This window comes from Rhineura floridana, chromosome 1 (assembly GCF_030035675.1).
Source record: "Rhineura floridana isolate rRhiFlo1 chromosome 1, rRhiFlo1.hap2, whole genome shotgun sequence".
Taxonomy (NCBI): domain Eukaryota; kingdom Metazoa; phylum Chordata; class Lepidosauria; order Squamata; family Rhineuridae; genus Rhineura; species Rhineura floridana.
In genome coordinates this window covers 204,474,047-204,546,135 of record NC_084480.1, presented here as the reverse complement: position 1 = coordinate 204,546,135, position 72,089 = coordinate 204,474,047, and the positions used below count along the sequence as shown (strand labels likewise).

Genomic DNA, 72,089 nt, shown 5'->3' with positions numbered 1-72,089 from the left:
CTCTGTATATGAGCATGATTTTTTTAAAAAAAAATGCTGAAAAACAGTAATTGTTATTATCTTTCTAAGCACAAGGTGGCATCATTACTTCACTAGAAGTGTAAAGCAGAAATTATGAACTGAAAAACAACTGGAGCCTGCCCCAAAGGGTGGCAAGCTCGGGCATTTGCCAGTTCCCAAAGTCAGCAAAGCACCTGCCATCCTGACACTTTACAGGCAACCATCAAGATCAGAGGCAGCTTGAGAGAATGCTTGGCATGCACACCCCGCCTAAGGGTGCCTCCCTTGTCCAAGGACTCTCATAATCCTGGAGCCAGTACTGATGATGGTAATCTTTCACAATAAAAGTAAATCCCTTGGATTACATTGATATATGTTTTATGTCAGCATTTTATTTAGACTAATTTTTTAATTTCTTGAGATGATGTACCCCATGATTGATACAACTGTCAGGCATATTCAGTCTGGAAGGTGAGAAGTCTAGGTCAGAGGTAGCCAACATGGTGCCCTTCAGATGTTGCTGGACTATAGTTCCCTGACCATTGGCCATGCTGGCTGGGGCTAATGAGAGTTGATCAATGACATCTGGAGGGCACTATGATGGCTACCTCTGGCCCAAGGTATTGTTGCCACCATTAGAGCTGTTCTTATCCATATCTGGGATGCATAACAGGGATTTGCCAGCTCCTTCGGAAAACCTGGGCAGATCCTCTTCCCTGGACTTTCTTCTTCCTGTGCAAACAAGATTTTTATTCCTTGGAGGGATTGATTACATATGCCCCATCTCTATTTTCTGGTATCTTTCTCTACATTGCCCCTATTTTTATTTATTTATTTATTGGCTTATGGGATGCCTTATTAAAATGTGTGTTACTACAAGTGGCTTGATTTGCCATTCTTCAGCCCCTCCACCCCAAGCCTTTACGAGTTAAATCTCTGAGGGATAGATGGCAATGGTGGATGTATCTTGTCTCTAAATGCATAAATAAACAATAACCTTAAGGCAGAAATGAAAAACCTCCAGCCTACAGACCTAGTTACTCCTTGCACAGGTCACAATTTGGCCTGCAAGGCCATTTCCCCCAAACTACACCCACCTGTCCCACACCTGGTGTCAGAGGTGTGGGGCAGGGGAGGATGTGACTTCCTGGGCCTGGTATACTATATATAGATTGGGCCCTCTGCTGCACTCCCCAAAGACACAAATTTGCATATATTTTATATCAAATACAAATTTGTAGCCTTTTTACATATAGGAGTGGAGCGCAAAAAATAAAGCAGGGGTCACACACAAGTAATAAGATAACCAACAGACAGAATATCAACAGGTGAAGCTTTCACCATAATTCCACACAGTAAGAAACTTATTCTGTTTAATATCTGCCTGCCACATAGTTGTTAAAGGCATGAGAACCCTGCTCTTCTCCAGTGCCAACCCTAAACCATGCAAAAAAGTTGTTTCATGAGTTGTAATAGAATTGTATTACTGTAGGCCTTTCACCTGCTGATCTTATGCTGGCAATGGTCCATTGAGTGCAAGATCAGTTGTGGTATTTCAGATGAAGGGAATCAAAAGTGATTTAAGATTTAGTGCAATTCTAACAGTTAAAAAGGAAACAGTGTATTCATTTGTTGTGGTTATTAATACTTTATAATAAATATAGCTTTTTGTTCGCTTTTTTTGAGAATCTTCAGTGGGGTTTACTCCCAGGTATATGGGATTAACATTGCAACTTTATTTCCAGAAAAGTGGGTAATAGATTAAAATTTCATATTGGGAAGGTTTTCAAAACATGAATTAGACACATAAACCGCCCTCTTCAACAGCCTAGTTATAAACTTGTTTGACTCCTTACAATTAGAAAAGTATAACATATTATACACTCACTCAACTTCTGGGGTGCAGACAAACAGGAAAAGGAAACTGTTTTCAAGATATGCAATGGGTTCTACCTCTTGCCTGGAGGTCAGCAAAACTCTTGTCAATCACAACCCTGACTTCACTTACTGGCTAAAAACCTGAAAGCGTGGGGATTAGAGCAGCCAACTTCTAACAGAAGTTGGGGGGGGCTGACAGTTTGCTTGAACCAGACCACCTAAAAACTCATTTTTTAAAAAATGAAAGCTGAGAGTCCGGAGATTAAGGTGACATCCAGAGACCCGGAGATAACCCCCCGAAACCAGAGTCTCTGGGCAAAAACCAGAGATCTGCCAACCCTAAGCCCAGTACTCATTTCTTGGCAGGCCCGGCCTCCAAGAGGTTTTCTGTATCTTTAAAAGTTGTGCAAGGGGAAGGGAGAATTACACCTTGTGTTTTTTCCCAATACAGTGTTGCAAGAACACCTGCACTTGGCTGACTTTCTCTTCTCCTAAAGATACAGGATCAGTCTCAGGACCTGAACCTGGCAACCCTAAGTATGACTGTCATGAAGGGGCCCTACACTTCTGAATTTACCACAACTCTACTGGCTTTGCAAGTCTTCTGTGCTCCTTTCAACCTTGGATGTTGGGATTTTGACAAGTAGGAGAGGCATCACCTAGAGTACCTAGAGGGGAACGGGTCTTCTGATGGTACACAAGGCATGGGAAACCCATTCTCCTTTACTTCTGAAGGAGGGCTGGAGTTTGTGCTCTTGTGGCAGCGCCCCTGCATAGACAAGTAATGTGTAGACAGCCACACTTTGTCTCCCACTTGAATGGAGGGATCCTCCTGGCGTTGCTGATCTGTTGCTCTTTTGTAATCCTCCTTGGCACGATCCAACTGCTCTTTCAGCAGTTGTTGCATTGCTTGAAGCTCTTGTACAAACTCCTCTGCCACCAGGACGGAAGGGTTGGCTTGAGGGGCAGCAAAAGCTCTAGAATGATATCCAAGGTTGGCGAAGAAAGGAGTCTGTTGCATGTGAGCGTGCACAGCATTGTTATAAGCGAACTCCACTGGGGGCAGTAAAGACCCAGTTGTCCTGCTGGTAGTTAACGTAACAACACAGGTATTGCTCTAACGTGCATTAACCCTCTCCGTCTGCCCATCTGTCTGCAGATGATGGGAAGAGGAAAGTCGCAGTTCACTTTGCAGCATTTGCCATATCGCCTGCCAAAAACGGGCTGTGAATTGTGTTCCTCCGTTGGAGACCAGGATGTCTGGGAGTCCGTGCAAGCGGTACACAGAGTCAGGCCATCTCTCGAGCACTTGGAAGTCCTGAGCACGGAATGAAGTGTGCCATTTTCATAAAAGCATCCACCACTACCAACACTGTGGTCTACCCTTGTGAAGTAGGGAGGTCTGTGACAAAGTCCATAGATACCATCTGCCAGGGGTCCTGTGGGGTGGAAAGTGGTTCCAGAAGCCCCGCTGGTCATCGCGTGGTGTGTTTAGCCCTTGTGCAAGTGAGGCAAGACTGAACGTAGTGCTCCACTTCCTTCTTCATCCGAGGCCACCAAAACTCTCTAGTTACTGCCTTTAAAGTCTTACAAGATCCCCAAATGCCCTGCAGTGGGAGAATCATGGCACTGACACAACACCCTGGCTCTCAACTCTCCTGGAGGCACATAGATGGCATTCTTGTAATATAATACCTTCATTCCACTTAAAGTCCTCCTGCCCCACTCCAGGCTGCATGACTATTTCAGAGAGCTTTTCTTTGACAAAGGGGTCCTGCCTGCCAATCAGACACCCAGGAATCCTGACAGGCACCGGCCACTATCTTCTCGGAGGGGAATAATGAACTGAGGCACCCTTGGGGTGGGATTTTCCAGATACTCTGGCTTGCGGGACAAGGCATCTGCCCTCTTGTTCTGGGCTTGAGGAATGTAATGGATTTTGAAGTGAAAGTGGGCAAAGAATTGAGCCCAGTGCACCTGTGTCTGGTTGAGCTTGCGGGCGGTGTGGAGACTCTCTAAGTTCCAATGGTCCATGTGCACCTCAATCTCATGCTGCAGCCCCTCTAGATGATGTCACCAAGTTTTGAAGGCATCCTGGATGGCCAGCAGTTCTTTTTCCCACACAGTGTAATTTTGCTCCGAATCAGTCAATTTCTGTGAGAAGTAGGCACAGGGTCTCTGTACTGGTTGTAAAAGCACTCCACCGATGGCCACGTCTGACGCATCTGTCTCCACCACAAAGGGATGTGTGGGGTCGGCGTGCTGTAGGATAGGCTCTGAAGCAAAACACTATTTCAATTCTTCAAAGGCTTGTTGTGTGGCTTCTGTCCAACGGAAAGAGCCCAAGCCCTTCAGGCAATCCATGAGAGGCACTGTAAGGTCAGAGTAATTGGCTACAAAGCGATGATAGTAATTGGCAAAGCCCAGGAACACTGTAGGTCCTTCTTGGTTTGGGAGGGCTGCCACGTGAGGACACAGCGAACCTTCCCCGGATCCATCTCCACACCTGCTGGTTAAAGGCGATACCCCCAAAAGTCCAACGTGGTCAGATTAAAACCACATTTTTCCAACTTGGCTTAGAGACAGTGCTCCCACAGCCTTTGCAACATGGCTCGCATGTGAGCCTCATGTTCCTCTGGGGAATTTGAATAAACCAGAATATCATCTAAATACACGATCATAAAACGATCCACATAGTCTCTGGAGATGTTGTTCATGAAATTTTGGAAGACCCCTGGAGGGCCAGACAACCCGAAAGGCATCACTAAATACTCAAACTGTCCATAGCACATCTTAAATGTGGTTTTCCACTCATCCCTTTCCTTCATCCACACCAAGTTATAAGCCTCCCTCAAATCCAGCTTGGTATATATCTTGGCGGATCGCAGTCGCTCCAACATCTCCTTAATGGGAGCAAGGGATAGCTGTTAGGGATGGTGATTTGATTTAATGCTCATTACACAGGCGTAACTCCCCATTTTTCTTTTTGACAAACAGCAAAGCACCCCGGCTGGGGACTGGGAGGGGTAAATGAAGCCTCTCTTCAGGCTGGTATCCAAAAATTCCCTCAGCGCTGCTAACTCCAGTTCTGACAAGGAGTAGATCCATCCAGTGGGGATGTGCACTCCTGGCATCAAATTAATGGCGCAGTCGTAAGGGCGGTGAGGCGGCAATTGTTCTGCCTCCTTCTTGTCAAACACATCTCAAACCTCCTCATACTTTACAGGTAAAGACACTTCCTCCTGAGGAAGAACTCCAGCCACCACCTCCGGTCCGAGCCTCTATGATGGCTGACAGTTCTGATGGCACTACTTTGAGGTGAACACCACTACCGCCTCATACCAGAAAATGGTCGGGTTGTGTTGGACCAACCAAGGCATTCCCAACATGGGGCAATGACACCACATAGAACGACATTTCTTCCTAGTGCCTGGGGATCTCCATCTCTAACTTCCCCGTTGCTCAGGTCACCTTCCCCAACTTTAAAGGCCTCCCATCTATGGTTTCAACAGACAGAGACTGTGCCAGCTCTCGGATCTGTATGTCATGCTCTCGAGCAAAGTCACTGTCCATCAAACTCGATGAGGCCCCACTGTCAATCATAGCCTTGGCTTGAAAGCTCTGCCTTGAGGACAGAGTTAGTCGGACAGGCAGAAGCAGATCACCTTGGGACGGAAGGGGTTACTGTGGAGGCTGAGTTGTCACGTTGCCTCCCAACTCTTTGGCCTCTACGAGAGCTGGAATTTGGAGTTTTCCAGCACCTGAGACCTTCCAGCCTTGGCAGGGCAGCCTCGGGCCAGATGCCCCGCCTTTCCACAATATAGACAGAGTCCCTCCTTCCTGTGCTTCTCTCCTCCTCCGACAGATGCAGTCTGGCCCCGCCAATTTGCATAGGCTCCTCCCCTGGCAGAGTCGAGATTCCCACTCTAGGTGGGTAGCACACATGGGGGAAAGGTAACTGTGCCTGGGAACAGGAAGTCTCTGCTTTACGCTCCAACCAGCGACCTTCGAGCCGACTGTCTATTTGCAAACACAACTGAATCAGGTCCTTCAGGGTGGCTAGAGGAGTGGTGCACTCCAGCTCATCCAGTACTTCCAAACTAAGTCCAGTCCTGTAAAAATTCATCAGGGCCGAGTCGTTGTAATCCGTTTCTTGGGACAAAACACGGAACGTGTTGGTGTACACCCCTATGGAACTCTTCCCTTGCTTCAAGGTTCCCAGTTGATGGGCCACTGTCTCCTTTCATTGAGGATCACAAAACATTTCTGACATGACATCCGTGAAAGCGGTGTACTGCTGCGAAACAGGGTAATTTCTAATCAGATACGGGGTGGCCCAGTTGGCCGCCTCTCCTTCTAGGACACTAATGATGAACGCCACCTTAGCATCATCAGTCGGAAACTTGGCTTGGCGTACACGAATGTACAATTTGCACTGGGCTAGGAACGTGGTGAACTGGTCTCTCTGGCCACCGTAACAGGAAGATAGCCCCATGGGAGACTTGACTGGAGCTGGCTCTGTGGTTCTCTGGGCGATCAGGGCTCAGAGATTCTGATTCTTGACTTGCAGATTCTGGGTGACAGCTCGGAGATTTTGGATTTCAGCATACAAGGTCTCCATGGTGACTGGGATTCCCCCTGCTGCGCCGCCATTCACCTCCATGTCGTCAGCCATGGGAACAGAGGTGAAGAGGGATGGTGGCTGTGTCAAGCTGTCCTCCCAGAGTGAGAGTAACAAAACGGAGGCAAGCCTGGAATTCCTGTTTTATTAGAGTAACATCAAAGGCAATGCATTTCATAGACTTAGCTGTGCTAACTCACTACATTCCCTAACTAAGCTACCTAGGCTTACTCTGCAGCATGTGAAGAAAGTTGACTCAGCAAGCGGGTCAGGGGGGCGCCACCTTAAGTAGGAAGGTCTTTGCTCGCAATCTCTGACTCCTGCAAAGTCCCACCTTCTGTCAACGTCTCATGCAGGGCGAAGGGGGGCGAGCCTCTGCCGGCTCATCTGACAGTACATGCTCGATATATGCCTCAGGAGGCAGAAAAGCATTTGAAGTGCCAGGCTGGGAATCCGGGGGGGGTGTGGAGCTGGCGCGCCTGCCTGGTCATCCCTCAATGGCTCTGTTGAGGCGTCTGTAGGGGGAGCGAAGTCTGCTTTGGCGGGTGAACTGTCTGTGGGAACTGGCAGGCTGTCAGCTACCCCTGCTCCCTCATTGCCCTCGAAAGTCTCATCTACCTCTGATTCCTCCCCCTGCCCTATCTGAGGAGGCTGGGACTCAGCCGTTTCCCCACCCTGATTCCCCTGGGAGAGCTGGGGCTCAACATGCCACCCTTCCCTTCTTCTCTTCTTCTCCTGTCTGACCCAGAGAGCTGCAGTCTTAAGTAGGGAAAGTTTTAGATCATAAACTCTGGCTCTATCGCAATTCCTGCCTCTAACCTGTCCATTTCTTGTGGCATCGAGAGCCGGGTGACGGGGGTTGTGCTTCCAACTGCTCGTCCGCAAGAACCGTCTCCTTAGCAACTGGCTCGAGGTCAGGGGGCGGTGACGCGCTTGAGGCATCCCGAGAGCTGCTTGGTGAAGGGAAAGTCAATGCCCCCTCTGAAACATCTTCCAACGGCTCCTCCGACCTGTCTGGGGGCAGCATGCTCTCCTCTTTAGAGATCACGCCATCCGTGGGAACTGGCCCAGAGTCAACCTCACTCCCCCTCCCAAGGTCTTGCTGAGACTCAACAACTCCTTGGTCTTCTCTGCCTTCTGACAGCTGAGAAACCTAAAACTCATGTCTTCCCCCTCCCTGGCCCTCGTTGGGGAGCGAAGGCTCAACATCATCCCCGCTTCCATGCATTAACCCTTCCCACCCCGAGGTCTGAGCTTCTCTGGATACACCTCATGGAAGTCTCTCACCAAATCCAGGGCGTGCACATCCTCCGCCGTTTTCCACGAACGTTCTGACAGATCATACCCCTTCCAATGGATCACGTACTGGAGTTTCCCCCGGCGCTTCCAGGAGTCCAATATCTGCTCTACCTCATACTCCTCCTCTCCATCCACCAGCAAAGGAGGAGATGGCTCGATCCATGACCGATGGGGGTCAGGAGGAGAGTCCTTTCTTAGTAGCGCCTGTCATGAATCCCTTTCGTCAAGGCACAGGGATCATGCGTCAGACTCAGACCCCCACCCTTAGGGAAATGAGACTGGAACTGAAAAGACTATTACTTCACCCTTGCCAAGGCTGTGTACGCTCACAACAACCTCGCAAGGTAGAAGGTAGGCTGCCACACCCCTGTTACTGGTCCACTCAGAGCCAGGGGATCTCTGAGCCCAGAAGATAGGTAAAACCAAGGTCCTATGGGGGCAAGAGTCACAGTTACACTCCTTGCCTGGCACCTCTGGTTTATCACCTCAAATTCAAGCTTTTAACTTCTTAACCCTCTTTGGTAGCTAGTGACTGAGAATGGTCAAGGTACTGAATCCAGAACCACCCTTTCTCTCAATGAACACACCAGGTTAAATAGAAGTAGCTTTATTCAAATATATAAGTGCACATAAAATATATAGCAGCAAGTAATCCTTTAAGACCATACACCCAAACAGGGGTTTAGGTACATACAAGAGAATTCATACACATAACAAGAAAATAACAAACTAGCTTACCTAACTACTTACACATGAGGTAGTTGGTTGCAGTGGCATCTCTCCTAAGAGAGATGGATGTTAAACATAAAGCAGTGGAACCGGCATAGTTTAACTACCATAGGCAACCCGCATGGAACCACAAAAGGCAGAAGGGTTTGGAACTCTGGTGCCAAGTCAGCAGAGAACAGAGAACAAAAGCTATAGGTTGTCAGCTCTACACTGCATCAGCAGTGTCAGGGGGGGGTGGAAATTCCTGGGTCTTTGGCAGGGAAGGAAAGTCCTTAGCCAGCAGTCGGGTTGTAAATCTGCCAGGCCTATCCGAAGCATACTTGCCGAGTCAGAAGTCCAGAAGCGAGATCAGTGGAGGTCCGGGATCAATTGCCAAGGAGGTCAGTCAAAGAGATGCTGCAGGGAAACTAGGTCTACACAAAGCCACGCCTGACATTGCAGTCAGCAACAAGCTGCAGCCAAGGTGTGCCTTATAAAGAGCAGGATGGACAGCAGGTGTGAGCCCTCAGCGCTTGGGCCTTAAGGAGACAGGCCTGCCTCTCTTCTGCCTGACCTTCTGCTGTCTACGTTCTGCAGGTGAGGGGGGAGTATCCTGTTCACTGTCTGTGTCTGGCTGCAGGGCCTCTACTGTCCCTGGGGTGCTCTGCAGCTGAGGGGCAGAAGGAGCTGTATTCTCAGGAGGCTCCTCCGTGTCTCCTGCTGCTCCTGGGTCTGCTGCTGTTACTCCCGAGTCATCCTCATCTGAGGAGTCCTCTGACGGGGCCATGACACAATCCCCCGCCCCACGACCAACCCTCCGCCTCCCGCCGGGGCCTGGCTTATCCGGGTAGCGCTGGTGGAAGCGCCGGACCAGACGAGGGGCATGCACCTGCACCGCATCTTCCCATGAGCGTTCCTCAGGGCCATACCCCTGCCAGTCTATGAGGTACTGGAGGCGGCCACGATGCCTCCGGGAGTCCAGGATCTGCGCCACTTCGAATTCCTCTTCCCCGTTGACTTGTATCGGTGGTGGGGGCCGTGGTTGACTACCCAAGGGGTGAGGCGGGAGAGCGGGAGTCAGCAGTGATCTATGGAAGACAGGGTGAATGCAGAAGGAGGCAGGGAGTTGGAGCCGGAACGCCACCGGGTTAATTTGCTGGGTGATCCGGAAGGGACCTGCATTCCGAGCCTACAGCTTGTGAGACGGCCGTTGCGAATGCAGGAATTTGGTTGAGAGCCATACCCGGTCGCCTACTTTCAGCGGCGGGCCTGGTTGGCGGTAGCGGTCAGCAAAGCGCTTATACGCGTCCTTGGCCTGCTCCAGCTGCTCCTTCAGGACTGCCTGCAGGGCTTGCAACTCCTGCAGCATGACATCCGCAGCGGGGACCGGCGACGGGGGTCGCACTGAGGGGAAGAATCGGGGGTGGTAGCTGTCATGCCCCCCTGACCCTCAAGGTACCGGGTTCATGCATCAGGCTCAGACCCCCACCCTTAGGGAAATGAGACTGGAACCAAAAAGCTATTACTTCACCCTTGCCAAGGCTGTGTACGCTCACAACAACCCTGCAAGGTCGAAGGTAGGCTGCCACCACCCCTGTATACTGGTCCACTCAGAGCCAGGGGATCTCTGAGCCCAGAAGATATATAAAACCAAGGTCCTAAAAGGCAAGAGTCATAGTTACACTCCTTGCCAGGCACCTCTGGTTTAACACTTAAAATCCAAGCTTTTAACTTCTTAACCCTCTTTGGTAGTGAGTGACTGAGAATGGTCAAAGTACTGAATTCAGAACCACCCCTTCTCTCAAATGAACACACCAGGTTAAATAGAAGTAGCTTTTATTAAAAAAATATAAGTGCACATATCATATAGCAGCAAGTAATCCTTTAAGACCATTCACCCAACAGGGGTTTAGGTTCTTACAAGAGAATTCATACACACAACAAGAAAATAACAAACTAACTCACCTAACTACTTACTCACAAGGTAGTTGGTTGCGTGGCACCTCTCCTAAGAGAGATGGATGTTCAACATAAAGCAATGGAACCAGACATAGGTTGCCTTCCCATAAGCAACCCCTGGAACCATAAGGTAGAAAGGTTTGGAACTCTGGTGCCAGTCAGCATAGGCAGAGAACAGAGAACAAAGGCTATGGGTCTCTAGCCCTATACTTAAGGGAAAAGGATCCTAACGGTCCAAGATTATTTGACCAATCAGGAATTGGCTGATGTAACTTTCTTCTCGATGTTTCTCACATTTTCGCGCCTTCAGGCCCCCCTCCCAACTGTGTTTTCCAACTGTACAGGCCAAGGATGACCTTGAGTACCAGGCACTGGCTAATCAGCAAAGATAAACAGGTGCAGCTTGTTAAGGCTTCTTCTAACCGTCTTCAGCTGGGAAGTGAAACTTAACTTTACAAATTGGCAAAGGCTTGTCTTTTCTAACTGTAACCATCTCCCAGAGTCCCTTACTGGAACCAAAGTATTGTTATTAGATTTTTAATAACTCATGACCATTACAGGTTCATGACACGCCCCTTTTTGGGAAGATGATGTCAGAACTCTGGATAGTTCTGCGTCATCACCACAGCAACCAGGGATAAGGAAACAATCAAAAATTTAATCAATATCTCAACATTACACTATATATATATAAAAAAAGGATTAATAACATTTTAAGCAAGTGAGCTACTTCTTGACTTATGCCTTCTAAATATATTCAAAGTTACAAAATAACAATAACAACAAAACACAAACAAAAAAAACTTAAGGGACCCCTAACCCCCCCCCAAAATAAGACTTTATTAAAAAAAAAAAAAAAAAGGAAAGAGAAAAAAAAATAAAAAATGGGGTAATCCAAAAGCTGGTCCAGGTTCAAAAAAGGTCATAAGCCATGAAATCCTATAAAAGTCTATAAAACATGTTAAAAGCGTAAAAGAGTAAAACAAGGTCTAAAAACAGTCCAGAGGTCATCAGAGCCGGGAAATCAGTCAGTAAAATAGGCATGAAATATCAATCAACTGGAACAGATAAGCGAGATAGAGCATCAGCTACTACATTATCACGCCCTTTTATGAATTGGATTGAAAAATCGAAATCTTGAAGGGCCAAACTCCAACGTAACAATTTTTGGTTGGAGTTTTTCATCCTGTTCAACCAACACAAAGGGGAATGGTCTGTCTGCAATTGAAAATGACGTCCCCATAGGTACAGGCGTAACTTGTCAAGAGCCCAAACCAAAGCAAGACACTCCTTTTCAATGGTAGCCAAATTGCGCTCTCTTGGAAGCAATTTCTTACTAATGTATGCAATAGGGTGCAATTCTCCAGCAGCATCTTCCTGGAGCAAGGCAGCTCCAAGCCCAAAGTTAGAGGCATCCGTCTGAACCACAAAAGGGCTTGAAAAATCAGGAGCTTTCAAAACAGGATAGTTTACTAACATAGTCTTTAAAGCATCAAAAGCACTTTGACATTGATCGGTCCAAATAACACGCATTGGCATAGTCTTTTTGCACAGTTCAGTTAGGGGGGTAGCAACACTGCTAAAATGTGGGGCAAATTTTCTGTAATAGCCGGCTAACCCCAAAAAAGACTGAACCTGTTTCTTGGTCCTAGGGACAGGCCAATTTTGAATAGCTTCGATCTTAGCCTCTAGGTGTTTGACACAATCCTGCCCCACCCTGTGGCCAAGATACACAACTTCCCCCAACCCAAATTGACATTTCTGCGCTTTGATAGTTAGTCCAGCGGCCTGCGGTCTCTGTAAAACAATTCTCAAATGATTCAAATGCGACTTCCAGTCAGGGCTAAAAATGGCCAGATCGTCCAGATACGCGCAAGAAAATTCGCCTAGGCCATTAATCACGGAATTAATAAGCCTCATGAACGTTGCTGGAGCATTTCGAAGTCCGAATGGGGGAACCTTGAACTGGAACAAGCCCATATGCGTGACAAAAGCAGATTTCACAGCAGCGTCCCCATCTAGAGGCACTTGCCAATATCCCTTGGTTAAATCCAGTGTAGTGATGTATTTTGCTGCTCCCAGCCTTTCTATTAAATGGTCCATCCTAGGCAAAGGATACGGATCCACTTGGGAAATCTGGTTCAGCTTCCTGTAATCCACACAGAAACGCACTTCATTAGCTTCCCGTTTAGCCACTAGCACAATAGGGGAGGACCAGGGACTGGTAGAGGGTTCAATAACTCCCATTTCCAACATAGCTTGGATTTCCCTCTCTACCACCTCTGCATTCCGCCCTGTAACTCGATACGGAGAAGCTTGCATAGGGGGATGATTCCTGGTGTTAATAGAATGAATAGCCAAGTCAGTTCTTCCAGGCTTACTGGAAAACATAGGTTTAAAGTCCATCAGGATTTGGACTAATTGATTTCGTTGCTCCTGAGTCAAACCTTCGGGTAGGGTAATTTCAGTTATCCCCCCTGCTTGTTGGCTCTCTGTAACCAAATCCAAAGAATCCTCTGCAAATTCACACGCCTTGGTACAAGCCATAATTAAATGTCCATTAAGAGACTCAGATTCCTCAGCTTGTAATAAAACAGCCGAGTTAGCTTCCGTTTTGCTTTTACAACTTTGGAGGCTTCCCTTCTTTATTAGAGCTCTCTTAGTTCCTTGAGAGCCAACAGGCGCCACTTTGCATTCCATCAGCCCCCCTCCTCTGGGCTGCAAAGGCGAACATTTTTCCTGTGGCTCAGGCAAGCGCACGGCCCGTTCCTTTGAAGCCTTGGCTTCTCTCCCACTACATTTCAAGGTGTCTAACAAAACTTGAGACTTAGCAAGAGCATCCCTCTCCGCCCTACGTTCAGTCTCTTTATGGTGCAGGAAAAGCAGGTCTGTTCCTATCAAAACGTCCCACAAACTATTGGTTGAATGAACTAGAACTCTATGGTGCCCAGTCCAATTCTTGTACGAAAGCACCAGCTCAGCTACACGAGCTTGCACTGCCCTGGGTCCATACGCCGTGACAGTCACTTGTAAGTCAGGGACATATTGCTCTGGCTTCACCAGGTGTTCAGCAACACTGGAGAGCTCAGCACCCGAATCTACCCGTCCCATGACCTGAACACAATTAACATATATGGGTTCTGAAAACTGCGTTTGAACCCATTCCTTACATTCCGATGAAAGAGGTTCTGGACAGTCCCTCCCTGGCAGCAAACCATCCTTTTCTTCTCCCTCTTTGCCCCCGGGTACATTTTGTGCAACACTCACCGACAGGGCTTTAACAACTGGTCCACGAGGAGTCTCAGGACGGTCTTGTGAATTTGGGGCAGAAAATACAAAATCCGATTCCGCTCCTTCATTCTCCTCGGCTGACGACCAAGAAGAAAGTTCAGGGGGTTCCGCTCCAGGGGATGCTAAGTCTCTTACACGCGCAACTGGAGCAACCTTTGGATTCTTCCTCCCAGCAGGATTGGACTTAAGCAAGGTTTCAGAACAGGAATTAGCCTTATGTCCGATTTTCTCACATTTAAAGCAAGTTATTTCTACACGGGGCTTCTCTTGCAATGCAGCCTCTGTCCGGGCGGAAGGTACTTTGAAGTAGCCGGCAGGCCCTCCCTTCACTTCCCTCGGCGGTTGCCATGGTTTCTGCATACCTGCAGTCTCTCGCCCCGGCGGTTTCACAGGAACGTTCTCCGGTTTCCGAAACAAAGTAAACTTTTCTCCAGCTCTGTTTTTAAACATACGATCTGCTAGCATGCCTGCTTCAGCCAGCGAACGGGGCTGCTGGTCTCTGACCAGAGCCATCAGATCTCGAGGGAGGCGTCTGTAAAACAGTTCTTTAGCAAACAGATCTAAAACCTCCCCTCGGGTTGCAGCTTCAGCCGTGTCTGCCCAGCGCTCCACATTCCTGCCCATCCGTGCAGAAAAAGCTGAGAAGCTTTCCCGAGGCTTCTTTTGATCTGCCTCTAAACGTCGAAAACAATCCTCTGCTGTTAAAGCAAAATGGGACCTGGCCAGAGCATAAAAGTAGTCAAAATTATCTGCATACTCCACTGGCAAAGAGTTCAACAGTTCTCTCAACTCGCCTTCAGCGTTAATGCGTAAAGCACTCATCCAGTACTTTTTAAGCACACCTTGGTCTCTACAAGAGTGGGTAAAAACTTGAAAAAAGGTAAAGATGTCATCTGTCTCACGAAAGGTCGGAAAAGATTTTTTATAGAGGTCTGGTCTTCCTCCTCGCGGTTGTTGCAACTCACGAGCAAAACTTTCCCTACTCTGGCGATCTTCCTCCATAGCCTTGAACTGTAGGGACAACAACTTCATTTGCTTAGCTAGGTAGCGCTGCATGCTCCTAGGCAGCTCTTCCTCATCCGAATCTTATTCCTCCTCATCTTCGCTATCCTCAGTTTGCTTAAACACGATCTCCTTATCATCCGCAGAAGGCTGAGGTATAAACGACAGAGCAGCAGCGCCTTCCTCCAGCTGAACAAGCTGACTAGGCAACGCAGTGTCTGCCAGGAGCACATCCTCGGCTCCATTCTTTTGAGATCTGGTTTTTATCTTTTGCGACATTCTGCACTGACCTTACTACCCAAAGTAACAAACGGTTGTGTCAGAAGTCTCTTTAAAATTTACAACTTGCTGCAATGCACTTATCTCACACAGCGTGTTCACTTAAGAGCAGGAATGGCTTCGATCCTCACCGCTGCCAGCCATGTCATGCCCCCCTGACCCTCAAGGTACTGGGTTCATGCATCAGGCTCAGACCCCCACCCTTAGGAAAATGAGACTGGAACCAAAAAGCTATTACTTCACCCTTGCCAAGGCTGTGTACGCTCACAACAACCCTGCAAGGTAGAAGGTAGGCTGCCACCACCCCTGTATACTGGTCCACTCAGAGCCAGGGGATCTCTGAGCCCAGAAGATATATAAAACCAAGGTCCTAAAAGGCAAGAGTCATAGTTACACTCCTTGCCAGGCACCTCTGGTTTAACACTTAAAATCCAAGCTTTTAACTTCTTAACCCTCTTTGGTAGTGAGTGACTGAGAATGGTCAAAGTACTGAATTCAGAACCACCCCTTCTCTCAAATGAACACACCAGGTTAAATAGAAGTAGCTTTATTAAAAAAATATAAGTGCACATATCATATAGCAGCAAGTAATCCTTTAAGACCATTCACCCAACAGGGGTTTAGGTTCTTACAAGAGAATTCATACACACAACAAGAAAATAACAAACTAACTCACCTAAATACTTATTCACGAGGTAGTTGGTTGCGTGGCACCTCTCCTAAGAGAGATGGATGTTCAACATAAAGCAATGGAACCAGACATAGGTTGCCTTCCCATAAGCAACCCCTGGAACCATAAGGCAGAAAGGTTTGGAACTCTGGTGCCAGTCAGCATAGGCAGAGAACAGAGAACAAAGCTATGGGTCTCTAGCCCTATACTTAAGGGAAAAGGATCCTAATGGTCCAAGATTATTTGACCAATCAGGAATTGGCTGATGTAACTTTCTTCTCGATGTTTCTCACATTTTCGTGCCTTCAGGCCCCCCTCCCAACTGTGTTTTCCAACTGTACAGGCCAAGGATGACCTTGAGTACCAGGCACTGGCTAATCAGCAAAGATAAACAGGTGCAGCTTGTTAAGGCTTCTTCTAACCGTCTTCAGCTGGGAAGTGAAACTTAACTTTACAAATTGGCAAAGGCTTGTCTTTTCTAACTGTAACCATCTCCCAGAGTCCCTTACTGGAGCCAAAGTATTGTTATTAGATTTTTAATAACTCATGACCATTACAGGTTCATGACAGTAGCCGTAAGAGGCAAAGAACGGGGTCTGATGCGTGGAGGCATGCACAGAGTTATTATACATGAACTCCGCCAGCGGTAACAGATCCACCCAATTGTCCTGTTGGAAGCAGGTGTAACACCGCAGGTATTGTTCGACGGTGGCGTTGGTACGTTCTGTTTGTCCATCTGATTGAGGGTGGTGGGCGGAGGACAAGTGGATCTGGATGTTCAGGGCCCAAAACAGGGCCTGCCAGAACCAGGCGGTGAACTGGGCTCCTCAGTCAGAGATCAGGTGGTCGGGGAGGCCGTGTAACCGGAAAACCTGGGTCAAGAACAGTTGCGCAGTTTCTGGGGCAGAGGGTAGGCCGGCACAGGGGAGGAAATGGGCCATCTTGGTGAACAGGTCTACGACTGCGAGGATGGTAGTCATTCCCTGGGAGACCGGTAAGTCCGTGATAAAATCCAGGGAGACTGAGCGCCAGGGCCCGGGGGGGTAGGCAGTGGGAGCAGGAGCCCCGGGGGCTTCCCGGGGTGGCTCTTGGCTCGCTAGCAGGTATCACAGGCCGCTACATAGTCCTTGACATCCGCTTGGACCCAGAGCCACCAGAAATCCCGTAGGACCAGGTGGAGGGTTTTATACGTTCCAAAATGCCCTGCCGGCTGGCTGTCATGGCAGAGGTGGAGCACCTCTCCCCGCAGAGCTCCCAGGGGAACGTACAACCGGTTCCAGTGATACAAGAGGCCCTGCTGCAAGGAAAAGGGGCTGTCCCGGGTGGGCATCCCTGACTGGAGCTCTCGCTGCTGGGCCAGGGTGTAGGGGTCCTTTTTCTGCTGTTCCTGCACCTGGTCCAGGAGGGGATGCAGCTGGTGGGTAGCGGTGAAGTTCTCTGGGCGAAGGGAGCGATCGACCTGCTCGGCTCGGTATTCTGGCTTGCGAGAGAGCGCGTCTGCTAGGGTGTTTCGGCGGCCAGGGAGATAGGTGACCATGAACTGGAACCGGGAGAAAAACAGGGACCACCGGATCTGGCGTTGGTTCAGCCGTCGGGCGCTTTGCAGGTGCTCCAGGTTTTGGTGGTCTGTTCGTACCTGGACCGGATGGCGTGCCCCTTCCAGGACATGACGCCAGGTCTCGAAGGCTACTTTGATGGCCAGTAACTCCTTCTCCCAAATGGTGTAGTTCTGTTCCGAAGCGTTGAGTTTCCGGGAGTGCAACGCACAGGGGAGCAGGGACTGCTTGCTCCCCACCGGCTGAAGTAGGACCGCTGCCACTGCCTTATCCGATGCATCGGCCTCCACTATGTAAGGTCGGGTAGGGTCGGGTTGCTGGAGGATGGGTTCAGATGTAAGCGTGTTGGAGGTGCCGGAAGGCATGTTGAGCGGCCTCGGTCCAAACAAACTTCTCTTTGCCTCGAAGCAGGTCTGATATGGGTGTGGTGAGTTCGGAGAAGTGGGAGATGAACCAGCGGTAATAGTTGGCGAAGCCCAAGAAGCGCTGCACATCTTTGGGGCTTCGCGGAGCTGCCCAGTGGAGGATGGTCTCAATTTTGGCGGGGTCCATCTGGATACCCGAGGGCGAGATCTGATGGCCTAGGAAATCCACGGTCGTGAGGTCAAAGTCGCATTTTTCGAGCTTGGCGAAGAGGCGGTGCTCCCGCAGGTGCTGCAGCACCGCTCGAACGTGCTCCTTATGTTCCGAGGGGTTCCGCGAGTAGATCAGGATGTCATCCAAGTAGATCACCAGGAAGCGGTCTAGGAGGTCCCGGAAGATGTCGTTCATGAAGTGCTGGAAGACGGCAGGGGCGTTGCACAAGCCAAACGGCATCACGGTGTACTCAAAGTGCCCATAACGGGTGCGGAAGGCCGTCGTCCACTCATCGCCCTCCCGCATACGCACCAGGTTGTAGGCCCCTCTCAGGTCTAGTTTGGTGAAAATGTGAGCGCCGCACAGCCGCTCTAACAGTTCTGGGATCAGGGGCAGAGGGTAGCGATTCCGAACTGTAATCCGGTTGAGGGCACGGTAGTCATTGCACAGCCAGAGTTCCCCACATTTCTTTTTGACAAAGAGGACAGGGGCGGCTGCAGGGGACGTGGAAGGGCAAATGAACCCTCGGCGCAGGTTCTTGTCGAGGAACTCTCTGAGGGCTGCCAGTTCGGGTTCTGACAGGGAATAAAGCTGGCCCACGGGAATCTTGGCTCCGGGGAGCAGGTCAATGGGACAGTCGTAAGGATGATGGGGTGGCAACGGGTCTGCCTCTTGCTTCCCAAACACATCCACGAACTCCCGGTACTGTTCCGGTAAGGCCTCGGGCACGGAGCTTCCCTCCTGGGTCATCAGGATGCGCTCCTTCGGCCTCTAGCAGTTGGCTTGGCAATAGGGGGATCCGAGGGTCAGTCGGCCCGTGGACCACTGGATGATGGGGTCATGCCGCTGGAGCCATGCCAGGCCCAGCACGACCGGGAAGTGGGGTGCGGCAGCCAGGTAGAACTGGAGGCTTTCCTTGTGCTCCCCCAGGGCCATGTCGAGCGGCACTGTCTCCTGTACTACAGGGCCCGAGGCGAGAAGGCGGCCATCAATAGTCTACACCAGGAGGGGGCGGTGAATGGGTTGACTAGGAACCCGGTGGAGCTTGTCAAAGGACACGTCCATAAAATTGCTGGTGGATCCTGAGTCCAGCATGGCGGGTACTTGTAGGGTCCCCCTTCCGGGGACTGTCAGTGCGATCAACACGGTCAGATGCTTGGGCGGTGAGGAACTGAGGTGGCAGGCCCCTTGAACCATGAGGGTGCCCCGGCTCAGGGTCCTGTGAAGGCCGGGGCATGGACGTTTCCCGAGGTAGGGGCTGTGGGTCGTTTCGCGGAACACTGGGCTGCAAAATGTCCCGGGGTCCCGCAATACAGGCAGAGGCCCTGTTGCTGGCGTCGCAGCTTTTCGGCCGCAGAGAGATATGGCCGAGCCCCTCCCAGCTGCATCGGTTTTGCCGGGGGTGTAGGGTCCTTGCCGACAGGCTCCAAGGGCCCAGCCACTGGGGCTGATGCTCTGTAGACTGGCCGGGGTCGGTTGGCAGCACGCCTGCTTTCCAGCCTCCCGTCAATCTGGAGACACAGGCGTATGAGGGCTTGCAGGGTTCCAGGGCACTCCACCCTAGCTAGCTCATCCAGGAGCACATCTGACAGCCCCTCCTGAAACTGGTCCATGAGAGTGGCTTTTTTCCAGCCCAGGGTTTGTTGCAATAGACGAAAGTCTGTTACATATTCCCCCAAGGGGCGTTGGCCTTGCCGCAGCCTGCGTATCTGGCGGTTGGCTGTGGCAGATTGGACTGGGTCCTCGAACATAGCCTTCAGTTCTCTGGTGAAGGCGGCTAGGTCGTTGAGCACGGGGCTCTGCTCGAGGAGCAGGGGCGTGGCCCATCTAGCTGCCGGCCCGGTGCAGAGGTTAATCAAGAATCCCACCCGGGTCTTATCATCTGGGAAGGCCTCTGGGCGTAACTCCATGAAGAGCTGGGCCTGGGCCAAGAAGGCTGAGAGCTGGTCGGAAGCCCCAGTAAATTTCTCTGGGAGAGTCACAGGGCACTTGGCTCTCCCTGTAGGGAGAGGGGGTGGGGCTGCTGCTAGCTGGGTTTGCAAGCCTTGGACGGCCAACAGCAGCTGGTCTACTTGTGAGCGCAGGAGCAAGTTTTCCTGCTGGAGTTGCTCCATGGTCAGCACTTCCCCCACTCCTTTGTTGCCTGCTTTGTTTGGGCTGACTGCAAACTGTCAGCTCTACACTGCATCAGCAGTGTCAGGGGGGGCTGGAAATTCCTGGGTCTTTGGCAGGGAAGGAAAGTCCTTAGCCAGCAGTCGGGTTGTAAATCTGCCAGGCCTATCCGAAGCATACTTGCCGAGTCAGAAGTCCAGAAGCGAGGTCAGTGGAGGTCCGGGATCAATTACCAAGGAGGTCAGTCAAAGAGATGCTGCAGGGAAACTAGGTCTACACAAAGCCACGCCTGACGTTGCAGTCAGCAACAAGCTGCAGCCAAGGTGTGCCTTATAAAGAGCAGGATGGACAGCATGTGTGAGCCCTCAGCGTTTGGGCCTTAAGGAGACAGGCCTGCCTCTCTTCTGCCTGACCTTCTGCTGTCTACGTTCTGCAGGTGAGGGGGGAGTATCCTGTTCACTGTCTGTGTCTGGCTGCAGGGCCTCTGCTGTCCCTGGGGTGCTCTGCAGCTGAGGGGCAGAAGGAGCTGGATTCTCAGGAGGCTCCTCCGTGTCTCCTGCTGCTCCTGGGTCTGCTGCTGTTACTCCCGAGTCATCCTCATCTGAGGAGTTCTCTGCAGGGGCCATGACATAGGTCTCTAGCCCTATACTTAAAGGAAAAGGATCCTAACGGTCCAAGATTAATTGACCAATCAGGAATTGGCTGATGTAACCTTCTTCTAGGTGTTTCTCACTTTTTCCCGCCTTGCAGGCCCCCCTCCCAACTGTGTTTCAAACTGCCCAGGCCAGGGATGACCTTGAGTGCCAGGCACTTGCTAATCAGCAGAGATAACCAGGTGCAGCTTGTTGAGGCTTCTTCTAACCGTCTTCAGCTGGAAAGTGAAACTCAGGATTATAAATTGGCAGAGGCTAGGCTTTTCTAACTGCAATATCTCCCAGAGCCCCTTGCTTGAGCCAAAGTATTGCTTTTAAGATTTTTAATAACTCATGAACATTACAGGTTCATGACAGCGCCTGATGAAACACCAGGCGCATCTTGAAGGTGGGAGGCAGTTTGAGTCTGTAAGCCATGGGGTTAATCTGCGCTTCCACCTCAAAAGGTCCCACTCTCCTCTCCTGTAATTTACAACACCGGCCTGTCATAGGTAAATAACGCATGGACAACCACACCTTGTTGCCCACTTGTATGAGGGCCCCCTCTTGATGATGCTGGTCGGCCGCCCCTTTGTAATCTGCCTTGGCACATTCTTTTTTTTACAATAATTTTTATTCAAATTTCCATAAAACAAACAAAACAAAATCATAAAACATTCAAAGACAAAAAACAAAACAAAAATGATTAAACAAAAAAATAAAATGTTGACTTCCCATTTGTCGCAGATCAGTTATAGGTCTACAATATATAACAATCCTGTCTCTTAAATTATATTATAAAATCACTTTCCTCCAGTAGTTATCTTAATTAATCATCAAATCTCATAGCCATTACTTTACTCTTTCCACAAAAAGTCAAAGAGAGGTTTCAATTCTTTAAGAAATATATCTGTCAATTTTTCTCCAAATAAACATGTCAATTAATCCATCTCGTTAATAATAATAATAATCTTATTGTCATAACCATAGTCCAAATAAACATATCGATTAATCCATCTCATCAAATCTATTAAGTCCAATAATTTCAATAGCCATTATTCCATTATCCATATTAATTCCATCTTCCATCTTCAGTAGTCCTGTTAAGACCAGTAATTTCAGTGTCCAATCTTCCATTATCAGTATTCCATAATAATCTTGCTGTCATAGCCATAATATCATATAATAAGAGTCTGAAGGGAATTTCCTCTATCCCAAATATTTTCTTGCCATCGATTCTGAATAAGTTGCTGAAATATTGTTGTAAAGTCATATCTCTGTTCTTCTTTTTTACAAAATGCACTGGCTCATCTCTTGAGAGTTTTTCCATTGTCACATGGCTGCAGTTAATTCCATAGATTTTCTCTATATCAAGCTCCATCACGTCATTCCAGTCCAGAAAATTATCCAAGCCATTGATAACTTTATCTCTAATATCTTCATTGTCATGAACCTGTAATGGTCATGAGTTATTAAAAATCTAATAACAATACTTTGGCCCCAGTAAGGGACTCTGGGAGATGGTTACAGTTAGAAAAGACAAGCCTTTGCCAATTTGTAAAGTTAAGTTTCACTTCCCAGCTGAAGACGGTTAGAAGAAGCCTTAACAAGCTGCACCTGTTTATCTTTGCTGATTAGCAAGTGCCTGGTACTCACGGTCATCCTTGGCCTGTACCGTTGGAAAACACAGTTGGGAGGGGGGCCTGAAGGCGCGAAAATGTGAGAAACATCGAGAAGAAAGTTACATCAGTCAATTCCTGATTGGTCAATTAATCTTGGACCGTTAGGATCCTTTCCCCTTAAGTATAGGGCTAGAGACCCATAGCTTTGTTCTCTGTTCTCTGCCTATGCTGACTGGCATCAGAGTTCCAAACCTTTCTGCCTTATGGTTCCAGGGGTTGCTTATGGGAAGGCAACCTATGTCTGGTTCCATTGCTTTATGTTGAACATCCATCTCTCTTAGGAGAGGTGCCACGCAACCAACTACCTCGTATGTAAGTAGTTAGGTGAGTTAGTTTATTATTTTCTTGTTGTGTGTATGACTTCTCTTGTAAGAACCTAAACCCCTGTTGGGTGTATGGTCTTAAAGGATTACTTGCTGCTATATGATATGTGCTCTTATATTTTTTAATAAAGCTACTTCTATTTAACCTGGTGTGTTCCTTTGAGAGAAGGGGTGGTTCTGAATTCAGTACTTTGACCATTCTCAGTCACTCACTACCAAAGAGGGTTAAGAAGTTGAAGGCTTGGATTTTAAGTGTTAAACCAGAGGTGCCTGGCAAGGAGTGTAACTGTGACTCTTGCCTTTTAGGACCTTGGTTTTATATATCTTCTGGGCTCAGAGATCCCCTGGCTCTGAGTGGACCAGTATACAGGGGTGGTGGCAGCCTACCTTCGACCTTGCAGGGTTGTTGTGAGCATACACAGCCTTGGCAAGGGTGAAGTAATAGCTTTTTTGTTCCAGTCTCATTTCCCTAAGGGTGGGGGTCTGAGCCTGATGCATGAACCCAGTACCTTGAGGGTCAGGGGGGCATGACATTCATTAATTTCTTCAGAGATAACGTTAAGTTCCAAACAGTAGATTTTATTTCTAATATCCATAAACTCCAGATCTTTTTCCAATTCTACATTTGTTCCAATCTCCAGGGCTTGTATCTTCCCTTTATTTTTTCTTTTCTCATCTCTGATCTCATTCTCCTCTCTCACAGGATCCCCTATTTCTTTAAGCTCCTGCATCATTTTGCTCAGTTCAATTTTCAGCTCCTTACTGCCCTGTCGCAGGGTTTGTTTCGTTATCTCAATCTCATCCATTATTTTCTGAAACATAATTACTTCCAGATTCTCAGCCACTTTCTTGATTGCCATTTTTAAAACCACGAAAACAAAACAAAACAAAAATAACCACTTCTTATTTCAGCAACAATTGGGTTAATATTCCAGGCTTGATGACATCACAGTATAAACAGAGCAGCCTGCCTTATCTCTCTATGTTCAAGAATACAAAACAAATTTAGTTCCCAGCATCAAAACAGTTAGTGGCGTCGTAAAAAAGCAGATTCGTCAAAATAAAATAGACCAAAAAGAGAATAGTCCCAGACAATATAATGTTCCAAAGTTCATATTTTTTATTTTTTTCTCCTCGGAATAGAAATCCCTCTTCTGTTTATATCTTTAGAATGCACTTCCAGGACAGCTTTTTGCAATAGAAACAGAGATAAGCTGTTAATTTCGTGAATAACAGAGAAGAGTTATAGCTCACCCAGAAGTTCTTTAAAGCTGATTCATTTGACAAATCTCTTTTTGCTGCAACAATTTAAACCAAGTAAAAAAAAGAAAGAAGGGTGCTTGCCTGTTAGTCCGTTTTCTCTTTGAAGAAAAGATAAACGTATCGCATTAATCAGATAGAGCTTGTTCGGAAGTCCGCCCGGCATTGCTGGCTGGACCTTTTCTCATAAATTAATGAAATCCAGTCCTCCCAACAAAAACAGGCTTTTGAGGTTGATCTCTACGTTTCTCCCTGCCCGGGAGAAATTTCATCAGTCAAAAAAAAAAATGTTCTGACTGATTTATATCTGAATAAGCTTCTTGTGAGGTGGGAGCCCGTCTCAAAAGCAGGCACAAGCGAAGTCACCCTTCCCGGAAGTCTGCCTTGGCACATTCTAACTGCTCCCAAAGCAACTGTTGCATAGCTTGAAGTTCTTGCATAAAATCCTCGGCTGCCAGGATGGAGAGATTGTTCTGTGGGACCGGGAATGCATGGGGGTGGTAGCCGAAGTTGGCAAAGAAGGGATTGTGTTGCATGTGCGAATGCACAGCGTTGTTATGGGTGAATTCTGCCAACGGCAAGTAGGACACCCAGTTATCTTGCTGGTAACCAATGTAACAACGTAAATACTGTTCTAAAACTGCATTTACCCTCTCTGTCTGCCCATCCGTTTGGGGATAATGTGCAGAAGACAGTCACAGTTCACTTTGTAATAGTTTCCACAATGCCTGCCAAAAATGTGCTGTAAATTGGGTTCCTCTGTCCGAAACCAAGCTGTCTGGCAGTCCATGCAGCCGGTGCACGTGTTGCACATACAAACTGGGAGTTTCCCGAGTGCTGGGAAGTCCAGAGCATGGGATGAAGTGAACCATCTTCAAGAAGGCATCAACCACTACCAAGACTGTGGTTTTCCCCTGAGAAGAAGGGAGATCGGTAACAAAGTCCATATTGACCATCCGCCAGGGTCCAGGTGGAGTGGGAAGGGGTTCTAATAGGCCTGCCGGTCTCCCTGGGGCGTGTTTGGCTCTCATGCAAGTGGGACAAGATCGGACATAGTGCTCTACATCCTTCCTCACCTTGGGCCACCAGAATTCCTGGGTTACAGCCTGTATAGTCTTAAAGACTCCGAAGTGGCCTGCCGTGGGGGAGTCATGGCACTGATGTAGCACTCTGTTTCTTAGTTCCTCGGGGGGATGTAGATGGCATCCTGGTGAAGCAGTATGTCCCCTCTCCAAGTGAAGTCCTTCCATGCTCCCTCGGCCTGCGCCACTAAGTCAGCACGCTGTGCCTGGACAAACGGGTCCTTTTTTGCACTTCACATGATTCAGATTCCCAGGAATCTTGGCATGCCCCGACCACTCCCTTCTCAGGGAGAATAACGAACTGCAGTGGCTTCGGGGTGAGGTTCTCCAAATATTCTGGTTTACGGGATAAGGCATCTGCCATCTTATTGGAAACGTAGTGGATTTTGAAATGGAAGCGCGTGAAGAACTGGGCCCAGTGCACTTGCCTCTGATTGAGCTTGCGGGCGGTGTGTAGACTCTCTAGGTTCCAATGGTCCGTGCGCACCTCAATTTCATGCTGCACCCCCTCCAGATGGTATCTCCAGGATTCAAAGGTAGCTAATAATTCCTTTTCCCACACGGTGTAGTTTTGTTCGGAGTCGGTTAACTTCCTTGAGAAGTGGAGTCGGTTAACTTCCTTGAGAAGTAAGCGCAAGGTTTCAGGGGGGTCCCTCTCTGAGCTGGTTGTAAAAGGATGCCCCTGATTGCTACATCCGAGGCGTCTGTCTCCAACACAAAAGGGAGTGTGGGGTCTACATGCTGTAGAATGGGCTCAGTAGCAAATCTCTGTTTCAGCCTCTCGAAGGCGTCCTGAGTGGCTTCTGTCCAATGGAAGCATCCTGAGCTCTTCAGACAGTCCGTGAGAGGTGCAGGCTGCCTTGAGTAATTGGTTATGAAAAGATGGTAGTAATTAGCAAATCCCAAGAAGCACTGTAAGTCCTTTTCTTGTCATGGGGGGCTGCCAAGTGAGTATGCAACAGACCTTCCTAGGGTCCATCATTACTCCAGCTGGGGAAATGCGATACCCCAGAAAGTCTAGAGGGATCAGATCAAACTCACATTTTTCCAGCTTAGCATAAAGGCAGTACTCCTGCAGCTTCTGCAACACAGTGCACACATATGTGTTGTGTTCATCAGGGGAGGCCGAGTATATCAAGATATCATCCACATACACAATCATAAAGTGGTCCACAAAGTCCCTGAAAATGTCATTCATAAAATTCTGGAAGACGCCAGGAGAGCCCAACAATCCGAAGGGCATGACTAGGTATTCATACTGCCCGTAGCGGATCTTGAAAGCAGTTTTCCACTCATCCCCCTCCCTTATGCGCACCAACTTATAGGCACCTCTCAAGTCCAGTTTCGTATAAATTTTAGCAGATCACAACCACTCCAGCATCTAACTGTTGGGGATCGTGATCTGGTTGAGGGCTTGGTAATCATTACACGGGCGTAGCTCCCCGTCCTTTTTTTGACAAACAATAGAGGTGCCCCGGCCGGGGACTGTGAGGTGCGGATGAAGCCTTTCTTCAAGTTGGTGTCCAGAAACTCCCTCAGCGCTGCCAACTCCGGTTGAGACAGGGAGTAGATCTGTCCGGCGGGGATGCGCACTCCAGGCCTCAAGTCAATGGCACAACTGTAGGGCCGGTGAGGAGGGAGTTGCTCCACTTCCTTTTTGTAAAGTACATCCCAAAACTCCCTATACTTGTGTCGGGAGGATGAGCTGGGCTCCTGGGGGGTTGTCAGAAGAGGATTCAAATGGCTGGCAGAGGGAGGAGGGAGGAACTTACCCTCTGTGGAGCAAAGCTGAAACAGAGGACATGCCAGAGATAGGGTCGCCTAGCAACGGGGAGCCTGAGAGCCTTGAAGTTTTAGAATCCCCCCCAGACATTCCCAGGCCCTCCCTTCTCCGCAGCTCAGAGCAAGAGGGAGGGCTGATCACAGCAGAAAGGCGGAGAGATGGTTTACCCTCAGCCCCTCCTTTATCACCCATAGGGGAATCGGACACTTCAGAAGAGGAGGAGGTGATGCCTCCCCCCTCACCACGCATACGCAGACGGTTGAAAAGACAGGAGAGAAGGGGGGAAGGTGGGCAGTACCTGAGGGGGAGTTAAGGAGGAGCGAAAGGTTGCGCGCCCGTTTAGCCCCTTCTTAAAGAACAGGCGGGAAGCAGCCCCTTGCTCTGTCAACTTTCTCCCAATGTCGCAGGACCTGTATCCCTGTATTGCTTCATGAGAAAGCGCAGTCTTTGTTGGACATTACTCTAATAAAACACGAATTAACTACAACCTCTGGTCTGGTTCCTGAGTCGCATCCTGGGCCTGACAGCTTGACAGAGCCACCTAAATCACCCTCAACGCTCTCTTCACTTGACTGGGACAAGATGTCAAAGGGAGCAGCGGGGGGGACGAACCCCACTTCTGAGACGGAACAAGTGAAACTCTTGAGGACTAAGGTAGCTGAATTGCAGATGGATGTCCAAGCCCTGCTAGCAGCAGTCAAGGTGCTGAAGACGGATAATCAAACCCTGAAGGCCACGATAGACCAGATGCAAACAGCCCCTCCAGCTGCCGCAGTAAAGGTTCCCATTGGATTGCCCCCAAAATACGCGGGACAAAGTGATCAGTTGGCAACTTTCGTGGCTCAATGTGAGTTATATCTGGATGTCAGGCACATGGAGTTTCCAGACGATGGGGCTAAAGTGGCTTTCGTGATTAGCCTTCTGGAGGGAGAAGCTGCAAAATGGGTGACTCCGTATCTCGTGAGAAAAGATACTGTCTTAAGAAGGTACAGAGGATTTATACAGGAGATGACCGAGATGTTCCAAGACCCGCAAAGAGCTGAAACAGTAGCGCGGCAACTAGGTGCTCTGAAGGAAGCTAAAGGGACTGTTTCCGAGTACACTAACGCTTTTAAAATTCTGTCCCAGGAAACTGGTTACAATGACGCCGCCCTGATGTTTATGTACCAGAGTGGATTAAATGCTGAAATCCTGGATGAGTTGGCCAGGACCTCCCCCCCCCCCGCTGACCTACCAGGGCTCATCCGGCTATGCCTACAGATAGATCACCGGATGGAAGGAAGGCGCCTGGAAAGGAAGCAGGAGGTCCCGAGATACTCAGCCTTGGCATCTCGCAGCAAGACCCTTCCCTCTGCAGGAATGGCAGGTAATGCAGCTGAGGGACAGGGAGGGGCTAGGCCAAGACTGTTGGAAGAAGAAAAGGAAAGACGCCGCCGAGAACGTTTATGCTTTTATTGTTCAAAGCCGGGCCATGTGGCCAGAGACTGTGGACTAAAAGGGGGGAAAGCTGAGCCGTCGGGAAACTAGAACACCCAGCCCACGTGCAGGCCGGTGGACTGGGGGCAGCGTTGTATAAAGGCCCCCCAACGATCCAACCTCCCTCAAAGGGGGTGTTGGTCTTGTCTATTCGGATTACAACCAGAGGAGTGGTGTTTAATTCCACTGCCTTAATTGACAGTGGAGCCTCCACAAATTTTATTGATGTAAAGTTAGTCAAGCGTCATGGAATTTCCCGGTGGAAACTGAACGCTCCCCTAGCTGTGGAGACTATCGATGGGAGACCCCTGAAGTCAGGAGGGGTGACACAAGCCACGGAGGAAGTGAAACTTCAAATCCCCGGGCACGAAGAGTTCATTTCGCTATACGTGTCAGATCTCTCAAACTTTGAGGTGATTCTGGGAATGCCCTGGCTAGCAAAGCATGAACCCACAATAAGTTGGAAGGAGGCGGTGGTGTGGTTCACCTCACAGTATTGCCAGGAGAACTGTCAACCTGAAGGAATCAAGAACACCTTAGCGGGGGCAGTGCAAGAGATCGAGCAAGTGACCCTGCCGCCAAAGTATGAAGAATTCAAAGATGTGTTTGATGAAAAGGAGACAGAGACTTTACCCCCCCACCGCCCTTACGACTGTGCGATTGATCTAGTGCCAGGAGCCAGCATTCCATCAGGGAGAATCTACTCTCTCACAGAGATTGAGAGGGAGGCCCTGAAGGAATTCCTGGATAAAAACCTGAGACGAGGATTCATACGCCCCTCACAATCCCCTGCTGGAGCGCCACTATTGTTTGTGAAAAAGAAGGGGGGGAAACTCAGACCCTGTAACGACTATCGCGCATTGAACCAGATCACCATCCCCAACAGCTACCCGCTGCCCCTGATCTCAGAGTTGTTGGACTGACTGCGCTCTGCAAAAATCTTCACGAAGTTAGATTTGAGAGGAGCGTACAATCTGATCAGGATGAAGCAGGGAGATGAATGGAAAACAGGGTTCTTGACCGCTTACAGACAGTATGAATACCTGGTCATGCCGTTCGGACTTTGTGGAAGTCCAGGAATTTTTCAAAAATTCATGAACGACGTGTTTAGAGACTTGTTGGACACATATGTAATCTGTTACTTAGATGATATCCTGGTGTTCTCAAAGAACCAGGAAGACCACGACCAGCATGTGAAGACGGTGTTGCAGAGACTGAGAAAAAATCACCTGTATGCTAAATTAGAGAAATGTGGATTTGACCTCAAGTCTCTAGACTTCCTTGGATATCGAATCTCAGCGGAAGGCGTGGAGATGGACCCAGGGAAAGTAAGCTGTATATTGGACTGGGGCCAACCTGTCACCAAAAAGGATGTACAACAGTTTTTGGGGTTTGCCAATTATTACAGAAAGTTCATTCCAGGGTTTTCCAAATTGACAGCTCCTCTGACTGACTGTTTAAGGGGAAAGAAGTTTCAATGGACAGAGAATGCCACCCAGGCCTTTGAGGAGCTGAAGAGAAGGTTCGCTTCCGAGCCCATTCTGCACTTTGCTGACCCGACCCGCCCTTTCATCGTGGAAGCAGATGCTTCAGATTTTGCTATCGGGGGGGTCCTTCTGCAATTAGACCAAGAAGGAAAGGAGCTGCACCCCTGTGCATACTTCTCTCGGAAGTTAAAGCCTGCAGAGAAGAATTACACAGTTTGGGAGAAAGAGCTGCTGGCCATCAAGGACTCTTTTGAAAACTGGAGACAATACCTAGAGGGGGCCCCTCATCAGATTTAAGTGCGCTCCGACCACAAGAACCTGGAAAGCCTCCAAACTGCCAGAAAGCTGAACCAGAGACAAATAAGATGGTCCCAGTTCTTCACCAGGTTTAACTTCAAGATCACTTACCAAGCCCAAGCCAAAAACCAGAGAGCTGATGCCTTATCCAGACAGCCACAGTACAAAGAAAGTGAATCCGAGGACCAGCCTCAGTACGTGATCCCGCCAGAGAAATTAACATTGGGATCATGCCAGTCTTCATGGGAAGACTCAAAAAGGCACAACAAGAAGATGCAGACGTACTAAAATATGGGCAGGAGACGGGACAAAGTCAAGACTCAGAAGTAACCTTTCACTGGAGGAATGGACTATTATGGTTCAAAACAGCCAGATATGTGCCAGAAGGAGAATTAAGGCTCAGAATCCTACGCCAGTGCCATGATTCCATCACAGCAGGACACTTTGGGATTTACAAGACCATTCAGAACGTGGCCAAGGACTTCTGGTGGCCTAAAATGCGTAGGGATATTGAAAGCTATGTAAAGTCCTGTTCTGTCTGTCTGCGGACAAAAACACAAACAGGAAAACCAGCAGGACTGTTACAACCGCTACCTGTCCCACATGAACCCTGGAAGGATCTCTCCATGGATTTTATAACTGATCTACCCAAATCCCAAGGAATGACAGCCGTTTTAGTCGTGGTAGATCTACTCACCAAAATGGCGCATTTCCTCCCTTGTGCAGGGGCCTTAGAGGCTAAGGAAGCGGCCAAGTTATTCATCAAAGAAGTCTACCGACTGCATGGGTCGCCAAACAGTGTAGTCTCAGACCGAGGAACTCAGTTCACAGCCAAATTTTGGAGAGCAATGTGGAAACAGTTGCAGACGGAATTAAAACTCTCCTCCGCCCATCACCCCCAGACAGATGGGCAAACGGAACGCTTGAACGCCGTTTTGGAAAGATATTTACGAAGTTATGTGTCCTATCAACAGACTGACTGGGTATCATATTTGCATTTTGCAGAGTTCGCCTACAACAATTCTCTACACTCCAGCACTCAACAAACCCCATTCTTCGCGAATTATGGATTCCATCCTAAAGTCTTTCCAAGCAGCTCAGAAGGAATGCTGGTACCGGCAGCTGAGGACTTCCTAAAAGAATTGCAAGCGGCGCAACAAACACTGAAACAGCAGTTAAACGAAGCCAAAACAGAGTACAAGCGAGTTGCTGACCTGCACAGGAAGGAGGGCCCCCCCTTCAACCAGGAGACCAGGTATGGCTGTCCACCCGTTTCCTCCAGATGCCGGGCAAATGTAGAAAATTACAAGACAAAAGGGTGGGTCCTTTTGAAATAGAAACTCAAATTAATCCCGTGGCGTACCGGCTGAAGCTACCTGACACGTTTAAAATACATCCTGTGTTTCATCGATCCCTCTTGACGAAAGCTGCCCCTCCCAGTGAGCTGCGGCCGGAGGAGCCTCCTGGGTCCCCACTCCTGATAAATGAGCAGCTTGAGTTTGAAGTTGAGGAAATCTTGGATTCCAGGATCAGACGCCACAAGCTGCAGTATTTGATTCACTGGAAGGGCTATGGAGTGGCTGACAGATCATGGGAAAATGCAGATGATGTGCATGCTCCAGAGTTAGTAAAACCTTTCCATCAACGTTTTCCTCACCGCCCCAAGCCAGACAGGGGGAGGGGGGCACAGCCTGAGAAGGGGGATGGTGTCGGGAGGATGAGCTGGGCTCCTGGGGGGTTGTCAGAAGAGGATTCAAATGGCTGGCAGAGGGAGGAGGGAGGAACTTACCCTCTGTGGAGCAAAGCCGAAACAGAGGACATGCCAGAGATAGGGTCGCCTAGCAACGGGGAGCCTGAGAGCCTTGAAGTTTTAGAATCCCCCCCAGACATTCCCAGGCCCTCCCTTCTCCGCAGCTCAGAGCAAGAGGGAGGGCTGATCACAGCAGAAAGGCGGAGAGATGGTTTACCCTCAGCCCCTCCTTTATCACCCATAGGGGAATCGGACACTTCAAAAGAGGAGGAGGTGATGCCTCCCCCCTCACCACGCACACGCAGATGGTTGAAAAGACAGGAGAGAAGGGGGGAAGGCGGGCAGTACCTGAGGGGGAGTTAAGGAGGAGCGAAAGGTTGCGTGCCCGTTTAGCCCCTTCTTAAAGAACAGGCGGGAAGCAGCCCCTTGCTCTGTCAACTTTCTCCCAATGTCGCAGGACCTGTATCCCTGTATTGCTTCATGAGAAAGCGCAGTCTTTGTTGGACATTACTCTAATAAAACACGAATTAACTACAACCTCTGGTCTGGTTCCTGAGTCGTATCCTGGGCCTGACAACTTGGTGGGTAAGGTTGGTTCCTCTGGGGGAAGCACCCCAGGAAACATCTCTGGTTTCTCCACAGGCTGGCAATGTTGATGACAGTATTTGGAGGCAAAGGCCACCACTGCTTCATCCCAGAAGATCGTGGGGTTGTGCTGAACCAGCCAAGGCATTCCCAGCACCACTAGGAAACGAGGTAGGGACACCACATAGAACCACAGGTCTTCCCGATGCTCAGGGAATTCCTCCTCTAACTTCTCCATCGCCCTGGTCACACCACCTGACTTCAAGGGTCGGCCATCTATGGTTTCCACTGCCAGCAGCTGGATCAGTTCTCGGGTAGGGATGACATATTGTTGCGCCAATTCCCTGTCCATGAAGCAAGACGATGCTCCGCTGTCAATCATAGCCTTGGCCGGGAAGCTCTGGCCCAAGGGCAGGGTGATTTGAATGGGTAACAGGAGGGCACCTTGGGATGGAAGGGGTCATGATGGAGGCTCAGTGTCTGAATGCCCCCCCAACTCTCTGGCCTCTATGAGAGCTGGGATGTGAAGTTTTCCGGCGACTGGGGTTTTCTGGCTTTGGCTAAACAGTTTCGGGCTAGATGACCTGACTTCCCGCAGTATAGACACAGTCCTTCCCACTAGCACCTCTTCCTCTCTTCCTCTGTTAAACGCGGTCTGGCCCCTCCGATCTGCATCGAGAGCAGGGTGACGGGTTGTGCTTCCAACTGCTCATCCGCAAGAACCGTCTCCTTAGCAACTGGCTCGAGGTCAGGGGGCGGTGACACACTTGAGGCATCCCGAGAGCTGCTTGGTGAAGGGGGAGTCAATGCCCCCTCTGAAACATCTTCCAACGGCTCCTCCGACCTGTCTGGGGGCAGCGTGCTCTCCTCTTCAGAGATTGCGCCATCCGTGGGAACTGGCCCGGAGTCAACCTCACTCCCCCTCCCAAGGTCTTGCTGAGACTCAACAACTCCTTGGTCTTCCACGCCTTCTGACAGCTGAGAAACCTGAAACTCATGTCTTCCCTCTCCCTGGCCCTCGTGGGGGAGCGGAGGCTCAACAGTTCCCTACTTTTGGTGTGTGATCAATTTCTTCCTGCACTTCTACATAAAATTTCTCCAATTCCTCTTCTTCTACATTTGCCGTTGGAGTGTAGACTTGGGTGATGGTTATGTTAATAGCTTTCCCATTCAATCTCATTGATATCACTCACTCAGACCTTGTATTATAGCTCTTAATTGCTTCTGCTACATCACTTCTCACTATTAAAGCAACTCCATTTCTTCTCAATTTCTCATTTCCTGCATAAAATATTTTGTAGTTGCCTGATTAAAAATGTCCCATTCCCATCCATTTTAATTCACTGACGCCAAGTACTGTAATGTTGATATGTTCCTTTTCTTGCTTGTACAATTTCTAACTTTCCCTGGTTCATACTTCTCACATTCCATGTTACTATTGTGCAAGTCCTACAATTCCAGACTCTCCTTTCACATCTGTGCACATCAGCCTCTGGGCTTCTTTTCAGCTTTGACTCAGCTGTGTCATTAGTCACAGCACTACTCGTACTTGTCAGTTGTTCTTCCCTAGTAGCGCAGTGAGTGCCTTCTGACCAGGGGGTCTCATCTTCCAGCACTATCTCGTGTTGCATTTTGGACAGTCTATTCATAGAATTTTCATGGTAAGAGGTATTTCAGAGGTGGTTTACCATTGCCTTCCTCTGAGTTTGGATGCATCTTTGTCTGGTGTCTCAGCTTTAACAATTCCGCCATGGTTGCCCCTGCTAGGAGTTTAGCCTCTTGGTCTAGACTCCTGATGGCATTGCTCTTAGCTTCTTCGACACTCTCAAACCCCCTCACCATGTTAAAATAAAATGAAGCAGGAGAAAGACCTATTGAATTATGTGAAGCCAATAATTTGTTTTTTGCAAACACATTTTTTGAGCAACTGAAAAGACAACTGTACACGTGGACATCACCAAATGGTCAATATAGGAATCAAATTCATTAAATAATTGGTAGCTTTGGCTGGTCTATGACCGTAATAATAAAATCATTCATTCATAATTGGTAGCAGAAGATAGAGAAGTTCCATACTTTCTGCAAAAACAAGACCAGGAGCAGACTGCAGTACAGATCATGAACTTGTAATATCGAAAATCAGAGTAAAGCTAAAGAACAACAAAGCAATCATAATGCCAAAATACAATTTAAATAACATCCAGAAAAATATAAAGATCAAATAAGGAACAGATTTGAGGCTTTAAACTTAGTTGACAAAGAACCAGAAGAACTATGGAGTGAAGTCAGAGACATTATCAGGGAAGAATGCAAAAAAAAAATACCTGTAGTTAAAAAGAGAGAAAGGCCTCAATGGATGACTGAAGAAACTTTTAAAATGGTTAAAGACAGAAGAAAAGCAAAAGGAGATAAAAACACAGTTAGAACCCTGAATGCAACAATACAGCAACTGGTGTGTAGGGACAAAAAGACTATTGCAATGCTTATTGTATAGAAATAGAAGAGGACAACAAAAAAGGAAGAACAAGAGCCCTATTCCAAAATATTAGAGAAATTAGAGGGAAATTTAAACCAAGAGTACGGATACTGAATAATCACACAGACTGACCAAGATAAAAGGAAGATGGAAGCAATACATTGAAAAACTCTATAAAAGAGATGCAAGGATGACAGATTCATTCATGGAGGAACAGCATAATGAAGAACCAGACATTTTAGAATGTGAGGTAAAAGCTGCTCTTAAAATACTTGGAAGAAATAAATCACCAACAACAGATGGCATACCAATAGTGTTGCTACAAGCTACTGAGACTGAATCTGTCCAAATTTTGACAAAAATTTGTCAACAAATATAGAAAACAATGGCCCACAGACTGGAAGCATTCAATATACATCCCAGTTCCAAAGAAAGGGGATCCCAGGGAATGCAGCAATCATCAAACTATTGCCTTAATATCCCATGCAAGTAAAGCAATGCTCAAGATTCTACAACAAAGGCTCTTACCATATATGGAGCGAGAAATGCTAGATGTTCAAGCTGGATTTAGAAAGGGAAGAGGCACCAGAGATCATATTGGAATGGACCAAGGAATTTCAGAAGGAAATCACCCTGTGCTTTATAGATTACAGCAAAGCGTTTGACTGTGTAGATAATGAAAAACTATGGAATGCTTTAAAAGAAATGGGGGTGCCACAGCATCTGATTGTCCCGATGTGCAACCTATACTCTGGACAAGAGGCTATAGTAAGAACAGACTGTGGAGAAGCCATTGGTTCCCCATCGGGAAGGGTATGGGACAAGGCTGTATTTTATCACCCTATTTGTTTAATCTATACGCAGGACATATCATATGGAAAGCAGGATTGGACCAAGATGGAGAGGTGAAAACTGGAGGGAGAAATATCAATAATTTAAGATATGCAGATGATACCATACTACTAGCAGAAACCAGTAATGATTTGAAACGAATGCTGATGAAAGTTAAAGAGGAAAGCACAAAAGCAGGACTACATCTGAACATCAAGAAGACTAAAGTAATAACAGGAGATTTATGTAACTTTAAAGTTGACAACGAGGAGAAGGATTATCAATACCTTGGCACAGTCATTAACCAAAATGGAGGAAATAGTCAAGAAATTAGAAGAAGGCTAGGACTGGGGAGGGCAGCTATGAGAGAACTCTCAAATACAAAGATGTATCACTGAACACTAAAGTCAGGATCATTCAGACCATGGTATTCCCAATCCCTATGTATGGATGTGAAAGTTGGACAGTGAAAAAGGCGGATAAGAGAAAAATCAACTCATTTGAAATGTGGTGTTGGAGGAGAGCTTTGCGCATACCATGGACTGCAAAAAAGACAAATAATTGGGTGTTAGAACAAATTAAACCAGAACTTGGCTGGCTTGTGCAGCTGTGGCAAGCTGAGCAGGCCCTAGCCAGCTGGGGAGGACTAGCCTCAGAGGGAGGCAATGGTAAACCCCCTCTGAATACCGCTTACCATGAAATCCCTATTCATAGGGTCACCATAAGTCGGGATTGACTTGAAGGCAGTCCATTTCATTTTCATCACTAGAAGTCAAAATGATGAAACTGAGGTTATCATACTTTGGACACATGATGAGAAGACATGATTCACTAGAAAAGACAATAACGCTGAGAAAAACAGAAGTGAGTAGGAAAAGAGGAAGGCCAAACAAGAGATGGATTGATTCCATAAACCACAGACCTGAACTTACAAATCTGAACAGGGTGGTTTATAACAGATGCTATTGGAGGTCGCCGATTCATAGGGTCGCCTTAAGTCGTAATCGATCTGCAGACACTAACAATAAAGCCATATCTACTCCAAAGCAAGCATTGGAATGCCTGGGGAGGGGAAAGTAAAGGGTTCTTTTGAGTAACATTTCTTGCATTTGCTACTGAAAATGTGCAAATAAAACTATTAAAAAGAAGAAGGAAGCACTATTGGATTCAGTCGGCCTTAATAACAGATAAAAGCGGTTAGGATTGCAACCTAATTATATTACACCTACGACATATGGGTGAGGAAGAACAACAGAAATTGATGCGCATGCGCAAAAACGACACAACACCCTCGCCTCTCCCACCCAATCAACTTTTTTCTTCCGGTTTCCTCTCCCGCCCGTCCAGTTCCTATTTACAGCACCGGGTGCACTGTGTGACGTCAACAGGATATAGCGGAAGCGGAAGAACAGTTTGGTTTCTTTCCCACTGGTTGTGGGTTTCGCTTGTGGAAGTAGCGGGAGGCCAGGAATTTGTGTGTTATTATTTGGGGTTCTCCTTACTGCGTAGCGGAGGGTTTTTGGGGGCAGTGGGTGATCTGTCATCCGAGTGCCATTTAAGCTTCCTTTGTCCGTTCTCTTTCCGTTTTCTCCCTGCCAGCTCCGCCCATCATGGCAGCCACATCCAACCTGCAGGTGAGCACCTTACGCCGGGACGTTATCGCAAGTGGGAGCTGGGGGGGCTGTTTGGCAAAGCAAAGGAGGGATTGGAGGGAGAAGCTCTGTAAGGCGGCCAAAGACATCACTTAAAGCTCACCTTGATTCAATCTGTGATGGGATTTCCTGCTGCGCGAAGGGTGAGACAGATTCGTAGGTCCGTGATACCTAAACTGAGCCTCTCTGTTAAGAGGCAGTATACCTATAAGAACCATGGGAAGAAACAACAGGGTAGGCGGTGACCGCCATGCCCTTGCGGTGAGCGCCCTGAAAGCATCTCTCCGAGAACTGTGGGAAAATATCAGGTTGTTGCTGAATCAGACCACGGTCGAAGGAGTTCAGCTCAGTGTTTATGTTCTTAGGACAAGCAACACACGCGAAGAACATTTTCATTATTGCTGGGGCAAGGGCATAATCCCGATCCATGAATCTCTCATGGGGAAAATAAGCAGTTTGGTTCATGAAGTATGGGAAGCTGCCTTACACTTGTCCACAATAGCTGTAGCTCAGCTCTCTGGGCTTTCAAGCAGGGGTCTTTCCCAGCCCTACTTGGAGACGTCAGGGTTTGAGCCTGGGACCTTTTGCATATAGTCTGTCACTGAGCTAGGACCTTTGTTGTAGCAAGATGCTATATGTATCCTCTATGAGAGTAACTGCCAGAAGAGTCTGCATAGACTGGAGTTCATGCTTTTTTAAGTGTTATGGTAGTCTCTGGTATGACCATTTCTGGTCTTATTTTGTACTTTGCTCTGATATCTAATTGAAGGGGGACAGTTTTAAAAATTTATTCAAAATAAGAAAGTACACATACAGCTGTGTAGTGCAGCATCCAGTTAACACCCCCCCAAAAAGCCACACTTCATGGTATTTGCCCCTCCCCAATAATTTTCACTTTCCTTCCTCTGTACTTAACAAAATTTCTGCGTTAATCTTTCCAATCTTCATCAGCAAAGCCAAAGCATCTGGTGTTTTCATACCACTTACTGGGTCCCCTCCTTCCACTGTTATAAAGGTTCTTTTGATTTGGCTTGATTGTGAAAATTAATTGATATGAAAGATTTGTCACACTTTAGATTTGGTTTGTAGAGGAGAATCACATTTTAACCATGGTTTTAGCACCATGGTTGTATAAGCAAAACAAGTTAGTCAAATTGTGTTGGCATCACAGTCCAAAACCCATTTGTGCTGGGACGGGTGGGTTGGATTGAGCAAAGGTGACCATTTGCCAGCCCTGCTAGCCTTCACCTGCAAAATGATGCCAGTGTCACTTCACTTGTTTGGAGCAATCCTTGTACCTGCTGACCGTGAGGATATAAGTGCCACAAGCATTTTTTTTATATGAAAAGGCTCAGTTTTGAAAGCAAATCTGTGGGCAGATCCAGATTTTTTTTACCTTTGTGAAGATTTTTAAAGACTTATGGGTTGTATTTAAGTCCTACTCTGAGAAGACCAGTTGAGATTAAGGAATCTAAATTGCTTGTGTCTGTTAACTTAAATGGGTCTGCTCTGAATAGAATTAGCATTGAATACCACCATTAGTAAGTATTGGGGATTTTTTGCATGTTTAATTTACATACATTCAGAGATTGAAACTCCCAGTATGGTACATAAGCGATTTCCATCTCAGTGGGATGCATTTGCTTCCCTAGCTTGAGACCAGCACCTTCCTCCATGGCAGTTTGTGATGCATATTTGGAGTATGACAGCCAAACAGGGCTTTCCCTGATTTGGCGTGATTTCTCTGTCCTACAGCAGTCCCTTGCACTGTGTCTCACAATGTTCATGAGCCCTGCCCCCACCTTTTGGACAAGTTTTACTGAAGGCATTGGTTGCTTGCATGGAGAAGGAAGTTATGAGAATCTTCTCTTCTAATTTCTCTTCGTTAGATATCACCTTTAGCTTTGCAATTCATTGTAACTATCCCCTCAAAGAAAGGCAGCCCAGAATGCAAATAAATAAATAATCCCTGCTCTAAAATCTGTACTTTGCAAAAAGCATGTTTAACATCCAAAATCATAATGAAGAGAATAGCCTGGATCCTAAAGGAAGCAAATGGAAGAAAGTTCACAAAAGGGAAACTTCCCATCCTCTGCTCCCCCTGCAGCAGTCATAGTAGATCAATTGAAAGCAATGGACTTTTATGTTACATCAGTTAGTTGGCTATCATACTATGTCTAGTTTCACATGTTTGTTTCTGCTGGTAATGTGTAAATCATGCCCAAGAGATGTTGTCACACAGAGAAATGAGTCAAAAAGTGATTCTGTTGCTTTTAATTGTAATGTGATACCTGCTTTCTTCTATTGTACTGCAAATAGGTGATGATCCAAATAATTGCAAAACTAGTTCTAAGTATCCCAAGGGGCTTTGTTTCTCAAGCAGTAGTCTCTATTCCATGTGGCAAATATTTAACTGAGAAAAGTTTCAAAAGCCATTTGTGATTCTGTAGGGGGAGGGTGTGTTAGGAGAGGGCGTCAAAATTCTCACCTTGAGCACACAGATCCTTGGGTGAAAAGTGTAATTGTAACTGTAAAAAATGATGCTATTTTATTTTTGTGTGTGTTTTTTTTAAGTTGGACATTATTTCCGTGAAATCTGTATCACGGAAGTACTTTTAGACACTGAAAGTGACTTAACTGTCAGCGAGTAATGAAACAATTTTGACTCAAAATGGGTGCATTCCCATGTCACGGTGAGCCATGGTTGATGGTGTACTGTGTAAATGGAGATTGCTCCTCACCATTAGGGAGTAGGAGCAAGAAATCACAGTCCATAGCTCAGTATTACATCTGAAGTGGGAATCGTAGTTTGTTTTGGTCCAAGGGAGGTACGGACACGAGAATGGGCCTTTTCAGTGGTGTCCTCCCAGCTTATGGAATGCTCTTCCCAGAGAGGCATGTTTGGTGCCATCACTATCTGTCTTTAAGTGCCAGGCAAAAACATTCCTCTTCTCCCAGGCATTCTACTCTTAATTTTTGGAAGGTTTTTGGAGGCCTTTTGACGTTGCAGCCTCTTTTGGGTAAGGGTTGTTCCACCATCTTGTCCATGTATTGTCCTTTTAAAAAAAATGTTTTTATTTGTTTTATATTGGTTTTAATCTTTCTATTGTATGTCACTTTGGATTCATTTTTATGAAGAAAAGTGACAAATAAATAAATAAAATAAACAATGCATGATGCCAAGGCATATTTTTGGCTTACCTAGCAAGGAGGAGAGAGCTATACAATCACAGTAAACCATGACATGCTAACACAGCCAGTATAAAACCTCTTGACTATTTCAAAATGATGTCATTTCAGCATCTAATATAGTTCTGTTTTCTTGCATTCCTATATAGGACGTTTTTAGGGAGTACTTGCCTAATAGTATTAACCTTAATCATATTATCTTTTTCTAATAGAAAGCAATAGACCTTGCTAGCAAGGCAGCACAAGAAGATAAAGCAGGAAACTTTGAAGAAGCCCTCCGCCTGTATCAACATGCTGTACAGTATTTTCTTCATGTAGTCAAATGTAAGGATTGCTACACTAAATATAAGTGGCTTGAGTTTTTTATTATTTTAAACATTCCTTCAAATTCTTGGATGTTACACTAGTAGTTTCCAAATTATATGTTATGATCTTACTAATGACATTTTTAACTTACATGCATGAGTTCCCATACTCCTGGCAGACACTATTGGGGACAGCAGCTTGTTTGGGGGGGGGGTCCTAACTTTCTTTGGTAGGAAAATTACCTTCCTAACCAGGCAGAACATTCCAACTCAGGGGGAACTGGTGGAAGGAGTGCAAGTACAAGAGGAGCCAGCAGGAAGGTCTGCGGAATCCATTTGCCCTTTGGAAACCTCCGGGCTGGCTGAATGCCGGCTCAGTCGGCAGCTGTACGAAGGGACCAGAAAGTAAAAGCCATCTCCCACGAATACCCCTACTGGGGAGTAAGTACTGTCCATTGACTTCCATTGCAATTATTTTCTTAGATGACCTTTTTCATGACCTAATTTTTGCCTGGATCAGGACCTGCAGAAACACTCCGAACACAAGTTGGATGTGGCCTAAGTCCTCCCCCAGGCCCTCCTCCAACACTCCCCCCAAATACCCCCTTTTCAGGCCTTCCACTTGCTCCCCTTCCTCCGGACTGGGCTAAGCCAGCTGGATGCCGGCTCCACTGTGGCTGAGCCAGGATGAGGGGCTTCTGCTGAGCTGGGACCCCGCCATATCCAACTCCCCTTAGCCTGGTGTAAATAGCAGCTGGATTGTGCCCAAAGACAATAAACTGAATAAATAGTGTACCTTATTTAAAGCTTTTTGTGTTTTCACACTGACTTGTTTTAAGGCTTAAGTGAAGCTGCATGCTCTGTAAATGTGTAGCACAAGTCTGAAACCCTGATGTTACAGTTCACAAAAAATCAAATGTTCCCATTTAAGAGCAGATAATAGCCACAACGTTGACTTCAGTTTACTGTAATGCATGTATGTCAATTCTCAGGATGCTGATTTGAAGCGTACCTTGTAGAGATATAACATAGAATTTGGATTGTTGGATGGGGAAGAGAGAATTAAAGAGATGGGATCTGATTATCAATGAGAGTAAATGGCCAAGGGAAGCCCCAGATGTAGAGAATGGATCCTTCCAAAGCAGTGCTTAGGTTACCAAAATAATTGGAGGAAGGAATGCAGGCAGGACACAAGCTAAGCTGATAAGCAGTAGCAAAAAAATTGAGGAGGCTGTGGAAATAAGGAAGACAAAGGAATGAATAAATAAGGAATGAAGAAAAGTGAATGTTCTAGCTCCATTAAAAGGGGTTGGAGTATCTGACCAATAATCTGATTGCTGGGACCCTGTAGATACCCAAAGCCTGTGCATCTCTGTAGGAATCTAGGAAATTGTCTGGCATTGTTTCACTAGGAGATTCTACGGATTCCTCTTGTTCACTTATTTCACAAGGAAGATATTTAAACCAAGATACATACAAAGTCATTTCATTTCCATTTCTATTTTATTTGTTCATTTTTATTGGACCTTATTAACTTGTCTAGGTTTGTAATGAGTAGTTGCAGGCCAGCTCCAGACACTCTTAGATGAGACCGATTATCTGGATCCATTTCAGTCGGGTTTCAGGCCTGGTTTTGGCATGGAAACAGCCTTGGTTGCCCTGTATGATGACCTCTGTCAGGAGAGAGACAGGGGGAGTGTTGATTCTCCTTGATCTCTCAGCGGCTTTCGATACCATCAACCATGGTATCCTTCTGGGAAGACTGGCTGAGTTGAGAGTGGTAGAGACTGCACGGTGGTGGTACTGCTCCTACTTGGCGGGTCGGCTCCAGAAGGTGGTGCTTGGGGAACGTTGCTCAGCACCCTGGATTCTCCAGTATGGGGTTCTGCAGGGGTCAGTTCTGTCCCCCATGCTGTTCAACATCTATATGAAACTGTTGGGTTCGGTCATCCGGAGTTTTGGAGTGTGTTGCCATCAGTATGCTGATGACACGCAGCTCTATTTCTTCTTTTCATCTTCTTCAGGTGAGGCTGTCAATTTGCTGAACCGGTGCCTGGCTGCGACACTGGACTGGATGAGGGCTAATAAACTGAGGCTCAATAAAAACAAGACTGAGGTGCTGTTAGTGGGTGGTTCTTCTGACCAGATGGTGGGTGTCCAACCTGTCCTGGATGGGGTTGCACTCCCCCAATGGAGCAGGTCCGTAGCTTGGGGGTTCTCCTAGAACCACCTCTGTCACTTGAGGCTCAGGTAGCCTCGGTGGCACGGAGTGCCTTCTACCAACTTCGGTTGGTGGCCCAGCTACGTCCCTATCTGGACAGGGATAACCTGGCTTCAGTTGTCCATGCTCTGGTAACCTCCAAGTTAGATTACTGCAGTACACTCTATGTGGGGCTGCCTTTGAAGACAGTTCGGAAACTGCAGCTTGTGCAAAATGCAGCAGCCAGATTGGTAACAGGGACCAGATGGTTCGAACATATAAAACCGATTCTGGCCCTCTTGCAATGGCTGCCTGTATGTTTCCGAGCTCGATTCAAAGTGCTGGTTTTAACCTATAAAGCCTTAATGGCTTGGGACCACAAAACCTGATGGAATGCCTCTCCCAACACAAACCTACCTGTACACTACACTCAACATCAAAGGCTCTCCTCCGGGTGCCTACTCCAAGGGAAGCTGGGAGGCTGGCAACAAGGGAGAGGGCTTTCTCAATGGTGGCCCCCAATTATGGAATGATTTCCCTGACGAGGTGTGCCTGGCGCCAACACGGTTATCTTTGTGGCGCCAGGTCAAGACATTCCTCTTCTCCCAGGCATTTTAGCATGTGTTTTTAAATTGTTTTTTTTAAAAATGTGTTTTTTAAATTTGTGTATTTGTTTTTAATGTTTTCAATTGTTGTAAACCGCCCAGAGAGCTTTGACTATTGGGCAGTATATAAATGCAATAAATAATAATAATTGTAATAACCTCATTTTGAATAAAAAAGAGTTTCCTGAAGCTTGAAATCAGGCATATAGAAACATAAGAACAGCCCTGCTGGATCAGGCCGAAGGCCCATCTAGTCTGGCATTCTGTCCTCTCAGTGGCCAACCACTGCCTGTGAGATGCCCGTAAGCAGGACTTGAGTGCAACAGCTCCCGATATTCAGAGGTATATTTCCTTCAACAGCGAGGTAGAACACAGCCATCATGGCTAGTAGCCACTGATAGCCTTATCCTCTATGAATTTGTCTAATCTTCTTTGATTAGCTATTTCATATTTGAGTTCTTTAAGAATTCTAGGGTGGATGCCATTCAGATCCGTGATTTCTCAGTTTTTATTTTTCTATAAGGCCTAGAACTCGTGTCTTTTGTCAGCACTTATTTGTCTTTTTTTTCAAACTCCCTTTCTATGAAAGGCATGTTCTTATTATGTATGATTTTACTTCTTAAAGAGTATCTTACCTTGCTCTGTCTTAACTGACTATCATTTAAGAAGATGAATTGGTGGAAGGTAGTGTGAAAATTACAAAGTCTGAGTTAAATTTAACTCTTTATTAAATGTAAATGTGCAGCCTTCAAGTCGATCCTGACTTATGGCGACCCTATGAATAGGGTTTTCATGAGGCCGAGAGGCAGTGACTGGCCCAAGGTCACCCAGTGAGCTTCGTAGCTATGTGGGGATTTGAACCCTAGTCTCCCAGGTTGTAGACCAACACCTTAACCACTACACCACACTGGCTCTTCATTCATAGTAATTATGAGCCAATAAAATGCTCCTGTAGGAATTAATTCATAATTTGCTAACAGCTCCCTGATTAGTGGTAGATTACCATTTTTGCCATCTTGAAATACTGATAGAAAGGGACTGGGTTTTTAAAGGATTTATTACTAATGAATTAGAGCAGTAAATGGGACTCTGAAAGGGTTTGAAATCTGTTAGAGGACTGACCACCAGTCTTCTTGAAATGGAAGATCCGTGGCCATATTTGGAAACTGAATCTGTCACCTGGGGCAAGTCAACTAAGTTCAAAACTGTTCAGACTCATTGCCTCAGAAGAAATTGCTTTCTTACTTTTTTAATGCTAAATGCGTCAAAAGTAAGCAACTGGAGAAGGTAATGTGACTATAATTTTTTGTTACTTGAAGGGAGGAAGGGATTGGGAGTGCTAATTATGTTTCTTTGTTTTGATGTAAATGTTAAGTTTTTTTAAAGGCCGTAACCTTGTCTATATTGTGAAACAAAATAATTTCTCATTCTCAGATGAAGCACAGGGTGACAAAGCAAAACAGAGCATCAGAGCAAAATGTACTGAGTATTTGGACAGAGCAGAAAAGCTGAAGGAATATTTGAAAAAGAAAGAAAAAGCTCCCCTCAAACCAGTGAAAGAATCTGGTTCAGCTGACGAAAAGGGGTATGTTAGCTTCATTTGTTCCAACATTTTCCAAGTTTGTTTAGTGCTTTTAGTGGTGGTAGAGCATTGCATGAAAAACACTATTCTGAGACGTGCTCTTACTGATGATTTTACAGCTTTATTAGCACACCTATATTGGTTGCTAAAAGTAGATCCCAGATTATGATATTTTTACTGAGGATTATGACATATTTACTGAATGTTCAGATGTTACGTTCGAGGGCAGCCTTTCCCAATCTGGTGCCCTACAGATGTTGTGGACTACGACTCGCATTACCCCAGCCAGACATGGCCAGTGGTCATGGATGATAGAAATGGTATCTCTTTTAAGCATCCATTCTTTCTAGGGACAAAAGAAGCGATCAGGAAGATACTGTGTTCAAATAGCTATTTTTCAACCCACTTCACTCGTTACTTTCTTCCCATTTTAAGGGTAAAGATGCTGAAGTCAATTACTAGGTGGGTAGCTCCACCTGGAAATAACGTTTAATGAATTAGGCTGTTCTTTCCTGCAGCAACAGTTTTCTGTGCTGTAACCATAGACATTCTCACTGAAAAGCAAGTTCAGGTAAAATTTCTGGGACTTGCCTTCCACAGTATGTTGACACCTGGGGGTTTCAGGGACTGTTGTTTGCTGGCACATTTTCTGTATCTCTCTTGGTCAAAGCTCTGCTCCTTTTTATTTTGTGTTCCATGGAGAGGGTAATGAAAAATTACCATGGGCCAGAATCTTGACTAATGAGCTTTTGTAGGTGGATGTTATGAGAAAAATCTTTCTTATAACATCCACCTTACAAAAATACTATTGTTCCATTAATCTTTTGACAATAATATTCTCTATGGTTTTTGAAGTTCCAGTATGCGTGTTCTGGGGGAAGAGTCTTTTCATTAAAAATAATGTCATTTTTTTATTCTTGGCTAGAAGAGTCTGCCTGTTTCAGTTGTGCATTTTTTAAACTTTTACTCAAATTAGGAATGATAGTGATGGGGAAGGAGAATCCGATGATCCAGAGAAAAAGAAGCTACAGAACCAGCTCCAAGGTAGCCTTACATCAAGCTTACATGTCTTGATAAAGACTTTTTATCAAGTGATCATGGCAAGAGTTGCAAGATAATTTTGATACCTATTAACTAGAAGTTTCTGTCAGCCTAATAATGGGGTGAATATTACAGTTAAAATGAGGGGAGTCCAAATCTACCTCCTTTCGTCTTCTTTTTAGCTGATAGCAGCCATTGTGTTCCCTTCCTCTGCTGTTTCTCTAACATAATTTTCTTCTCTCTCACTGCTTCATCCCAACCATTTGAGATCCTCTTACTCTGAGGAAGATGATGTCATAGTGCTACATAACTAATTGAATTTGATTGCTTAGCATTGCCACTGAGAGTAAACAAAACAGAACTGGTCCTCCAGGGCAGAGGCAATCAGTTCATATTCCATTTCTTCCAGCGTTACGCTGCGAGGACAGTTTCCTTACCTCTGCAGAGCAAGGAAACAAAGTGTCAGTCCCAGTCTTTCTGCCCTACAAAGGGTAATGACCCTACTTGTGTAGCACAGTTTGGGTGAAGATAGGGTGCTCAGCATTGTAGGATTATCTTCCCTTGCATTGCACAATGGGCAAACACTAATCAAAATCATATTCCAGTTTAAAGAAAATGTAAACATTCAGATACCTTCAACCATTGTAGTCTGTTAAGTGAAATACGATGGTACCAATCTGTACTAGGTTGAGATTAGATTAGGTTCTCTGCTACCAAGATGAGCTTAATGAGTTTCCATGTAAATTTAAATTTTACAAATACGAGTTCATGAAGAAGCCTCTTCTTTTGTAAATGTTAGACTAGGAATTAGTAGGGTGCTACTTCAGTAGCTATATTTACTGTTATTTTTGAAACTGGTGAAGAATGGACTTAAAAATGATAGTGGCTCATTTCTTGATGGTTTAGGGAAGCTACTCTAGAAATAATTTTTCAATTCTTTATATAGATGATGATGCTTTTATCAGCTCCAACTTGGGTGTTAAATAGTTGTTTGATTTTATTCAAGCTATTTTTATGAATTGTGAGGATTTCATCCCTAATAAATGAATTTCATAGGTGCCATTGTCATGGAGCGACCAAATGTCAAGTGGAATGATGTTGCTGGCTTAGAAGGAGCAAAAGAAGCTCTTAAAGAAGCAGTAATATTGCCTATTAAATTTCCTCATCTTTTTACAGGTAAAACCAATTGTCAATAATTGGTGTTTTGTTTGATATGTATATATTGTCTTTCAATGACAAAATCCTAACATGCTTGGGCTGTAAGAGGTGCCTGTAATGGCAAGCTGCCCTGCTTAAGCATCTGCACGTGGATATCCTGAACTTTCAGCTGATCAGCAAACAGCTGGGCAGTGGCCAAGAGGGGGGCTGCTCCTTACCTCTTCAAGGCACTCCAAGGTCTTTGAGTTGGCCTCTTGCCTTTCCTATTGGGGCAGGGCTTCAGAGAGGGTTGGGTCCTTGGGTATGTCTCTGGCATACTGGATGAGAAGGCTTCACCGGCTGGATCTAGCTAGTGGTTCCCCACCCATAGTCTAGAATATGAAAAGTATTTACTAATTATTGTTCTCTGAATTTATTTTTGTTTCTTAGTCGCTCAGGTATTGTAGCATAGGAAGCTGCCTTATACGGAGTCAGGCCATTGGTCCATCTAGCTCATTATTTTCTGTACTGACCGGCAGCAGTTCTCTAGGGTTTCAGGCAGGAGTCTCTCTCAACCCTACCTGGAGATGCACCTGGGTCTTTCTACATGCAAGGCAGGTGCTCTACCATTGAGCTACGGCCCTTTCAGTATAATTTTAATATGCAACCTAAATGTACTTTCTTCTTGATATAAGCTCATACCAGAAAGTTACAAATGTTTATTGTTATCTCTGAAATGTCACCATCTGATTACAGCTAACCAAGCTGTAACAAAGATATACGTGTGTGAGGTTGTGTATCCCACTCTTTAGTTCTAGCACTTTCCTGACAGTTTACAAAAGAGATGCTAAAACAATCAACGTAGGGCCAATATGCAGTCACTAAAATGCAGCAAAGCAGGATACACCAGCATCAGTAAAACAAATAAAGCAACATTATAAAAAGCTTGGGTAAATAAAAAGAACTTTGCCTTACACTAGAATGATACAAGGTCTGGCAAAAGGCAAGCTTCCCTGGGAAGAGCATTCCAAAGAGAGGGCACCACTATTGAAAAGGCCTTTACATTAGTTGTCACCTGACTAACCCTGGAGACAGAGACACTTGGAGAATCACCATGGAGGAAGGTTTTATTTATTTAAGTGAATTTATGTACCACTTGATTGTAAAAAGCAAACCTCTGAGCCATTTGAAACCTCTAAGATCTTGGCATTTGAGCAACCCCATGTGGGAATATGTAGTCCTTAAAATGCCTGGGTTCCAAGCTCTGTAGGGCTTTAATGAGTAAGACCAGCAGTCAATAATGTTTTAGCTTTGCAAAAAAGTTACATGTTGCCAGTCCCAGTTAACAACGTAGCAGCTGTATTTTGGACCAGTTGAAATTTATGAGTAGTCTTCAAAGGGAGCCTCACATAAAATGCATTGCAGTAGTCCCATCTGGATGTTATCAAAACATGGATAACTTTCCAAGAGTAGGCACTGCTCGCATACCAGCCTCATGTGGTACATGAGTTGGACATTCAGTGCTAAGGCCAATTTTGAACTCTCTGTACACCTGCCTGCGTGTTTAGGCTTCCATAAGTAGGGAATCTGGTTCTGAGTTGGCAGTAGTGGGCCGTAGACTAAGAGTGTGACTTTTTCAACATACAAACAAAAAGGTTGCATCAGAATTAGTAACTTGTTTAATTTTTTCTGGTACAATCCTGTGAGTAACTGTTGGCAGGAATCTTGTTTCCTGCTGAGAGGATTATATGCGTGTGCCTCCATAGGGATAATTCCAAAGTCCCACTTGTAGAAGTAAAACAAATTAAATTAAATATAATAAAAGCAGGAAGTGATCCTCTCAATTATGTCACAAGTGATTATTCAGAAGGACTTTATCTCGTGCCATTCTCAATTCCAAACTTGAATAGGCTATTCCACAAGCAATACTTTTTCTTACTAATTTTTGTTTAACTAATTTTATTTTTCTTAGGGAAGAGAACTCCCTGGAGAGGTATCCTTCTGTTTGGGCCACCAGGAACAGGAAAATCCTACTTGGCAAAAGCTGTTGCAACAGAAGCTAACAATTCTACGTTCTTCTCTGTATCTTCTTCTGATCTTGTCTCAAAATGGTTGGGGGAGAGTGAAAAGTAAGTAGTAAGACTATAAATGGTGGAAGTTTCCAATCCTTAAAGCTCAGGGCTACTCAGGTGACCCTTGAATGAGAACCAAGGGGTAAGGTTACCATAGTCTATTATAACAAGTGCTTTTCCTGTGTTAGACAAAATATATTGTCTACTAAAGCTCCTGCAGATGCTTAAATCTTTAATGTTCCTTCTATTGAATGTTTTAATTTTAGGACAGGACCATAGAATATGGAGTAATCCTGCATTGTTAGCTTTGCATCTCCAGCAAACATCCAATGCAGAGTTATAAATATGGCTAACGCTGCAATCCAATACACACTTACCTGGGAGTAAGTCCCTTTGAACCCAGTGGAGCTTACTTCTGAGTAGACATGAATTGGATTGCAGCCTAAGTCTTTTGGTGATCAGGTACCATCTAAACATAACTTCATACAAGTTTTCCTTAAGATTTACACTGATTGTGAAATGTGGTACATGTCTTTAAATCCACTTCCCTGTTTCTAAAGAGATGTGATAACCCACGTGTCTCTCTCATTTAGTCTGATGCACAATGGATGTTAATTCGGTACAAAGGAGAATCATATATATAATTTGTGGGTTTGTGAGTAGATACAAGTTCAAACTCCATTAGGTCTCTTAGGGTACTATATTTATTCTGCGACTTACATATGAATTTTCTAAATTGGAGATATTGAAAGAAATAAGAGCAAGCCCCTTGCATTTCATTAAGAATATGATTATATGATCTTACTACATATTCTAGATACCAGCTTTTAACTTGATTGTTAATTTTTCCCCATAAATCAATATTCCCCAAAGCATGACAGTCATGCTCTTCTTCGTTATAGGTCAAGGTTGTTAATAGGGATAAATTTGGACTTAATTTGGTTCTAAAATTATTCCAAATAGTGAAAATGGCTTTGACACACTGGTTAGATTTTGAAAGTTCCGTATCTGCTCAAGCAGATGTCAGTAAGTATTATTAAGATGCTATGATTGCAAATATGACACACTGGGTTGATTCTGATTGCTCAAAAGTAATGGAATAAGAAACATTTTCTGTCGACTTGAAAAATATGTTATGGTACACTGCTCAAAGCAGATAAGTGCAAGACCTCTTTTATCAATACTATTGACATAACTTTAAAATTGACCCTGGCTTTCTTATTGTTCCAGACAAAAGCATCAATTAATTTTTGCCAGTTGTTAACAATGTCTGGAACAACAAGAAGAGGAATGTTTAAGAGGAGAAACAAAAATGTTGGCAGAATTATCATTTTAACCTAGGCAATTTTGCCCATCCATTATATTGTTATTTTAGACCAGTAGTGGATTTCTGTCTTCTGACAGCAATTTTTTATTATTGTAAATAGCTACTTGGTTAAGATAGGAAGAGATTAAAATAACCAAATATCTAAAGGGTATTCTAACCTGAGTTTGAATTAGATCTTTTGTTTGCTGGTTCATATTAAGTCACATCCATTCTGGTTTAGTATAATTTACTTTATATCCAGAAACCTTACTCAAGTTACCAAGCAGAGAAAGAATTTTTGGAAAAGTTAGAGAAGGATTCTTAACAATTAAAGCTACGTCATCTGTATAAAAAGTAATTTTCATATCCTTTCCTCCACTTTTAAGCCCTCAGTGTCTTTTGAAGCCCTAAAGGCTTCATTGAGAAGTTCAATAAATATTGCAAATAAAAATGGGGGGAGAGATGCATGTTGAAAGAGGACACATAACTTTTTAACTTCTTAGTAGTATTGGATTAAATGCATAGGCCAGCTGCCCATTTTGAAGGGAGGAAGCCTGCCAGTTTCAGATAGATAAATGCAGCTGTTTTATACAAGACGAGTCTTTAAAGTATGAGGGGGAAGGAATTTGCTCGTACCTGATAGTGTTTGGGGGCAATTTTTATGAAAATGACACACATCATCAAAGTACTCCTAGCTTAAATAATCTGCAGAATTTCAGAATGATGGCTGCAGGTGTTAAGGAGTTATGATAAAAAGCAGTTGAGGGGTTATTTTTTTTTTCTGTTCAATTGACATGAACTGACATTTCCCCCCAAAGCACTGTGATTGGAAATAAAGGAGAGACCTGGTCGGAAACTACAGATGTCAGTCAGAAAACTTAACCCCCTCCTCCCCACCTGACATTTTCTTTTTATGGAGAGCTTGGAAAGAGCAAATATCATCTTTATTAACAAACAGTCTGAGACTGCACACTCTGAATCTCTGAGGTGGATCTGAGGGTTTGAGACTAGCCCAATTCACTTTGAGTTGCTTTGAGAAAGGCCTGCTTCATCTCAGACAAAACCTGAGCAGCTGTCAAGTGGCCCAGTTTGGTTCTGGATTTAGGCTTTGTCGAGAGCAGATACATACCCCTAATAGGGGACTGCAGTACCAGCCAAACCTGTAGATTCCAGACTAACGGTTGACTACATCATCTTGAAACTGTAATAATCTACAGTGCAATGTGCTACTTCTGTAATTCATGTTTCTCTATAATGTAACTACCAAGAGTGGTGTTCTTCAGCTGCATAATATTACAAAGATTCCTGAAATTCTAATTACTGAGCAGTCTTATGAAGTTTCTGATCAATGGGGAGATGGTCAAGAACTGACAAACTTGCATTTTAATTTGTCAAAACTGTTATGAAGTAATTGGATGACAGGCATTTCTCATATGAAGTACATAGTTATAAATGTTTTGGAATGCAATCACCCACAGAAGATAAATATCTAAGAACTCTACTTAATCTTGGGGAAAGTGATATGCTGCCATGTTACTGTACAGTCTGTTCTCCTGTAATGTAACTTAAATTGTTCCACAGGCTAGTGAAGAATCTATTCCAACTTGCCAGAGAAAACAAGCCTTCAATTATCTTCATTGATGAAATCGATTCTCTCTGTGGCTCCAGAAGTGAAAATGAAAGTGAGGCTGCTAGACGAATTAAAACAGAGTTTCTAGTCCAGATGCAAGGTAAGATTATTGTCTTTCTGGACATGGTTAGTTAAAGTAATGTGACCTATATAATATTATGGCCTGTGACCTAACATGCGTCAGTCTGTCTAGGATAATCCGTGGAGATAAACGTTTATGATGCTTTAAATATACTAAACTCAGTGTTATTCATTCTCCATGCTATATATCGCCTAGACTTTATGTCATTATAGTCACTGATTAAATTCACCTATTCTGATTAGGAGTTGGAACAGACAATGAAGGAATTTTGGTTCTGGGAGCTACTAACATACCTTGGGTTCTAGATTCTGCCATCAGAAGAAGGTAAGGTATAATAACAAACAAATTCATTGTTTTCCCATGGCTTGGTCCCAATGGCACTGCTTTCAGTAGAGTTAGAGGATTACTTGTCCACCTCTAGTATAGTAACCCCTCCCTGCTGGTGCCAGCAACACATTCTGGCCCAAGAACTTGCACAGCAGCATCATATCAATATCGAAAGATGGTGGGTGGCATAATATTACATTTTTTTTAATAGAAAGGGGTGGACAGTTTTGTTCCACTGTATGCACAGAATACTTCTGTTAACCTATGATGGCATCAGTTACTGAGAGGGGGATGGGTAAGGCAGTGGGGAGCTTGGCACTGTGCGTCATCACAGCCAATCTGAAGTTGCACCTCTAGCAAGCTTCCTACTGCCTTGCCCCTCTCCCTTTCAGTAACCGGCAGCAGTGCGCAGTGTTGGGAAGCAGGGACAGCAAAGCAGCCCCACCCACACAGCCCTACTGGCACTAGTTGTTTGTGTTCCTGCAGCTACACAGTTTTATGGGATTGCACTGCCAAATGTTAGATTCATTGGCCTGGCTCACACATTATGCTAAGCCAAATAGTGTCAGTGTGAACGTGGAAGCTCCAGTAGAGGAGACTGCAGCCTTTTGCTCCTCCCCTGTCATTCTGTGGAGCTAAGCCATGGCTTGGCTTAGTGTGTTCTCTGAATCCAGGCTCATGGTTTAGCTCTCTCCAAGCTAACCAGACGTTATAATTAAGGTTTATCCCATGGTTTACAGCTTGCAGTTGGTCTGGGAGAGCTAACTCTCAACAGGGTGTAGTCATCTGGGTTTCTGGGGGTCGTAGACCTGGGACTTTTTGGGGAGCAGGGTCCCAGTCAGGTCCCTATGTGTGAGCCAATCAGCATGTAAAGGGAGCATGTTAGCCACTGAAAAAAATCCTTGCCCTTTCATGCTGATTGTAGCCAATCAAGAGTGAAAGGAGGAGGTAGTCAGCCACTGAGAAGACTCTTCTCAGCACCTAACACACAGCCTCCCCTTTCATTGGCTCCTAGGGGCATCTTTTGTAGTGGACTCACAAGATGACAGGGAGAGCAGGGGAAAAGGGCTTGGCTGTGAGGGGGTGTGGCATGACTATCATGAAGGGACCCTGCATTTAGGAATTTGTCACTACACTACTGACCCTCAAGCCTGGATTCAAATAACATACTAAGCCAAAAATTGGCCAGGAAGAAGCATACCAGCTATGATCTCTTCTCTAGGAGCCCATGTGTTCATGCTAACTCATGCTTTGCTTTATTGTGATGTGTGAACCAAGCCATTGTAAATAAAAAGTTTGGTCAACCTGCTAATAGAAAGGTTAGAAGTGATTTTGTCATATCATTTTGTTGCATAATAATAAATAATAATCAAGCCTCAAGAATCACTTTGCAGGCTGAACCTATTAGCTTGTTTTGGTTGTAACATTCCATAGTTTATTAAATGGAATGAGCACTGGGCCCATACACCCTTTCCTCTAAGCAGATATTAAATGAACAATTTCCTGTTTCAGATATAATGTGAAACCGATTTAAAGAGACCAGAAGAGATCCACCAGAGCAGAGTGTAAGGGGTGGGTGGGTTTGTGGGCCTAGCACTTGTTGCCAGTTTATGGCTTATTAAAGCTAGGAATGTTATATCCAAAGCACTTATACTGGATCAGAAAAAAAATATTGTATTGCTGTCTTACTGTATCTGATAACATGGTATTACTTGTTATGTTTGTTGTTATTATCACATGATTTACTTATGTTAGTGGGGAGAGCGGGACAGCTGTGTTGAGGCATTATTCTACTTATCAGTTAAAAGTATTTTAACAATTTATAACTCAAAGCATTAAAAATGTGCTGGTGCTATGGGAAATCTTAAGACCTTAACCTTAAATAGAAATGGACAATTTTCAGAAATGTTGAATTCATAGGTGCATATATCCCTTTTTAGATAGAAATTTAGGTGGGGAAAGGAAACATATGGAATATTTCTTTATCAACTGTAAACATTTTTGCTTTAAGAACATAAATAATTTAGTACATAGACAAACAATATAAATGTACAATATTTGTTTTATGGAATATTAAAATACAAATGCCTGAATTTTATTCAGGCTACAGATAACTTACTTTTTCTCCCCTCTGGCCTTTATAGCTCTAGACTAGGAAATAATTTTCAGTCATGAGCAAAGAAAAATAATTGAATAATTCAAAAGGACCCGAATTCTAATACTTGTTTTCAAAACTCCTGCAGTGCTGAGCAGTTTTCCAGTGTGGATGATAATGTTTCACATCTTTCATTTCATGGCTGGATTTTCAAAAAGTGCAAAATAAGGATAGCTTTTTTTCTATCTAGCTCTGCTAGAAAAATAAATCTGAAACTGCAAGAAATCTGTTATGGGTATGGATGAGTGTTGCTGTTTGTGATTTTTCTAATAAGGTTTGAGAAGCGCATTTATATTCCCTTACCTGAGGATCATGCAAGAGCGGCAATGTTCAAGCTTCACCTTGGGTCTACCCCAAACTCCTTGACCGAATCAGATTATCGAGAGCTGGGAAAGCGAACTGATGGCTACTCAGGTGCTGATATAAGCATAATAGTACGAGATGCCCTAATGCAACCTGTTAGGAAAGTTCAGTCAGCCACACACTTTAAAAAAGTGAGTAACTTGACCTTCTAACTTCTTTTTTGTACATTCATCAGAGGTCAACCAAATATTTGTCGTCATTGGGGCCCCACTGCAGAATCTTGTTCTACTAGACCATGAGCTACTTCTCTGAAACATAGCACAAAATTAGGGGGAAATCTCCTGTTCCTCTTTCTCTGCTCTAAAATGAGAGCTGGGGAAGAGATGGAAGGAAACAAACCACTACCCAAAACAGTTCAGCTTGCTGTGCCTCTGCACCTGACAGATGCTCTGAGCTCCCATTGGGGAGAGGGAAGCCCACATGCCTGTGTCTTCCCTCTCCAGCTGTGAGCTGAAGACAGGAGGTGTAGGCTGTTCTTCTCGTTAAGCTCCAAGTTCAAAGGAAGCCTTGTACTTGCCTTGCTCGTCACATGGCAGGAGGTGGGGGGAAGTGAGATAATAAAACCTTGAGACTCATTCTTTGGAAGTTAAGTGCAGTACTTTTGAATTCAATGGTTGCGTTGTAACTGAGCTGTATTTCACTGTGGGTTTCTGTGTATCCTGACGTAGCAATTGATCTGGATGCTGTCAAGTGACGACAGTAGGGCCTGTTCAGGATCCAGTGGATTCAGGGGCCAGCTGAGCCCCTCCTTTTCCTACCCCCACATTGCCCTGTTTGATGGCTTTCCACAGGCTACTGCTACTGGGAAGCCCACTGGTTGTACTTCCACCCACCCACAATTTTGATGGGCAGAATGTGGAGCTCCATGCTGACACACCCAAGTTCAGTGAATGGCTTTGCACCCTCGGAGTCAAAATATGGGAGGAAGCAGATCAAACAAAAAATATTATTGGCAGGTCCTCTTGCCAAAACATCAGAAGTTTCTGTGCAGTTGGATGGATTTCTGTTTGTCAAGAGAAGTTTCTTGTTTAAAATTAAGTGACTGTTTTCTAGCTCTCCACAGAATGGGTTATCCTTGACAATTCTTCAAACATACTGTATCCTGAATCTGCCCCATCACAAGAATTTAACAAAGAACACAGGATGTGCTAGTCATTATGATATGAAAGCATTTATACCTCTCCTCCTGCCTATAACGATTTTATCTGCTAGAAAATTCACATGCTTCCTGAACCGTGCTGATCAGGGTTTTTTTGGCAAGTGTGGTAAAAGTCAAGTCTAAAGTATTATGTAGTGCCACTCTAAGGCTCACTATAGTACTTACGCAGCCTGCCTTTCGCTTGATGTGGTTTTGGATCTAAAGTTGGGGGGTGGGAGGAGCAGGAGTATAAGCATAATTATGCCATTAGAATGGTTGGGGGATTATCTCGCTCACATCCAAGCTTGCTACAAAGACACATTTCCTTTGGCACATGTGCTACAGGCTGTCATTCATGCTCTAGAAATACACAGTGTAAAAAACCCCAAAACCTCTTGGTTCACTAATTTCTCCTGTTTCTGTCAATGATAAACTAAACAAGTTTTCCCTTGATATTGATCTTGTTTGTCAGTACCTCTGAATGTGTTTACTCTTGCTGCTAAGAAATGTTGCTTCTTCCAAAGGTGAAAGGACCATCACTGTCTGATCCAAATGTTCTAGTTGATCTGTTCACACCATGCTCTCCAGGAGAACCAAGTGCAATTGAAATGACGTGGATGGATCTGCCAGGGGATAAACTACTGGAGCCTGTTGTTTCCATGGTCAGTTTTTGTTTTGCTCTGGATATTTTGTCCGTGGACTGTTGTATCAAAGGTCACAGATTTATAATTAAGTCAGTGCCCTGTTTCTCCTATTAATAAATACTTGATAAATCCTGATGGATTATAGTGATGGGTGTGCTATATTGCGAAGTACACTTGCTCAAGAGTTGTATCCCCCCTTCATGCCAATTTTCTCCAGTCAGACTGAGCTCCTCCCTATTGTATTTTGCCATCCTAGAATACACAAATATCTTGTCCTTCTCTGTGTGCAAGTATATGCAAGAACTGTTTGTCCTCGCATGCAGACCTATCCTAAGCCTTGCTGCACTGACGCACATCCTTTTTGTTGACCCTTCGTGCTTTAGGGATCAAATTATTAGGATGTGAGTATTCCTCAGAAAGATACTGAAAGTGAAAAGTTGTAGTATCTCTTCACTGCCTTGCATTAAATACTTGAAAAATGGCACTCAGAATAAATTGTATATAAAAATGTAAATGTACTGCCTTCAAGTTGATTCCGCCTTATGGCGACCCTAGGGCTTTCATGAGGCTGAGAGGCAGTGACTGGCCCAAGGTCACCCAGTGAGCTTCATGGCTATGTGGGGATTTGAACCTGGTCTCCCAGATCGTAGTCCAACACCCTTAACCACTACGCCACACTGGCTCTCTTAAAGGTAAATGTGTCCCCGCAGTTGTAGTGCGAGTCGTTTCCGACTCTTAGGGTGACGTCTTGCGACGTTTACTAGGCAGACCGTATATATGGGGTGGGATTGCCAGTTCCTTCCCCGGCCTTTCTTTACCCCCCAGCGTAGGCCGGGTACTCATTTTACCGACCATGGATGGATGGAAGGCTGAGTGGACCTCGACCCCTGTTACTGGAGATTCAACTTCCTCCTTCCATTGGAATCGAACTCCGGCCGTGAGCAGAGCTTCGGCTGCATTACTGCTGCTTACCACTCTGCTGCTTTCCTTTGAAGTTGAACCACTACTGCAAAATACAGTGCCTCCCATAACTGTTACTGTCATAAAACCTCCAAAAACTGGAGACGGATTATGCAAAGTGGCACTATATTGACTGACAAAGCTGGTGAGTGCCTTAGTATGAGACATGAACTGTTTATTGTTAGACATTTTAATTATACGCTTCAGCTTAACAAAACCACTGCGTATAATTATGTATTTAATCTCCTCTCTTGCCTCTTCCCAATGCAAGTTTAAATTAATGAAGAAGCAGTGCACAGAATCAGTCTAAGCACTGATTTTCCACTTTATATTTTAGTTGAAGCTCCAATACGCCTCCACCACTTTATTAAGGGCATTCATATGTATAAAACAAAATCAAAACAGCTTGCACACGAATAGTATTGTCTAATGCTGAGAGGAAAGATCTGTTTTGGTTTTGGCTAGTGGATTTTTGCCTCCCTTTCCAGCTTAAACCCATTCCATTTCATAAACTGTTTTTGAAATTACCCCCCCCCCTCTTCAAAGGCAGTTTGCCATTTGGCATATTTAACAAACTTTACCCTAAAAAGGGGTTAAAAATGAAATCTGACTTGACTTCAGTCATGTATTCTTCAAGAGGAAAATTCATTGAATTCCAAGCATTAGTTGCGGCTCTTGACTGCAATAGTTTGCAATCAAATTATTCTTAATTGATTCTATGGCAGCAGCGTTATAGTAACAAACAAAAATTGAGGCCCCAATGTTATGGCAACTATCTTATTGGTAGTAATGTAATGACAAGCCAAACTGTGGCTTACCATAAACAAACAAGCGTGTTGGTTCCCAGAGAGAGAACCATAAATGCTTTGCCCCTTCTTGACAAACCTAGGTCATGGTTTGTCTGTCCTGTGACCTTACAGATGCTGTTGGGCTCTAACTGCCATCAGTCCCAATCATCATGCCCATGACCAGGGATGATAGGAATTGTAGTCCAGCGACATCTGGAAAGCCTCAGATGAGACACTCCACAAGTCCATGATCAACATTGGATGCAACCTTGTGTTTTTTACTAGCTGCCATTTCTCTCTGCTCACAGCTGATTTTATTATTAACATTACTTGCTTGGTTTGAATTCTTTTTATTGTTAGCAGCCTTTTATGGGCATTTTTTATGGAAAGGCAAGGCATAAATTTAAAAAATAGGGCTTGGAGGAGATCTCCTGAACTCCAAAAGAGTACAAGAGCTCAAAAAACTCATTGCTGATTCTAAATAGCAGGATGTTTTGTTTTGTCTTTCAACTCTGATATAAAGGTTTCACACCAATGTAGGGTTCACTGGCCAGTTCATTTGCCCAAGGAGCTTTTTAACTTCCCTTGACCTTTTCTTTCTCAAAAGAATGTCAGTAAGTTCAAAATATGAATTGAATGTAATTGAAGTCCAGTAACAGCAATGTGTCCAGTGGAGCAAGGGCCAAGAGAAATTAAACTTGCTTATGTCCATAAGACTTAACTTGTTCTTCATTTCCTAAACTTTTATTTTATAGCAACTATATGGCAGATGTTTCTGCACTTACACAGTTTTGTAAATCTGCTGCTTTGCAAAATGCTCATGGTTCTGGCCTGGTACTACATGCATCAAATAGTAATGAACTTTAAGAAAATTATGTATGTGGTTTTAAAGGAACTCTTGTGTTAATGAAAAGGTTTAAGGGCTCTTTGTTGGTTAACTAAAAATTAACGAAGTGCATGCTTAAAAGATAAATAAGATAAATATAATAGTGTGCGTTCTTTCTTTTAACTTGCACTGTCACTTATCCTTGAGCCTTCAGGATGCATTGGCTATTAATATAGTATATCACTTGGGAGTCAAAACTAATTAACTTGGCCCTGTTCCTTGATGAGGCTTCCTAGCAATAGCATGCTTTGAATGGGCAAATAATATTTCACAGGTCAGCAACAGTGGAATTGCAGTGATTCTGCCATGTCAAGAACTGGTGTAACATAGTGACTATGAGAGGGAGCTGTAATCTGGTTACCACATAATGAATTTGTTTGGCCATACTGTTAGCCCCTTTGCAATATGAGGACAGTACTGAACTGTTTGACAAGGCTGTTCTAATGATTATGTGTCAACTACTTTGAATACTGAATGTGCTGAATAAATACTATATACTATAAATAAATACGATGTGTTGTTTAACTGTAGAACCTTTTCTCTTGTACTATTTCTCAACCCTTGGAGTATGTGAAGAAGTATTCATTCATTTTCATATTCATTATGTTTTATTTATTATTTGATTTATATCACTCCCTTCCTCCCAGTAGGAGCCCAGGGCAGCATTATGTTTTGTCACTTCCTGTAGCCCGGATGTCATCCTGCTAACACTTTTAATAGACACTTATTCAGGGCAGATTCTGCTGTTGAACCGGTCAATTAACTTCCTAGGAAATTAGAAAATATCTCCCAGGGAAGTCTGTGTCATCAGTTACTATTATAGGAATGACATTCTTGCCTCCAACAGTGTTTCTAAAACCTGAGTTTGAGCCTCCAAAAACATATCCATATCACAGATTAGGTATTTTCTCTGCAGATGGAGAGCTAAAAAGACTGCCTTTCAACAACTGTCTTTTCATTTCTAATTTGAAAGACTGGGCTTTCATTTAAAGCACTGATCAAATGTTAATAATGGGATTTGTAAAATGTAAAATGTTTCATTCCCCACTATAAATGGTTGGTTTATGCAATAAAGGGGTTCTTTGGATATTCTCAAAATACAGACATGCGCTCTGTCTCGTGCGCTTCTTCCCTGGCTCCCTTCACCTTAAATACCTGAATCTCCTCTATCCATATATACTAGTGGTTTTGAATCATCTAGGGTGAGACAGGTCCTTACACTTATCTCTCTGTGTGGTTAGGGGAACAGGAAAGAAGCCTCTGTAGAGGTGACAGGAAGAGGTGACAGAACAGCCACAGAACGTCCATAACTCTGGCTACATAAATCAATGAGTATTAACTGGCTGCATAGCTACTTGATAGTAAGCATTATGGAAGATATTGGGGCTTACTTCTGAGTAAACATGGATAGGATCATGTCGTCATTCAAGTAGTAATTGACAATAGCATTGTGCATGAATAAGTGTTTTCTTTAACTACTTATAATTTAAAATGGGTGTGATAGCATCTAAATTTCATGGTCCTAAGTGTCATTATTTTAATTGCCCCAAAATATTCGAAGACTTTCATCTTGGCAACAGTCCCCTGACCTATTCACAAAATATATGTAAAAATGTTTAGGCTGTTGACATTTCTGTATCTTCATGACTGCTTCTTATAGTTTTTTCCCTCTGTTGTGTAAATAAGCTATGAAATTGGTGAGTATATGTTGACTTTCGTTTGAATTGTGGTGTGTGTATACAGAGAAATATTCACCTCTTGACCATTTGGTTTTTTTTCTGTGTGGCAGGCTGATATGCTAAGGTCGTTAGCCAACACAAAACCCACTGTGAATGAACAAGACCTGGAAAAACTAAAGAAGTTCACAGAAGATTTTGGACAGGAAGGCTAATCCAAAGATAACTGTGGCCCTAAATTTCTTTCTCTGGAATTCTTGCCTCTTTATTGCCAATAAATGAATCGCTCCTTCCTTTCTTTCCATGTGAACTGAAGAGCCATTTGCAAGGATCCTTGAGCCTTTATTTTATCACTTTCCAGAAATACCTATTAAATGTCTTCTTCTGAGAGCATGATACTGGGATCTTGTGGCAAAAAGAAGGAAAACGTGGTAAATATACTTTAAAATATAATGGCCCCTTTTAGTTATTGCCGTTTTTTCAGTTTAGATTTTAGGTAATTGACACTAGTCCTAGTTTATCTTCATTATAAGACTCCTGTGGGCCTGAAACAGTGGGGAATCTGACACACACACCCTCCAGATGTTGTAGGGCTCCAGCTTTTAGCAGCATGGCTGGTGGTCAGGAGTGGTCGGAGTGGTAGCCCAATGATATCTGGAGGGCTACAGGTTCCCCACCCTGGCCTAAAAAAACCAAAAAACATTAAGGAAGCAGAAGTTTGATTGCTAGGTGTTTTCAGTGTCAGTCAATTTTGTCTGTAAATTAAATGCTTCATTTGGAATTATGCAGCAGCATTTGGTAGTATATGTGGTTAAACAGGAGTTTATTATAAACAATAGCCAAGAAATTGGATTGGGAAGTGAGAAAGGAAGGATTCACATTTTTTAAAAAGGCCAGTACTTAACCGAGTACAATATTGAACTAATACTTTGTGGGGGTTTTCTGCTGTGTGGTATTCAGACAATGCCTTAAAAGCAGCAAGCATTGTTTTTAATAACACCGATAGACACCTGTCACTGTGCAATCTACCAGAAAATAGACTAAAATATAAATACTATGAAAGAACATTTCTCTCCCCCTCTGGTTTTCCTGGAACATATTCTGTTTGATGGAACATATTCTGTTTGATAAGAATCTATGGGCAAGCCTACAAACTGAGTTTTAGCAAGCCATTTGTTGAGAGAAGGTAATCCTGGACTTATTTTCAGTGAAACTTTGGGACCTAGTATGGGAGGGTCTAGTGAACATCTTTGAGGTGCCAAGGGAAGTTGATCTTATTCAAGATCTATGTCTAGCTTAGTCCAATAGCGAAGTATTCGGAAGTAGGTTGACATTTCTTTAAATACAATATAAGGGTAGCACACATGGGTTTTTTCAAAGGCCTTTGCTAAGAGTAATGCATCTTAGAGAAGAGCCTGAATGTAACTTACAACACTATAGTGTCAGCACTGCATTTGTGCCTTGTAAGTTTGCCCCAGGTATAGAAAAGTGGTAATCAATAATGTAAAACATTGCGTTATTGTTAATAGAACTGTACATTTTTGATGCTTTGTGCTTTACAAGATTTCTGAATTTATCAAGTACTGTATGATTTCCTTCTCATGGGCTTTGGTTTTCTTTTTATGTACATATTTTGTGTACTTTCTAAAATCATAGGACTGGTGGAAATTTCTTTCTGAATGAAGTAAAAAGTTGCAATACAATACTGCCTTATGTTTCTATAGTCTTTTTCCCCTTTAGGTATCTTTATATGTTAAAATATTTGTTACATTAATATATTCTGCTCATAAATACAGTTCAAATGGTATTCTGAAATGTGGTCAAAAGATATTTTTGAGAACACATGCTTGAAACTGCACTTTATTTTTTATAATTCTTTATTGCAGCTTTACATTTGCTCCACAAACATTTTTAGATCTCTAAACTCTTGTGTAAGCCTAGCATTTTTTTCACCCAGTTTCCTACAACTTGCTTCTAATACCTGCTGCGTTATACCTGCTTTCAGAAATGTACACCTTCGAAACAATTGGTGAATTTGAGACTTGGTTGTGACATGTTGAACTTCACCTGGCATTCATGTTATGATGTGTACACTCTTAAAAAATTTGGCACTACATAATAGAGATTGGTAGGTCACCAATCAAAGCTCTTCTGTCATGGTTTAAAATCCAAAATAAAATAATGTTCATGTCCTAATTCCATTTGCTTGAATAACTATTTGTGAGGGTTCTGCAACAACTGCCAGTTTCTGTGACATTTTAGTCTGATTGTTAATAATAATTTCTATCCTACTCTCCTTCCTAGAAGGAGCCCAGGGCAGCAAACATGAGACAAATTCCCAAATAATGTTTTATGGAGAGTGATGTTCCGAATCTTAAACCAAAAGTATAATTGCAGTATTCTTTGAGTCCTTCAATTACAGGTGATAAACTGTTTTGCTACCGTTATCACCAAGTTTTCAGTTTAATTTGATTGATTTGAGTATACCCAGTGCTTTTTTGGTTATCATACCTTGATAAAAGTGGTTGTGAGTGCCAGCACAAAATGGTTGTCATGGGCAGCACAAAAAAAAAAAGAGGTGGCAGTACTTCATACCTGTGAGTGAAAAAAACCAGCATTACTGTTCCAGAACTCTGTAGGATTTTCAGATAATACTTTATCTGAAATGTATATAGAGATGGGGGCGGCTAAGAATATATACTTGCCAATAAAAGCAATTATATCTTTCATATGTAACATATCGGGCTCCTACTCTGAGGAAGGGTGGGATATAAATCAAATAAATAAATAAATATGGACAACTTTCCCCAATATTTTCAATAATTGGGTATTTACCACTGGAGAGTTTCAGATCTGCTGTTTTGATGTAGCTTTCCCTTGTGGGTGGAAAAACAGCACAAAAGCGTTTGGAGGGAAGAGGGTTAACCAGGCCCTCCCTCCTACTGTTCCTTTCCTCAAACTTGCAGCTGCCTTTGTGCCAGGCAATGTCTAATTTAGCCCTTACTCCCTGGGAGGTGTGCATAAAATTGTATCCTTAGCCTGTTCAGGAAGTAGGCACAATTAACTCATTTTTAGTTAGGATGAGCCTGGGTAACTGGCTTGCTAGAGCAATGGTTAAGATATACTTGTTCAGGCTATTTGGGACTGAATTACACATTTAGCATTGATTATCTGAATGTGGGTCATGCCAAGTAATGACAGGGTGGAGGTGAATCCTCAACGCACCCGATCTAACTTCATCTTCAGTTTTGGAGGTCAGATGAGAGAGAATGGGGAAAATGGGATTGTGGAGAAAGGGTTAAAAAAACCTACCTTCTATCCCACTGTTTCTCCATTTGAAATTCCTCCTTCCACTGTTTTGTAGCTATTTGGCACAACCCACATTCTGTAACCTAGGTCTCCAGCTGTAACATCTAGTTATAACCATATTCACACCGTGCTAATTAAAACCAGAATGGAAACAATTTGTACCTCAACTCAAGGGTCCTCCTCCGTGCCTGAGGACTGGAAAGTGGCAAATGTAACACCAATCTTCAAAAAGGGATCCAGAGGGGATCCCGGAAATTACAGGCCAGTTAGCTTAACTTCTGTCCCTGGAAAACTGGTAGAAAGTATTATTAAAGCTAGATTAACCAAGCACATAGAAGAACAAGCCTTGCTGAAGCAGAGCCAGCATGGCTTCTGCAAGGGAAAGTCCTGTCTCAGTAACCTATTAGAATTCTTTGAGAGTGTCAACAAGTATATAGATAGAGGTGATCCAGTGGACATAGTGTACTTAGACTTTCAAAAAGCATTTGACAAGGTACCTCACCAAAGGCTTCTGAGGAAGCTTAGCAGTCATGGAATAAGAGGAGAGGTCCTCTTGTGGATAAGGAATTGGTTAAGAAGCAGAAAGCAGAGAGTAGGAATAAACGGACAGTTCTCCCAACGGAGGGCTGTAGAAAGTGGAGTCCCTCAAGGATCAGTATTGGGACCTGTACTTTTCAACTTGTTCATTAATGACCTAGAATTCGGAGTGAGCAGTGAAGTGGCCAAGTTTGCTGACGACACTAAATTGTTCAGGGTTGTTAAAACAAAAAGGGATTGCGAAGAGCTCCAAAAAGACCTCTCCAAACTGAGTGAATGGGCGGGAAAATGGCAAATGCAATTCAATATAAACAAGTGTAAAATTATGCATATTGGAGCAAAAAATCTTAATTTCACATATACGCTCATGGGGTCTGAACTGGCGGTGACCGACCAGGAGAGAGACCTCGGGGTTGTAGTGGACAGCACGATGAAAATGTCGACCCAGTGTGTGGCAGCTGTGAAAAAGGCAAATTCCATGCTAGCGATAATTAGGAAAGGTATTGAAAATAAAACAGCCGATATCATAATGCTGTTGTATAAATCTATGGTGCGGCCGCATTTGGAATACTGTGTACAGTTCTGGTCGCCTCATCTCAAAAAGGATATTATAGAGTTGGAAAAGGTTCAGAAGAGGGCAACCAGAATGATCAAGGGGATGGAGCGACTCCCTTATGAGGAAAGGTTGCAGCATTTGGGGCTTTTTAGTTTAGAGAAAAGGCGGGTCAGAGGAGACATGATAGAAGTGTATAAAATTATGCATGGCATTGAGAAAGTGGATAGAGAAAAGTTCTTCTCCCTCTCTCATAATACTAGAACTCGTGGACATTCAAAGAAGCTGAATGTTGGAAGATTCAGGACAGACAAAAGGAAGTACTTCTTTACTCAGCGCATAGTTAAACTATGGAATTTGCTCCCACAAGATGCAGTAATGGCCACCAGCTTGGATGGCTTTAAAAGAAGATTAGACAAATTCATGGAGGACAGGGCTATCAATGGCTACTAGCCGTGATGGCTGTGCTCTGCCACCCTAGTCAGAGGCAGCATGCTTCTGAAAACCAGTTGCCGGAAGCCTCAGGAGGGGAGAGTGTTCTTGCACTCGGGTCCTGCTTGCGGGCTTCCCCCAGGCACCTGGTTGGCCACTGTGAGAACAGGATGCTGGACTAGATGGGCCACTGGCCTGATCCAGCAGGCTCTTCTTATGTTCTTATGTTCTTAAGGTAAATCTTGTTGTATTTTTAAGTGCAGTGTAGAAATACTTAAAATAAATACCAATCCTTTTGCTCCTGTGTGTTATGTTCTTCAACAGTTCCCATGAAGATAACAGCCTTGTTCATCACATGTAGATCCCTGAATAAACGCATAAGGGGGAGAGCAGGGTTCTCCCTGTCTACATCATCCTGATCACACGGGGCTTCAAATTGCTGCGGAGAGCCTATATTCATAGAACAGCTGCCTCCTACAGATACCCCCACCCCAAATGTGCGAGGGACAGGCAGTGCCAGAGAGAAATGGGGTCACTGTCTGAGCAGCCACATAGGCTTATAGTGTCTCTTGCATACTTAAAAGTTGGAAGAGGATGGTACTTTAACCTTGCAAAAACTACCTGAGCTTCTGCCTGTTGAACTTGTTTAGTTTAAACTAATTTCTGGGATGTGTGCGTTTAGGGATTTGATTCAGGTTCAAAGCAGCCCAAGTGACTTTTAGAGGTTGGGTTCAAGTCTGTTCACTGTCAACTGTGAAGGGGTAGGTGTGCCTGATTCAATTTGACTCTAGCTAGTAGCAACCACATCTTTTCATATTTAATTTATACCCTGCTTTTCAGATAAGATTGGCTCCTAAAGTAGCTTACAATTAAAATCCATCAGAAGATAAGAATATAAACACATGGGAGTGTGGATGTAGTGTGTGGGTGTGTTTGTATAGAGGGGAGTGGTAATGTTTGCAGCTTACTGCCCTGGCTTCATTTTTTTTCTTTCATGTGCGTTTGTTACTCTCATGCAAGCGTCTGTGTGGCCAGTTTATATCTCCTGTACATATTTAATTAAAACTAAATGCTGAATCTTCCAAACTCAAATGTACATTCTCCTTATGACCACAAAGGATATATAGATATTTGTCATGCATAGCAAGAGACATTTCAGCCAATACACAAACATCTGTTAGGCTCTAGCAGAATACTGAAAATAAGGGACTGTCAGTTGTTGGAAATTAAAAATTAGGGGACAGGAAGGAATGTTCACCGCTCAGCTGGTGGTGGATGCTAACTGCTGGGCCTTATTGTGTGCTTGCCCAAGTGTCCCACCAAAAACAACATGGATGGCACAGATTCAGTAGGTCTTAGATAGCTACAGATAGAGCGCTATGATACTGGCACTGCCCCTTGTTGATGGTGGTGGCCTTAGATGGTAGTATATGGTATCAGTTCAGGCAACACTGAACCGTAAAATGCTAAAAATTATAGTATTGTGAAACTGGGTTTCTATGGTACATTGTGCTAAAGGTAAAGAAAGAGGTTGGCAAGATTTACTTTTTGAAACTAGGCTGAGACATTCCATGCTAGGTGCCAAACCTCACAGAAGCAGTTCATTCATTTTATTTATTACATTATTATATCCCACCTTTTCTCCACAGGGCTCAAGGTGTGTACGTGATTCTTTTCCCACCCATTTTATCCTCACAACAACCCCATAAGGGAGGTTAGGCTGAGAGTGACTGGCCCAAGGTCACTCAGCTAGCTTGATGGCTCACTAAGGATTTGAACCTGTGTCTTTCCTCATCATAGTCCAACATGCTATGTCATCATATTTCAAACAGGGAAAGGAACACAAAATGTATTAGCAAAGTCACAGCATGTTGTCCACTCATAACATGCCAGGCTTTTTTTGTTTGTTTATATTATATCCTGCTCTTTCTTTTGGGTTCATAGTTTGTGTGACAGGGATGCATTTTATGAAGTAAATGGTAGTTGAGTATTAGCTTTTCTAGATCCTGATGCCTTGGGCAAGCTTTCTGCCATTTAAAAATGGCTTTGCCGCATGTATATTTATATGCTTATCCTGGTCCTTTAAAAAAAAAAAAATAGTTCACGGCCATTAGTCAGTTGGCATCTTCCATAACCAGATTTTGCTATAAATTTTCAGAGTGATTGTTTTCAGACTTCAACCCTAGAGCTGAAAAGGGACATTTAGCAAGTCACTTCCAAACTGAATCCATTGCTCGACAAATTCAAGAGGAGTTCATGTTCTGAAAAACATACCTATTTTTATTTGACACATGCTGGAGACTGTGTTCCCTCTTAGGTAAATCTTAGGTACCCACCCTACTGCTGTAGGCTGACCAGCATTTTATTTATTGAAGCAATTTTTATATTACTTTTCCATCACTTGATGCCAGAGTGGTTTAAATTACCATAATTTAATAAAAATTGTGCCCTAGAACAGTTGGTCATAGAACTGAGCAGAGGGTTAGAGACCCTAGACTTAATCTTAACTGGAGCCTAAGACCTGGTGTGAGATGTGTTGGCACCTGCAACCAATTGGAAGCAGTGACCATAGTGCTATTAAATTAAACATACACATAAATGGTCAGTTGCCAAGAAAATCCAACAGTCACATTTTACTTCAAAAGATGAAAATTCCCCAAAAAAGAGATTAGTAAAAAGGAAGTTGAAAGGTAAAGTCAAGAGGGTCAAACAGCTCCAAAATGCTTGGGAGTTATTTTAAAATACAATATTCAAAGCTTAGCTGGAGTGTATGCCACAGATCAGGAAATGTACCACCAAGGCCAAGAGAATGCCAGTGTGGTTATTGAGCAGAGTCAAAGAATTTATTAGGGGCAAGAAGGCTTCCTTCAACAAATGGAAGTCTTGTCCAAATGAGAAAATAAAAAAGAACACAAACTCTGGCAAAAGAAATGTAAAACAACAATAAGGGATGCTGGAAAAGAATTTGAGGAGCACACTGCTAAAAAAAAAAAGGCCAACAAAAAATTATTTTAAATATATTTGAAGTAGAATACCATCTAGGGAGATGGTTGGATGCTTGGATGACAAAGGAGCCAAAGGTGTGCTAAAGCAGGATAAGGACATTGCAGAAAAGCTAAATGAATTCTTTGCCTCTGTTTTCACAGTGGAGAATATAGGACAGATCCTTGGGCCTGAACTAACTTTTGCAAGAAGGGAGTCTGACAAACTGAGGCTAATAGTGGTAGTGAGAGATGAAGTTCTAGGCATAATACACAATATAAGAACTGACAAATCACTTGGTCTAAATGGCATCCATCTGAGTTCTCAAAGAACTAAAATGTGAAATTGATCTAACAAAAATATTAACTTGTCCCTCAAATCCGCCTCCATACTGTGTACAAGAAAAACAAGGTTGTGTTTAGACTAGATCTGTTAGAGACATTTATTTTATTCAAGTTCAAACTTGAGAGAATTTAGACTAACATGGAAATTCTATGAAATTCTATGAAGTTCTAAAGTTCTCTCCCCCTTAATTTTTACAGTACATATTTATACCATTTCCCAAAGCACACGGAACCAAATTACAATATGTCATCATTTTAATATGTTTTAGCATGTCCAACAATGGGTTCCACTTATACGTCTAGGGAGGAATATATAGTCTGCTCTGGATGCATTAGGGATTTCAGGCATTAAAGGATATTAAGGGGCTGGATGAATTAAATAAGGGCCAAGGCACAGTAGGAACCAAAGAAGCATTATTAGGAGGTCTAATTCCTGCTGCTTCTCTCATATACTAATCTTTTCTCTGAAGCAACTACTGCAGAGTTCTAATAGCTGGCACTACAGTAGCTATGTAACAAGCCCCTTGCCACTCAGGTGGTAATCTCTTATAGGCTCTATTCCCACAAACAAAATAATGTCCCTTTAGAGCAATTGTTATTTCACATATGCCTACTGAATTTATCACTAATTTAGCATTATAGTATGATGCATTCAAAGGATAGGGCGGGTATCCCTTTGTAAATGTTCCATTTGGTGAAAAGTATCCTGCCTGTAGTATTGTATAATTACAGTAACTACATCCCACCCAGACGGATGTTTTGGTGGACTTAGCACAATTAGTTCCATTTGACTGGAAGCAAAAATCACAAATTGGAGAAAATGCTAGATGGATAAATTCAGACTTGTTTCTTCCCACATCTGCCCAAGTTCAGTTATCTTGTGAAAAATTTCCACTAAAACCTTGGCTTGCTTCTAACCGATTAAGTGGAATTGCTAACATTGGAATACCTCTCAATGAATGGGTAGGCACGCAGCTGCATATCCAACAATTAGAAACATTTAAATAAGCCCTTGTTCATTCCACGACTTGCAAAAAGGCATTAGAGAGAGATGCAGAACACTTAATTTTTTGAATAGTGACATTATCAGTCCATATATCCAGCTCTGTTATTTAAGACCCATTCTTCAGCCTTATAGTTTACTTATAGAGTAGACGTCAGCCAAGGACCATTTTTCTGTTTTATTTAGCCAGAACAGGAGAGTCCATACCAAGCTTGAAAAGAACAGCCAGAAAATGACAGTCCATACCCACTTCAGAAAGTAGGATCTAGACCAGCCTTTCCCAACCAGTGTGCCTCCAGATGTTGTTGGACCACAACTCCCATCAGCCTCAGCCAGCATTGCCAATGGTCAGGAAAGATGGGAATTGTGGTCCAACAACATCTGGAGGCACACTAGTTGGGAAAGGCTGATCTAGACCTAGGGCTTCCTTCCTTCTTGAAGATGATACTTAGTCTGCTGACCAGATTCAGCTGCATCCTCTAGTGGCAAATCCTCTTCACCAGTGAGCGCTTGGCTTACCACTGGACTTTTGTTGAGGGCGTTATTATGCCCTTTGTTGAAAATTCCTTCCCTAATAGGCTTTCCTGCTGGCAAGCACTAGGCTCATCACCAGATTGTGGAGACTTATTTTGGGGAACAATGGTTGATGGTTGTAATGTGATGTGTGAATCCACGTCTTAAGTCCTCAGCACTTTACAGCTGTATGAGTGGTCAGTAATACTTGAAAGGTGCCTCTCCAGCAAGGTTCCAGCTCAGACTTCCTTTGGTGTACCTTGACATGGACCCAATTGCCTGGCTGAAATGGATGACACTGGTCTTTGGGTTCCTTGGGTAAGGTAGCCTGAATCTGGGGGTGAAAGGCCTTAACACACTTCATTAATGCTTTACAATAATTCGTAACTATCTCATAATTTAATGGAGGCCACAGAAGGCAGGAATTACAGGAGGTGAAGCTGGAGTTCGCATTGGGCGACCCACGAGGATATCTTGGGGTGATAGTCCAGTCTTTCTATTTGCTGTTGCTTTAATGCTCATAAGGGCAAGAAGAAAAGCATCTGGCCATTTAAGTCCAGTCTCAGCACAAATTTTTGCCATTTTGCTTTTCAAAATTCCATTCTGACATTTTACTGCCCCTGCAGACTGAGGATGGTGTGGGCAATAGAAATTCTGTTGGATACCTAGAGCCTTACAAATGTCCTTAACAATTTGGCCAGTGAAATGAGTTCCACAGGGGGATACCAAATTGGAGAATGCATTCTTTCAATAGTCTTTTGGAAACTGTAATAGTGTCGCTTTTGCACAGGGAGAGGCCTCAATCCATCCAGAATACATACATACAAGAACATATTCATAAGAACAGCATTTATGTATTAGAATAAAATCAACCCGAATATTTACAAAAGGTCCCCACGGTGGTGAATGGGCTGCCTTCTCTGTCCTTATACCTTTGCCTACATTATGGACTTGGCAAACAAGGAAGGTATGACAATATTGTTAGGCTGCAGTTGGAAATTTTGGAGCATACCAATCTTGCTGTACTGCATGTATCATTCCCCCTTTGTTAGAGTGGGCCACC

The 72,089-nt window shown here is 44.4% G+C and overlaps 1 protein-coding gene across 2 annotated transcripts; it reads left to right on the top strand.

The window, feature by feature from the left end:
- The first annotated feature begins 36,975 nt into the window (after positions 1-36,975).
- VPS4B (vacuolar protein sorting 4 homolog B) lies at positions 36,976-63,056 on the top strand. Of its 2 annotated transcripts, XM_061590418.1 has the most exons (12): positions 36,982-37,089; positions 37,215-37,249; positions 40,669-40,780; positions 45,001-45,151; positions 46,125-46,192; positions 47,246-47,365; positions 49,299-49,455; positions 52,286-52,434; positions 52,659-52,740; positions 55,173-55,392; positions 56,924-57,061; positions 61,467-63,056. In XM_061590418.1, exons 2-12 carry the CDS (start codon positions 37,226-37,228, stop codon positions 61,566-61,568), a joined length of 1,323 nt encoding a protein of 440 aa, XP_061446402.1. In that variant the 5' UTR covers positions 36,982-37,089; positions 37,215-37,225; the 3' UTR covers positions 61,569-63,056. The 2 variants fall into 2 exon arrangements, with proteins under 2 accessions (XP_061446397.1, XP_061446402.1); XM_061590413.1 differs by having other exon boundaries at positions 36,976-37,249.
- The last annotated feature ends 9,033 nt before the right edge of the window (positions 63,057-72,089 follow it).

Excerpts from the sequence above, each read along its gene's own strand:
- VPS4B (XM_061590413.1), top strand. The coding sequence starts at position 37,226 with ATGGCAGCCACATCCAACCTGCAG. Across the intron at positions 47,366-49,298 it reads ATTTCCTCATCTTTTTACAG|GGAAGAGAACTCCCTGGAGA; the intron begins GTAAAACCAATT and ends TATTTTTCTTAG. Across the intron at positions 57,062-61,466 it reads TGGAGCCTGTTGTTTCCATG|GCTGATATGCTAAGGTCGTT; the intron begins GTCAGTTTTTGT and ends TCTGTGTGGCAG.